Genomic DNA, 72,089 nt, shown 5'->3' with positions numbered 1-72,089 from the left:
ATTTAATAAAGCCTGTCATTCTTTTTATTCCTGTCTCCTGCCTCCTCCTTTGACACGCTCCTCAGGGTGATCCTGGTCTAGGGGTGGGTGCAGTCTGGCTTGGCCCACCTCGACCTGTGACATATTTTGGCGTAGTCGGCAGGATTCACCTTGAGTTGAGCGATCAGAGGTTGAGATGGCGGAGGAGGAAGAGCCTGGGGCTCGGCAACCTGTCATGCCGATTTTCATGGGTTCCCCGTGGGCTCCGAAGTATGGAGGCCCGGGATCTGAAATGAGCTTGTCGATGTGGAAGATCCAGGTGGAGTACTTGGCAGGGCTCCAAGGTCTGAGTGCCCTGCAGAAGGTTCAGTTTGTTTTAAACTCCTTGGAAGGGGAAGCGGGAAGAGAAGTTCAGGCAGCACCGGAAGCAACTCGAGCGACTGTCCAGGCCATTTTTGACTTTCTCACGGGACAATATGGAGACACCACCCCGGTAGCTGTTCTGAGGACGCAGTTCTTCAATTCTCGGCAAGGCCCTCGCCAATCTGTTCGAGCATTTACCTTGCAACTACGAGAGCAGTTTTCTAGACTTTCGGGGAGACAGGATCATGGCCTGGAGGAAGGAGAGGTTCTACTACGAGATCAATTCTTATTGGGGCTACGGGAAGGCCCTGTGCGTCAGAGTCTGCGGGTGCAATTTCGACGAACTCCGAATCTGACCTTTGAAGAGCTTCGACGAGAAGCACTGGCCCTTGAGCATGATCTCACGGAGAGTGTGGATCCTCCCAGCTGTTTAGCCACGAATGTTGTTGGCACCCCTTCGGCTACTACGGCACCCGATTGGAAGGAGGCCCTCCGGGAAGAGCTGAAGAGAGATGTGCGGGAACAAATGTCTGACCTGTCGAAATCTTTTATGGAGGAGCTTCGTCGAGAACGCCTCCAGTTGTCCTCTTTACCCCGGGAGCGGGCTTACTCCGATGGGAATCGTCCCCCCGACCGCCGCCCATCCCGACCTTCGGGCTCTCGATTCCAGTGGGATGAGCATGGGCGTCCCATCTGCAACGGCTGTGGAGAGCCGGGACATTACTTCCGTCAGTGTCCTGCTCGACGTGCATCGCAAGGGGGTTTTTAGAGTTTCCGGCCACTGTGGGTCAAGTGGTCGGGACCCCCTTGTCAGACCCCTCCCTGCTTACATCTTCTAGGAGCCGCCTGGTGGGCTGTTGCCCGGTGGTGGTGGTTCAGGTCAATGAACAGGAAGTGCAGTGCCTTTTGGATACAGGCTCCCAAGTGACCCTATTTTCCGAAAGCTTGGCCCATGAGTTGTTTGGCGCCGAAGGTCGACCGCCTGCGGAAGCCCCCTGGTTGACGCTACGTGGGGCGAATAGTCTCGACATCCCGTATGTGGGATATCTGGTGACCGATCTCAAGATTCATGGAGTCGTAGTGCCTCAGAAAGGAGTGGTGGTCGTACGAGATACATGCCTGGGGTCTCATCGTGCCCTGCTTGGGATGAATGTCATTTCGGACTGTTGGGAAGAGTTATTCCGGGGTAGACCGGCTCGAGCAGCTGCAACCTCGGCCGGACAGGAGTGGGATCGCATCAGGGCCGATTGCCGCCGGGTATGTCTGGCTGAACAACAGGGGGACCGGGAAAGCACGGGAAGAGTAGTCTGCCGTTACGCCTTGTCCATCCCAGCTCAGAGCGAGGCGGTGGTCTGGGTCAGGTTGCCTCCTCGACTTTATAGTCCGGAAGATTGGGTCATGGTGGAACCCCATGAGGATGGTCCCAAGGTGGAAGTCGCACGGGGATTGGCGACTGCTCAGGGAGGCCGGGTATTAGTGCGAGTCAGGAACACGAACCCCTTCCCTGTTCCCTTGTACCGCCATCAGCGTTTGGCCCGAGTGACCTCAGTGAGGCCCCAACAGATTCGTGAACAGGGTGAAGTTAACTTCAATCAAGTGAGCCCAACAGTGGTCGAGGTGGCCCTGGCACGAGCGAGCCCGGGGGTAGGAGAGGCAGGAAGAGGATTGCCTGCCCACCTGACGGGGGAGTCATTACGGGGTGAAGGACTGGGGGAAGAGCAATTGGGACAACTCCAAGAGTTCCTGAGGGAATGGCAGCACTTGTTTTCCACTCACGATGAGGACTACGGCCGCACGGATGTAGTACGACATCAAATCCCAACTGGGGACGCTGCACCCAGCCGAGAGCGCTATCGACCCGTGCCCCCGACCCTGTACTCGGAGGTCCGCACCCTTTTGCGAGGGATGCTTGACAAGGGAATTATTCGAGAGAGCAGTAGCCCTTGGGCCGCCCCGATAGTACTGGTTCGAAAGAAAACGGGTTCCTGGAGGTTTTGTGTGGATTACCGAAGGCTGAACCAAGTAACCAAAAGAGATGCTTTCCCGTTGCCTCGAGTTGAAGACTCCCTCACGAGCCTCACACAAGCCACCTGGTATTCCACTCTTGACTTGGCCAGCGGCTACTGGCAGGTGCAGATGGATGAGCATGACCGGGAGAAGACAGCATTCACTACCCCCTTCGGCCTATATGAATGGGACCGGATGCCGTTCGGCCTCTGCAACGCTCCAGCCACGTTCCAACGGCTGATGCAGCGTTGTTTAGGCAACCAACTGATGGACACCACCCTCGTCTATCTAGACGACGTCATCGTCTACTCTCCAGATTTCAAGTCCCATCTCGAGCACCTAGAGCAAGTCTTCCGCTCCCTGGAGCGCTATGGGTTGAAGCTCCAGCCAGACAAGTGCCAGCTCTTCTGCAAAGAGGTTAAATTCTTGGGGCATGTGGTGAGTGCGGCGGGGATTTCAGTTGATCCAGAGAAGGTGGTGGCAGTGCAGGAATGGGCTGCGCCCAAGACGGTGCGTCAGGTTCGTTCGTTCCTGGGCTTCGTGGGGTACTATAGGCGATTTATTAAAGACTTCTCTAAAATCGCCAAACCGATCAACCAGTTGCTGGGAGGTACGGGACGAGTCCGGGGCCGAGGGTCCCCTTCAATCCAATGGGATCCGGCCTGTGAAGCCGCCTTCCAGAGGCTCAAGCAGGAACTACTACAGGCCCCGATCCTGGCCTACGCCGACTTCACACAACCCTTCATCCTGTACACCGACGCTAGCCACCTGGGCTTGGGGGCCGTTTTGGCACAGAAGCAGCAGGGAGAGGAAAAGGTAATTGCCTATGCCAGCCGAAGTCTACATCCAACGGAGAAGAACGACGCCAACTACAGTTCTTTTAAGCTTGAGTTGCTGGCTGTGAAGTGGGCGTTGTGTGAAAAATTCAAGGACTATTTGTGGGGAGCCAAGGTACGGGTCGTCACGGACAATAACCCGTTGGTACATTTGCAGACTGCTAAACTGGGGGCGGTGGAACAGCGCTGGGCAGCACAAATGGCCAATTTTGACTACCAGCTCCAGTACCGGCCAGGAAGAGAACACACTAATGCCGATGTACTCTCCAGGCTACCCGGTGAAGGATCGGCAGGCCAGGTACCGGCACCAGAAGCGGGGTCCGACGAGGGACTGATGGTGGGAGTGGTAGAGGCACCGGGGCAAACGCCGGAGGAACCCCCCCCTTGTTGGGGGTGGGACCCACAACGATGGAGGCTGTGGCAGGGCGAGGATGCAGATGTAGCGTTGGTCCGAACGTGGCTAGAACAGAAGGCTTGGCCTGAGGGTGCGGGACGCCGAGCTCAGACTCGGATTGTGCGGGGCCTGCTGGGACAGAGGGGGAGACTCCATTTGAAGGAAGGCGTGCTCTGTAGGGCCCTCCAGGACCCAGGTCGGGGCGATGGGGTCTGCCAAATCGTGGTCCCTGAAGGGCGTTGTCAGGCTTTACTGGAGGCATATCACGCCAGGATGGGACATCAGGGACAGGAGAGGACATTGGCACTGGTGAGGCGACATTTCTACTGGCCCGGAATGGAGGGTAGCACAAGGACTTACCTTCGGAGGTGCCCACGCTGCATGTTGTTTAAAACCAAGAAGGAGGCACGGGCACCGCTGGTTCCGATTCAGGCCAAGGCACCGCTGCATATGGTGGCCATGGATTATCTGACTTTGGGACGGCCAGCGGATCAGATCCAGAATATCCTTGTGGTAACCGATCTGTTTACCAAGTATGCTTGGGCCATCCCAACTGTGGACCAAACCGCCATCACGACTGCCAACGCCCTCTGGAGGTATGTGATCCAACCATTTGGATGCCCAGAAATTTTCCACTCGGACCAAGGAACCAACTTTGAGTCCAGGGTGATCCATGAGCTGTGCCAGCTGTACGGATGCAAGAAGACCCATACGACTCCCTACCACCCCCAAGGGAACGGGGGGTGTGAAAGATTTAATCAGACCTTGCTGAGTTTATTAGGAACCTTAGAGGAGGAACAGCAAGGCCATTGGGTCGACAGACTCCCGGCGATGATACAGGCCTACAATAATAGTGTGCACAGTATCACTGGTTACGCCCCCACTTACCTGATGTTCGGCAGACATGTGAGACTTCCGATGGATATGCTTCTGGGGACCACTGCAGGGGAAGAGGGGAGTAGTTTGACAGATTGGGTGACGGGACACCATCAACGCCTCCAGTCGGCGTACGAACGAGTCTCTGGCCAGATTAACCGAGCAGCGTTAAAGAACAAGAGGTTGTATGACCGGACGGCTCGAGAGGCACCGCTACTGCCAGGGGAGAGGGTGCTGGTACGGGACAATCGCCGACAAGGGAAGGGAAAATTGAGCAACCGATGGGAGGCCCAGCCATATGTCGTTCAGCGACAACCCCATCCGGACCAACCTGTATATGCCCTACGGCCCGAAGGGAAGACGGGCCCCGAACGGGTGTTACATCGTAACCTGATCCGCCCTTGCCCGAATTACCCAAAGCCAGTGGTAGAGAACCCACCGGCCGAGACGACTTGGACGCCCCCGCTGGTAGGATGGGCAGTGATCCCGAGGGGCCTAGGCCTAGGACCACGACCTGAAGCACCCATCTCCCCACCACGACCTGAAGCACCCATCTCCCCACCACGACGTTCTCAGCGAGAGAATCGGGGTCAGCCTCCAGCCAGGTACGGAGACTGGGTGTCTGGAGACCGTTCTCGGGACTAGAACGGTTTGGCAGGGGGGTATGTCACGGGGTGACAAATAATCCCCGGAACTGATTCCACCAGAGAAGTGTTCCCGCCGGGGCACTTTCAGTGTAACACTGTCCCCGGGCCGGTGTGTGTGTCTGTTGTCATGACAACTAAACGGCAGATTGGCAACAGGTGTGGGGACTTCACTTTGAGTGTCTGATTGAGGCCACGCCAGCATTTTGAGAGGATAAAACACAAGGGGAAGAGAAGGTTGGTGTTGTTGTTTCTTCTCCGTTGATCTGGAGTGTTCTCTCTCCGTGTGGGCTTGTTGTTTCTTTGTCTTCCCCCGTCGATCTGGTGTGGTTCTCTCCCGTGGGGAAAAGTTTGTAGAGTGTTGCAGCTGAAGGATCATCGTGAAAGAAGAGGATTGTTGCTTGTGGGATCCGAGGGCAGTTGTGAAGAGTGGAATTCGTCGTCTGGACTGGGAAAGAGTGAGATGAGTGATTGACAAATTGAATCTCATAAACGCATGTTTTCTACACTAAATTGGATACTGGTTTGAAGTGCTTGGATCACGTTGTATACATCGCACTGAGTGAAATATACTGATTCCTTGTCGATCTCTAGCCTCCCCCTCGGCCATTGAAACCAGCAAAGTGAAGCCGCTTGTAGTGGTGAGGAAATTATTCACCGCATCTGTCCCAACTCTGACTATCGTCGGCTCTTCAGATCGAGACCTCTGGGTGAGTGTTGGCCTTACTTTGCACTTGAAGAGTGGATTTGTAGTGCTGAAATTGACGTTTCCCATCACGTTGCATGTTTGGAATTGGACTGTCGTGTGTGTGTGGAAGATTTACCTTTTATCGCCGTGCACTCCCCATGTGTTATGCTGGTCTACCGTCCATCATAAGAGTCTAGCAAGATCGATTGCAGTCACCTGTTGGATGTCAGAAGGAAAAGCCCCCGTGCGCACACTACACGTGAGAACTGCTTTCCTCTGCTTGAAGTTTATGCTGTCTGTCCCAGTGAGAACCCTGCTCAGCTTATGACTTTGTCTCCTGCCACCCATGTGAGAGCTGTTCACCTCTATTTGAAGTGTTGATTCCGTCTGTTCCAGCGAATGTCGCTCAGCTTGTGACTTTGTCCCCTGCCACACACGTGAGAACTGCTTACCTCTGTTTGAAGTTTATGCTGCCTGTCCCAGTGAGAGCCCGGCTCAGCTTATGACTCTGTCTCCTGCCACCCTTGTGAGAGCTGTTCACCTCTATTCGAAGTGTTGACTCCGTCTGTTCCAGCGAACGTCGCTCAGCTTGTGACTTTGTCCCCTGCAACACACGTGAGAACTGTTTACCTCTGCTTGAAGTCTGTGTGCTGTCTGCCCCAGTGAAAGCCCTGCTCAGCTTATGACTCTGTCTCCTGCCACCAACGTGAGAGCTGTTCACCTCTATTTGAAGTGTTGACTCCGTCTGTTCCAGTGAACGCCCGCTCAGCTTGTGACTTTGTCCCCTGCAATACACGTGAGAACTGTTTACCTCTGCTTGAAGTTTGAATGCTGTCTGTCCCAGTGAAAGCCCTGTTCAGCTATTGACTCTGTCTCCTGCCACCCATGTGAGAGCTATTCACCTCTATTTGAAGCGTTGATTCTGTCTGGGCCAGCCAAAGCCCCGCTCCGCTTGCGACTTGAGTCTGCTGTAGCCCTGAAACCCACCTGTATGGTGCGAAGTGCCCGCCCTTTACAACTCCTGTGAGCCCTGATCCACCTACTCACCTGCGATACTCACCTGTGATACTCACCTGTTCAGTGAGTTGGCACCAGCGCCAGAAGGAAGTAAGCCTGACTCCTTTACTTATCTGCGATACCCACCCGTGCAGTACCTACCATTGTGAGTTGGCACCAGCGCCAGAAGGAAGTAAGCCCGACTCGTTTACTCACCTGTGATACCCACCTGTTCAGTATCTACCACTGTGAGTCGGCACCAGCGCCAGAAGGAAGTAAGCCTGACTCATTTACTCACCTGCGATACCCACCTGTTCAGTATCTACCACTGCGAGTTGGCACCAGCGCCAGAAGGAAATGAGAGCCTGACCCCCCACTTGCCTTGGATTCCTGGGAAGAGGAAGGAAGAGGAATTTTAGATTAGGATTTTCAAATTGTTTTTATATTTAATAAAGCCTGTCATTCTTTTTATTCCTGTCTCCTGCCTCCTCCTTTGACACGCTCCTCAGGGTGATCCTGGTCTAGGGGTGGGTGCAGTCTGGCTTGGCCCACCTCGACCTGTGACATTAACATGTATATAATGGATTAAGTATATGTTTTAAATTACAGAAAAAATAGATACTCATAAGGTATCATATTTATACTTTCAATAAATTAGTCTTTACAAAATTTCTTTACAAAATATGCATATTGCCTTTCTAAACAAAAAGTGTCTTACAAAATTTAAATCAATGTTTTATGTGAATGAGTAGTCAGGATGATTTTCCACATCATTTTGAAGCAAAATCTGTAGGCGAAAACATCCATTAGTAGACGAGGTATGGTAGACGAGAGGTTTAAACAATGGGTTTGGAAAGGTATCACATCTTTCTGTTCAGTCATCTCTAATGGGAAATTACAGAGTTATCAGGCACTTTCAAATACATTTGGCCTAGAAAAGCAGGATTTTTATAGATATTTGCAGGTCAGAGATTATTTTAACAAAAAAATTAAAAGTACAGTAACGGAAGATCATAATTTAATTACAATATTCTCAAATGCGTACACATTAGAAGATAACAAAAAGCTGGTTTCTAGATTGTATGGAAGTATGCAAGCTTCCAAGAACCATTCATCAATATACATTAAACAAAAATGGGAGAAAGAGTCTGACTCACAAATAACAGATGAAGACTGGACAGACATATGTGTGATACAGGCAAATACAACAAACTCAAGATCCTGGAGGGAATTTGGATGGAAGAATTTAGTAAGATTTTTTATAACTCCCAAATTAACAGAACTTCATACAGGCTCACAGAGCCGTGGCTTCTGCTGGAGGCAATGTGAAACCCCGATGGCTAATCATTACCATATTTTCTGGGCATGCCCAAAAATAAAATTATTTTGGCAAGGAGTAGTGGCAGAGATTGGGAAAATAATGGGGGTAGAGGTTGATTTTTCGTTCACTACATTATATTTAGGTAAAATACCAGGAAATGTTTTAGACAAGGATAAATACCTATTCAAAATATTGTTAGCAAGCAGTAGGAAAGCAATAACCCGTAAATGGATGCAGGTTGACCCTCCAACTAAGGATCAATGGCTAGGGATCGTAAACAAAATATACAGTATGGAGAGACTTACATTTATATTAAGGCTCAAACTTGACAAATGTAAAACGTTTTGGGAAAAAATGGATTATGTATGTAAACCATTGAGGAAAGTATGATTGTATATCAAGATGTTGGAAATATTTTGTGATAATGTGTAATATTGTAACACCCATGATAACTTTGTGTTCTTTGTTCCAATAAAAAAAAAAAGTAAAAAAAAAAACTCAAATGTCAGGACATGTCAAAAACATCTTAGACCCCAAAGGGTTAAGAGGGTAGGGGACCTGCAAGCTTGTTCGGTCGACAAATCTTTGCTCTGTTCCGTCACCGCTCTGCGACTGTGGATATAACACAAAGCTTTAGGACCTCAGACCAGCTCTTTGTCTGTTATGGAGGTCAGCAGAAGGGAAAGGCTGTCTCCAAGTAGAGGATGGCCCACTGGATAGTCGATGCCATCACCTTGGCTTACTTGGCTGAGGTTGCGAGCTCACTATACTAGAAGTGTTGCATCCTCCTGGGCGTTGGCATGTGGTGCCTCGCTAACAGATATTTGTAGAGCTGCGGGCTGGGCAACACCTAACTCAAACGGGTAGATGGCACCGAGAGGCCCCGGCTAGTGTCGGCATGCTGCGCCAATATATTCGCTCATATTGCTGCTGAGGGTTCCCTTCGGGCAAACCCTGTTGAGTTCCTCCATCACCCTCGGCAGCCGACCGTTGCGGAGCATCCGGCACCAGGCCTACGTCCGCTGCCTCGCATATAATGAGCAGCAGGTGTATCGCATCTTAAGGTTTTCGCTGAGGAGCCGAGCTAGTGACCCAGTGGTGGTACAGCAACTGAGGCGACAGGACGTGACCTCTCCGGGAACGAGGGTTACATACGTAACCGAGACCCTTTCAGTTTTTTTCCCATTCAGTTGGTCACTCTCAACATCACGTCAGACGACCAACGAATAGGGATCCCTACCAAAGCACCACAGATGCTGCCCTGTCCAGCGCCCTGTGAAAGCCACCGGATCCCTCTATGGAGGATGGGACAGGGCTAACACAGAGAGTGTCAATCACTGCTGTTCCGCCTGACCCGCTCAGTGAGACAATTGGACAACACTGGGAAAGCGTTCCTTTTTTTCATATTTTTTGTTCTAGAATTGTATGCAAATAATTGCATATTTCATTCGATTCTGACTCATTTGCATATTTAAACATAACATTTCAGAAAACTTGTAATACAAAAAAATATTTGCAATTCTTGCTCGGGTGTCTCACCCATCGGTTGATCTGATATTCGCTACTGTAATGAAGATGAACATAACTTTTACTAAGCAGGGGGAATTCCAAACTTTAAACAAATAACCACTTAAATATTTAGAACGTTTGTGTTGTAAAAATGTATGGGGACTTCAGATATAAAAAGGCTGACTTGTTAGGTAATGTTTTTTCATTAAAATCAGACAGACGTGACAGTCAAGATTAAATAATAAATAAATGCTAAACATATACTGTTTTGATGTAAACTAATAGCTTTTAATATTGCAAATTAACTCAGTAATATGTGTGCTTTCATTGTTAAAAATATATATTTGTGCATCTGTGAATCTTCTTTTGCGAATGTCAATTAATTTGTGAGTCACATTTTGTGAATTTTTATTTATATTCATGAAACAAGTCCTAATAGTCTATAAGTAGTCTTAAGTATTTAATTATTCACTTTACCATCATAAAGACCTTCTTAATTATCTTGTGGTTAACACAGGGGTCATTGCCCATTCAAGACTTAAGAAATGTCTAAAGAATCATGTGTTTCACCACTGTTTTCTGAATAACTCAGTAGGCGTCAGAGTTCTCATAAGGCAAATACACGAGCCACTATTAGTGGTGACTGTCTTGTCCCAAAGTATAATTATTATGTTATTATGTTGGATTATTATTTTGAAATAAGACATCAGTAAAGCATTTCCTATAGTGAAAAACTAGCTTGTGAGCAATGGTTGTTTTAAATCTGCATATTTTCTTTATAGCCTACCTGTTTATTATTAATTGAGGGATGATCATGGAGCATCTCTTCACATGTCACATTTCACATATTTTTCTTAAATATTGATATGAAGCATTTGGTATGGTAATCAATATTATTGTAATTGTATATATATTAGTAAACATAGAAAGTAATAGAGGGAGAAATAGACAGTGTTTAAAAGTATAATGGTGCATATCTGACTATTAAAGGGATAGTTCACTCTAAAATTAAAATCCTGTCATCATTTACTCACCCTCAAGTTGTTTCAAACCTGTATTAATTTATTTCTTCTGCTGAACACAAAGAAAGATATTTTGAAGAATGTCAGTAACCAAACAGTAGTCTGTACCCATTGACTTCCATAGTATTTTTTTTTCCTACTATGGAAGTCAATGGGTACAGACTACTGTTTGGTTACTGACATTCTTCAAAATATCTTTCTTTGTGTTCAGCAGAAGAAATAAATTAATACAGGTTTGAAACAACTTGAGGGTGAGTAAATGATGACAGAATTTTAATTTTAAAGTGAACTATCCCTTTAAAGCTCCTACAAGCTGGACATTCAAAGGCAGAAATACCAATGTGAGAAATTTTTACAGTCAGCATATAAAATTATTGATTTTTGCCTGTTCTTCCCATCATGGCTTTTTTAGTGTTTCTCTCTGGATGCAATATAATGATGTAGCATTTTGGAGCAAATATGGCCCCCAGTAATCCAAAACTAGAAGCTAAAATTGCAAATATCTCCACAGCCACGGCATATTTCCCTGGTGAGCTCACATATGCTGGGATAAACGCAATCCACACTGCACAGAAGATCAGCATACTGAAGGTAATAAATTTAGCTTCATTAAAGTTATCTGGAAGATTTCTTGCTAGAAAAGCTAACAGAAAGCTTACTGCAGCCAGGAGTCCTATGTAACCCAGCAGAATGGCAAACCCAGTCACTGAGCCAATAGCACATTCATATACTATTTTAGACCTGATATACAGTATGTTTTTATGGGGTGTTGGAGAGGCAGTTGAGAGCCAGACTGCACATATCACAACCTGGACTGCAGTGAGGACCACCACAGTGCCTCTTTGTTGAGCTGCTCCGAACCATTTCATGGCACTTTTACCCTCTGGTCGAGATGACTTGAACACCGCTATTACCACCATAGTCTTGACCAGGATACTGGAGACGCACAGGACAAAACTAATACCAAACATGGCGTGTCTTAATTGACACGTCCACAATTGTGGCCTGCCAATGAACAGCAACACACACAGGAAACACAGTTTGAGTGACAACAGCAGCAGGAAGCTGAGCTCTGAATTGTTGGCACGAACTACAGGAGTGTTACGATGATGAGTAAAGATGACCATCACAAGAGCGCAGAAGCAGGAGCCAAGCAGAGATGCAGTGGTCAGGGAGATGCCCAGAGGATCCTCATAGGACAGAAACTCTACTGTTTTGAGGATACAGCGATTCTTTTCTGGACTGGACCAGAATTCATTTGGACATACTGTGCATTCAGTAGAATCTGTGAGAAATGTATATAGAAAAAGATTTGTGTAACATTTGTAGAGTTCTGCACAAAACATACATATTTCTTTTTGAATATCACTCAGCACCTGATATATTGGAAATCTCTCCATCTGCACATGGCAGGCAGTCAAAACAGCAGACAGGAAGGCCCTTCCTTGTGGCTCGTCTGGTTCCTGGGGGGCAGCTCTCACTGCACACAGACCGTGGGGGCTGAAAGAGACACCATCTGTTATCACTCATGGGTTTGCATGTTTGTGACTATCTCTGATGCATAATAAATAGCTTGGCCTTTTCATCTAATTTGTCTTATCTTAGCTTTGAACAGTATTAAGACTACACATCTGCAAAAAGGATAGGATTAAGTTGAAATGGTAGTTACTTTTTTTGTCTCAAAGTTCCAGTATATTGCATCCTCCACCAGTGTGAGCACCTTCCCTGTTGCTGCCCCTTCATCTACCACACCAACTGTGCGAACAACAATCGAGCCATCAGAACTTGGGTGCCAGTTCATCACATCATATATGGCCAAAGCATCTCCATTCTCATCAAATGACACATGATCTCCAAAGCCTGTAGTGAAGTTCACTTTCTGTATGTAGTGAACCATCTGCAGAGGTTATAAAAACAAATATTTAAACAAATAAACAAATATATTTTTTCAATTTAGCATGTAATTTATGAGACTTTGTAGCACAGTAAGCTGTGGGCCCTATTCCTGTGGGTTTTACCTGCCATGGCTGTAGGTTGGTTATGTCAGCACAACTGTTATCGCTGAATGGACCTCTCCCCTCTTCACACTGCATCAGGTCATGAAGAGCATGTGCCAGGGCATAAACTGCCTTATACACGTTATAAGAGGCCCTCAGCTCTGATACATCATTATATTCATTGACTGTGCTGTTCAGATCTTCTTGGACTGTACACATTTTTTCTCCATCTTTGCTTCCATTCTCAAATTTGCACCCAAACATGTTCTCCCAGAAGATTCTCACAATATTATTTCTTGGATCACTGTCAGGATGAAGGCATAGCAGAAATTCATGAAGTCCCTTAATTTCTCCTCGACGGATGGCAATGCCCAGCGTGCCTCCAATAAGGGGTACAAAACGTGGAAGGTGGAGGACAGGTGAGATGCTCCAAGCCTCACTTGCAATCCACTGCCTGCCTGTCACATTTTGCAGTAACAACTCATCCATTAGGGGTAAGAGATCAGTTGAAAATGCCACCACTACTCTGGCTGTAGAGGCCTTAATCACTGCCACTATGCGCTGAATGTCCCTGTGATTATCATATGGCATTATTTCAGAAAAGGCCACACAACCTCCAAACCGCTGCATTTCCTGCTGGAAGGACTGAGCAGCATAGATGCCATAGTCATCGTCACTATAGAGGACACCAACCCAGGTCCATCCAAAATATTTTAAGATCTCTACCATAGCCCGCACCTGGAAGGCATCACTGGGGATTGTTCTGAAGAAAGAGGGGTACTTTTTCCTGTCACTCAAACAGGAGCAGGTGGCATAGTAGCTAACCTAATTAGGAAAGACAGAAAGGCAGTTCTGCTGTTAGGGTTAGGGTGGCTAGAAGACAAAGAAAGAATTGAATTATTATGTTATCATTATTATTATATTAATATCACATCTTACCATAGGAACACGAAACAGACCTAATACACTAGAAACTGCAATAGAGTGAGTTGACCCAGGATCCCCAACAATAGCAATTACTGGTGGTGAGCCAGTGCAATTGAGGTTTGAAAATGTCTTCTCTGTCCCACTAATAAGAGTTGTAGCAGCCCTGAATGCTACTACAAGCTTCAAACAGTTGTCATAAAGATGGTAACCAAGAGTGATGTTAGGCAGCAATTTTGGATTCTTGTTTATCTCATCTATAGCGAAAACCATGGTCTGTGCCTGCTGGAAACTTGACATATAAAATCTAGAAATAAACACATATATATTTTCAGTAACAATGTACATTTAAAAATAAATCATTGGATTGACACACTTAATCACTATATGAAATCATCTGCATTTATCTGGAGAGTTATTACAGTTTTATTTTAACACTATACACATTCGATTAAGTAATTCATTTTGACATGTAAGAACAGGTGGTCACATGGACCTTCCTGGGAATTAATACGTCATTGTGGGTTCATTTATGTTTTTGAAATATCATTGATGAATGCCAGTGCAGGATGGAACATTTTTCTATTAGCTTTTCTGGTGTCAAATCACACACACACGCGCACACACACACGTCACACACACACACACGCACGGACGCGAGTGCGCGAGCGCGCACACACACACAAACACACACACACACACAATGAACATTTCCTTTAACTCTAAAACACAATACAATACAATACAATGCATGATTCAAGTACATTTGGGACCTTTTCTTATGGACTTTACAGTACATACATCAGAAATTAGTACAGTATTTAGGGAATTATAACCTTTTTAACCCCTAAGCAGCACCCCCCTTTTTTTAAATAGACATGAAAATGCACATTCCGAACTTAAATGGTTGTAATTCAAGAATGCTTTGGAATATAGATGTAAGATTGGTCTTGTTTTAAAGAAGACATTTGGCATTTTTGTAGAAGTGAAATAAATTAAGGAAGTTAACCCTCTGGGGTCTGAGGGGTTTTCTGGTGTTCTGACATGCTCTAACATTTGTGCTTATTTATGTTACTTGTGACATTTTCATGGCTGAAGTCTTATTACACTGTATTCAGCACAAACTCTACTACAATAATATGTCAGCTGCATGTATGTACATTTTTTTAGTTTTGAGATAATAACATTCATGCGTGGTTTGTGATAATGACAAAAAAAAGTGTCACTGACCTAAGGTCATGAAACCCAAACTGATTATTTCTTCACAAGACTTTTGAAAATTGTATCACATAGCCTAGAATATTTGCTCCAAAACTATGTGAAAATCATCCTGAATACTCATTCAGATAAGACAATATATTGATTTAAAATGTGTAAGCCATGTCTTGTGTAAGAAAGCTTTATGCGAGTATGCGTAAACCACCATGAATATTGAGTGTTTCACACATGAGACATGAAAGAGACAAAGACGCTCCTATAATGGCCCTATTAGGAGCTATCAGGACCTATCATTATGAGGAATATTGCACAAAGAATGAGGAGATTTAAAAAAGAATGGCTTTTTGATTGTTTGGATTTATTTACAACACAACATAATCCAAATCGCAAAAAAAGCACATTATTTAACACACTGAACTAAAGACAGAGACTTAACCAGTCACACACCTTTGTGCCATTCCTGAAACATAGTACATACCTGTCATTTCCAAGGTGTTTGATTTTTCACTTTACCATGTTCTGCTCATGTTGAAGTCAGCAGGACTGGTACCTAAAAAAAATACAGGGCTGCGCGATTTTGGAAATAGCCTACATTTTAGATCTGTTCTGGTTAAAATTGCTTTTTAAAAATGACAAAATACACACACACACACACACACACACACACATATATATATATATATATATATATATATATATATATATATATATATATATATATATATACATACATATATATATAATGAACACCAAGTTTGTTGTGCCTTGTAGGGATATACATGCACGGTTGAATAAAATATATATATATATATATATATATATATATATACATACATATATATATAATGAACACCAAGTTTGTTGTGCCTTGTAGGGTTATACATGCACGGTTGAATAAAATAATAATAACAATAGTATAGCTGTAACGGTCACCAGCTAGAGTGCCCTTGAGAGCCACCAGAGGGCACTCCACATAAGACTATCACTCACAAACTACATTTCCCATACTCACTCCCCGGACTCATCATCACTTATCACTGATCACAATCACCTGTACCTCATTCACTGATTGCATTCACCTGTGTCTCATCATCCTGTTAGTCTCAGACTATTTATACCATGTTTATTCATTCACTCACCGCGAAGTCTTGTATGTTGTTGCACTGCATTTCCGAGCGTTTCCCTGGTTTCATGTCTCTTGGTTTTTGGATTTCTTGCCTGTTCCGTGGATTACTCTTTTGCCTCTGACCCCGGCCTGTTTTGTTTGTTTCTTTGTTTGGACTGCCTACCTGTGCTTTGACCTCTTGCCTGTTCTTTGGATTACGTGTCTGGATTGCCCCATATAATAAAGCTGCATTTGGATCTCACTTTCTAGTCTCGGAGCAGTTTCATAACAGAAGACTTCGCCGCACCGAGATCCAGCAGCCATGCCAACCATGTGTCCAGATGTCCAATTCATGCGTCTCCGTCAGGAGAATCAGTCCATCGAAAATTACGTCGCAGATTTTATTGGACTGGCACATCTCACGCTAATGAGCACCGAGTGCTTAATTATCTTTTTCAGCGGAGGATTATCTGAACCGCTCCGGTCATTGATACCCGACCATGATCCTCACGGGACATTAGATCAATATATAGACCTGGCCCTGTTGTTGAGCGGTTCATCGTTTACTGTGGGCATGGAGGAGAAGGAGCTCCGTGAACCCGCAGTATCCCCTCAGCCTGATCTTCACGTCACGCCTGCCCAGCCTGAGAATCTTCACATCACGCCAACCATAAAGCCTGCCACCAGATCGCTCTATGGGCGTCCAGGACTTATTTCCAACATGACAGATCGACCGCTGATGTCAGCACGTACGGCCAAGAGGGCCGTCCGAACAGAGTCTCGTTCCCGAGACCACCGTTCCAGGGTCTGGTCTTGCCGCGACCACCATTCCAGGGCCATATCCTAAGATGGCCGCTGTTCCTGAATCTCTTCACGTCAAGCTGGCCAAGTCTGAGTATCTCCACGTCGGCCCTACCGAGCCTGCGCTCCACATCACGTCTGCCGATCCAGAGCCAGAGACTGTCCACGTCACGTCTGCCGATCCAGAGACTGTCCACGTCACGTCTGCAGATCCAGGGACTGTCCACGTCACGTCTGAGGCCTCGGACAAGATGGCCGCCGCCGAGCCAGTGTCTTCGGACAAGATGGCCGCCGCCGAGCCAGTGTCTTCGGACAAGATGGCCGCTGCCGAGCCAGTGTCTCCGGTCAAGATGGCCGCCGCCGAGCCAGTGTCTCCGGACAAGATGGCCGCCGCCGAGCCAGTGTCTCTGGACAAGATGGCCACCGCCGAGCCAGTGTCTCAGGACAAGATGGCCGGCGCCATGCTGTCTGTTCCTGAGCCGGTGTCTGTGCCTGTTCCCGAGCTGGTGTCTGTGCCTGTTCCGGACCTAGTGTTTTTTCCATCTGTTCCCGAGCCGGTGTCTGTGCCTGTACCCGAGCCGGTGTCTGTGCCTGTTCCGGACCTGGTGTCTTTTCCATCTGTTCCCGAGCCGGTGTCTGTTCCATCTGTTCCCGAGCTGGTGTCTGTTCCTGAGCCGGTGTCTGTTCCTGCGCCGGTGCCTGCTCCAGCCTATGACCCCGTAGCTGCCCCCAATAAAATGTTTGGGGGGGGGGGGGCAGTAGGTCCCCTGATGGGACCATGGAGGCCGCGCCGCCATGGTCTCCTGAACTGCCGGTTCCACCGTGGCCACCAGAAGGGTCGTATCTGCCATGGCCGCCCGAACGGTCTTCTCCACCGTGGCCGCCCGAAGGGTCTTCTTCGCCGTGGTCGCCCAAAGGGTCTTCTCTACCGTTGCCACCCGAAGGGTCTTCTCCGCCATGGCAGCCCGAAAGGTGTCTGGACCGCCTGACTGTCTGGACTGCTCTGCCCTGGTCGCCTGCCCTGCACTGCCTGCTCTGCCCTGGTCGCCTGCCCTGCACTGCCTGCTCTGCCCTGGTCGCCTGCACTGCCTGCTCTGCCCTGGTCTCCTGCACTGCCTGCTCCACCCTGGCCGCCCGTCTTGTCGCAGTCTCCATGCCCTCTTCCACTCCACGGGCCTGGCCCTCCATCCCGCCCCCGGGTACGCCTCCGCTCCACCTCCCTCCTGGACAGTTTTAGGAGCATCTGGAATCCGCTCCTTAAAGGGGGGGCTATGTAACGGTCACCAGCTGGAGTGCCCTTGAGAGCCACCAGAGGGCACTCCACATAAGACTATCACTCACAGACTACATTTCCCATACTCACTCCCCGGACTCATCATCCCTTATCACTGATCACATTCACCTGTACCTCATTCACTGATTGCATTCACCTGTGTCTCATCATCCTGTTAGTCTCAGTCTATTTATACCATGTTTATTCATTCACTCACCGCGAAATCTTGTATGTTGTTGCACTGCATTTCCAAGCGTTTCCCTGGTTTCATGTCTCTTGGTTTTTGGATTTATTGCCTGTTCCGTGGATTACTCTTTTGCCTCTGACCCTGGCCTGTTTTGTTTGTTTTTTTTGTTTGGACTGCCTACCTGTGCTTTGACCTCTTGCCTGTTCTTTGGATTACGTGTCTGGATTGCCCCATATAATAAAGCTGCATTTGGATCTCACTTTCTAGTCTCGGAGCAGTTTCGTAACAATAGCAGGCACTTCAAAAAGGAACACTTCAGTAACACTACACTAGATACAAATATATTGATTATCATGTTACTTCAAATGTTTACAATCGATATGACGTTATGAAATAAGATTGGAGTAAAACCATGATAATGTTTGGTGCGTTTTGCTTTTCAAACGCACGTCGCGCGACTGACTCAAACTCACAGCGCGTGCAGAGAACATTTACTGAAGCATCGAGCAACAGTTCAATGGCAATGTGAAGTTTGTGCAACAATAACACTAACTAATATAATTCAGAATTATTTCTTACCTTAAAATCTTTCTTGTCTTCAAAACTCGTTCTTCTTCTTCTGATGTAAATCCAATAATCTCACAGAGTGTCTTTCAAACTCGACGAACAGCAGAGGACTGATGAAGTTTGCCGCTTTGTTTGTGAGGTAATGAGCGTGTTCACGTGGCGCGTGGACGATTTGCATGTCAATATCTTTTGCGTGTGGGTGTGGTCACATTAAAACTAATGAGCAAGTGTTTGAGAAACTGGATATCTTTCTCAACAGTTGTTTGTGTTGTTTGTTTGTGTTTGTTTGTTTGTTTGTGTTGTTTGTGTTTGGAGCTCCGTCGAATTGATTCATAAATCCTTGATTTTCTTCTTTACACTCATTTATAAACGAGCATTTTCTATTTTTCCAGCGTGTGAACATATCTCCGATACTACTCTTTATAAAAAACAATCGGATTGCTTTGATATCGCTAGTTATATCCAACTTTCCGAACTTCCATTACTATCTTTAACGTTAGCTTGCTAGCATTGCACGCGTGGTCTCGCCTATCGATCGTCTTATTTACACTCGTATCACTGAAAGGATACGGGTTCTATCCATGATTTCAGTCCTAAATTAGTAGTGATATTGGTAGTATCACTGCTAATTTATTGTTCATCTGTTATAATGGCGAATATATCGGATGTGTGTCTACCTCTGAGTGCAGGTGAGGACACGTTTGAGCTGCATTCTGTGTGGTTGGAGCTGGAGTCCGTGGAGAAGCAGATCCGTGATCTGCTGGGGAGGCAGGCCGAGCTGCGAGACCGGCGATCAGCGCTTGAAGCATCACGCGGCAATCATCACAAGTCAGTGGTTAGTAACTTTTCGACTCCGTCCTCTTCTACTCCGCGTGCTTCTCTGCACAGGACGCGATCCCTGGTTTCATTCACTCCGGCACCGACACGGCACCATGGACCCTGGATGATTCCACAGCGGAAGACACGAGCCAGGACCAGAGCAAGGACCTCTCCGCCCCTCCCGGTCTTCGAGATCTCCACCCGGAACCGCTTCTCCCCCGTTTCGCGAGACAGATCGCGACGATGCTGTGATAATCGGCAGTTCCATCGTCCAGCATGTCCGCGCTACCTCAGGTAAAGGTATGGTGCGCACTCACTGCTTTCCTGGTGCTCGTGTTCTCGATGTCGCTGTGCAGGTCCCCGAGATCCTGAACGGTGACGAGCTCGTCGGAGCTGTCGTGCTGCACGCGGGGGTGAACAACATCAGGCTGCGGCAGACGGAGGTTCTGAAGAAAGACTACAGGAGCCTGATCGAGACGGTACGCAGAACATCGCCTGAAGCAAAGATCGTCGTGTCTGGACCTCTTCCTACGTACCGACAAGGACAAGAAAGGTTCAGTAGATTGTTTGCACTAAATGAATGGTTAATGTCATGGTATAATGAACAGAGACTGCTCTTTGTAAATAATTGGAATCTGTTTTGGGAGCGACCTAGGCTCTACCGTGCTGATGGCCTGCACCCCAGCAGAATCGGAGCGGCTGTTCTGTTGGACAACATCTCCAAGACGTTGCACACCATATGACTAGTAAGTCAAAGTCCAAATCACATTCTTTGCTGTCCCAAATTAATTTATATAAGTACCAGTGTAGAACACTATATAGAAACTGTGTCTATTCCTCGTTTAGTGAGGCCAAACAATAAATCTACTGCAGGATCTAAGAAAAATCTAATTGTGATTAAACCAGAAAATCTCAATATTAGTGAACAAAAACAATTTCTAAAGCTAGGTCTTCTAAACATTAGATCGCTTACACCTAAGGCGGTTATTGTAAATGAAATGGTCACAGATAATAGCTTCGATGTACTCTGCCTTACTGAAACCTGGCTTAAATCGAATGATTATTTCGGTCTTAATGAGTCCACACCACCGGGATACTGTTATAAGCATGAGCCCCGTCTGATTGGTCGTGGCGGTGGTGTTGCAACAATCTATAGAGATATTCTTAATGTTACTCAGAAAACAGGTCACAGGTTTGATTCGTTTGAAGTACTTGTGCTGAATGTTACGCTCCTAGATGTAAGAAAGAAATCCCTATTATCTCTAGCCTTGGCTACTGTATATAGACCTCCAGGGCCTTACGCTGATTTCCTAAAAGAGTTTGCAGATTTTCTCTCAGATCTATTGGTCAATGTCGATAAGGCAATAATTGTTGGAGATTTCAACATACACGTTGATAACACAAATGATGCGTTAGGGGCTGCGTTTACAGATTTATTAAACTCCTTTGGGGTCAAGCAAAACGTCAGTGGTCCCACTCATCGTCTTAATCATACTCTAGATTTAATTATATCATATGGAACTGATCCAACCGATATAGATATTATACCGCAAAGTGATGATGTCACTGATCATTACATGATAACTTGCATACTACGCACTGCTGAAATGTGTCATGTTGCGCCGGGTTATCGACCAGGCAGAACAATCCTTCCAACCACTGTAGATAGATTCTTGAATAGCTTACCTGATCTATCTCCGCTCCTCAGTGAACCCAAACTAACAGATGAACTAGAGGAAATGACTAGCAGTATGAGCACCATTTTCTCTTGTACATTAGAAATTGTTGCACCAATTAGATTAAAAAAGGTCAGAGAGAAAACTAAAGCACCATGGTACAACAGTGCTACGCATGTTATCAAGAGAGAAACTCGTAACTTAGAGCGCAAATGGAAACAAACTAATTTAGAGGTCTTTAGAATATAGAAAGACTATATTATAGTCTATATTAAAGACTATATATATTATTTATATATTATAAAAAGGCTCTAAAAGCAGCCAGGGCTGAGCATCTCCGCAAAATAATAGAAAACAACCAAAATAATCCAAGGTTTTTATTTAACACCGTGGCTAGATTAACAAATAAACAGACATCACCTGACCAAAATATTCCATTACATTTTAATAGTAATGATTTCATGAATTTCTTCACTGAGAAAATAGAAAGCATCAGAAACATAATTGTAAATGTACAATCTTTGACAGCGTCTTATGATTCAGCCTCAATTATTGCCCCTCAAGAACAACTACAGCGCTTTACATCTATAGGACAGGAAGAGCTAAATAAACTTATCATTGCATCTAAACCAACAACGTGTTTATTAGATCCAATACCCACTAAACTACTGAAAGAAGTGTTACCTGTAGTGGAAGAGCCTCTTCTCAATATTATTAACTCGTCTCTATCTTTAGGTCACGTTCCAAAAACGTTCAAGCTGGCAGTTATAAAACCTCTTATTAAGAAACCACAATTAGATCCAAATAACCTAGCAAATTACAGACCCATTTCAAATCTTCCATTTATGTCTAAAATACTAGAAAAAGTTGTGTCCGCTCAATTGTGCTCTTTCTTGCAAGAAAACGATATCTATGAAAAATTTCAGTCAGGATTCAGGCCACATCATAGCACAGAAACTGCGCTGGTTAAAATTACAAATGATTTACTTTTAGCTTCTGACCAAGGGTGTATCTCAATACTAGTTTTACTCGATCTTAGTGCTGCGTTCGACACTATAGATCATAAAATACTCTTAGATCGACTTCAAAATTACACTGGTGTACAGGGACAGGCATTAAGCTGGTTTAGATCGTACCTATCAGACCGTTACCATTTTGTCCATTTAAATCAAAGATAACGTCAGTAAACTATGGATTGCCGCAAGGATCTGTGTTAGGCTCTCTGCTATTCTCAATTTATATGCTGCCACTTGGAAATATATTATAAGAAAACATGGAATAAGTTTCCACTGTTATGCTGATGACACTCAATTATATATTTCATCACGACCAGATGATAACACTAAATTATCTAAAATGACAGAGTGTGTTAAAGATATAAAATATTGGATGACGTGTAATTTTCTTCTATTAAATTCAGATAAAACGGAGGTATTACTGATTGGTCCAAAAAACTGCCCACAAAACCTCTTACAATACAACCTTAATCTAGAAGGATGTCCTGTTACTTTATCCTCTACAGTAAAAGACCTGGGTGTTATACTAGACCGCAACTTGTCTTTTGAAAATCATATTTCAAATGTCACAAGAACAGCCTTTTTCCACCTTAGAAACATTGCTAAGCTACGTAACATGATATCAGTTTCTGATGCAGAAAAGTTAGTTCATGCATTCATGACCTCGAGACTAGATTACTGTAATGCTTTATTAGCGGGTTGTCCTGCATCCTCAGTAAACAAGCTACAGTTAGTCCAAAATGCAGCTGCTAGAGTTCTTACTAGATCAAGAAAATATGATCATATAACACCAATTTTATCATCTCTACACTGGTTACCTATTAAGTTCCGTATCAATTACAAAGTATTGTTACTGACTTATAAAGCCCTAAATGGTTTAGCTCCTGTGTATTTAAGGGATCTTCTATCGCTCTACAATCCATCGCGCTCTTTAACCCCCTGGGGTCGGCAATCACGCCGGCGTGATCTGCTCGCTTTTTTTCTTATCAGTGCAAAAGAGATTAAAAATACTTAGTTGGTTTTGATCTTACATTTAAGTGTTTTACATCATTCGATCCAGTTAAGTTTCTATTTTTTTTGTGTATACTCACAATAAAAACAAAGTGTTGTGTCTTTCGCCAAATAAAGAAAAATAAACATGATGCGAGTTCTGCCTTCTCTCTGTCAGGGAAGTCCATTCTGAAACGCGTCCGAAAATGAACTGTAACTCAGCGAATACTTGTCACTCAGGAACGAGACATTTGTCTTTATGAAGCTAGAATTCTCTTCTTTTAAATGAAGTAATTTATATTAAAAAACACATATTCTTAGTTTATGTAATCCGTTTGAAACCAAGGAGAGGCGCAGTTTTCCGTTCTCTCTTCATTATTTTTAATGAGCTGAGGCAACCACGCCCCCTGGCGCTATTCACATGCTAATAGTTGAGGTGATCTATACGCATCGCACACGCCCTCCGATCGATGCCATGATGAAAACACGCAGTTTCTCGTCAGATTCACGGATAGTTCATCGCGTTTTGAGGATGGCACGCTTCTCCGGTAAAGTCGTCCTCCAGATGATTATGGACAGCGAGGAAGAATTCACCTTTTCCTCACAGAAACGGTTGCATCTCAGACGGAGAACGGCTGCATTTTCAAGAGCGAATTGATCCCACAGAGGATACAAGTTCGAGTAAGTTGTTTAGTGTTTATATAATTCTTCTCTGATTATATAGAACTCATGTGAATTTTCAGACTATATTTTGCTTAGTTTTGGTTAGCTTTTGACATATTACAGGAAAGATTGCCTTACAATATCCCTAACATTCGTATATGGTCGTGTTTCAATGTGATATTACTCTCTAAACATATTTGTATTATATTTCAATCCGTTTTGATTAGCTTATGACACTGATGCTAAAAATACTGACTTTTGCGAATATCTGCTTAGGTGTAAATATGATTTCGTGCAAATATATTTCAGCCTCCGGTAAAATGTGATACTGTCTAAATACTAGACATGATATTTTTATATATAAATGTTCGGTTTTGGTTAGCCTATGACACACGCTAAAATATTGCCACAGATGATTGTGAATACAGGTGTAAATGTTTGAAATGCTCTAAATGCGTGCGCAGATAATGGCCATCAACAGCTCGCGATCTATGGCCCATAAATAGATATTTCTCCGTCCTATGGCCCATCAACAGATATATAGACTACATGCATTGTGCATCCATACCCATTAATCGCCCATCTTTGGATAATGTATGCTAACACAGTTGTTTTTATTTTTTTAGGAATGTGTTTGCATCACACTCTCCTTCTCCAGCAGAGGGACACGCAGGTGTCGTTCAGTTCTCAATCGAGAATGATGGTAAGTGCACAGACGTAATATTTTACTGATGAAATGTAATTGTGTTTACAATATACATAATATACTCGTCATAATATACAAGTAGGGCCTACCTATTCTTGTGTGAAATTACAAAATCGGTTGTCTTTTTCTTAATCCATGGCCATTAGTGATTGATAGCGATAATAATACAGTTTCTTTGATTGTGTTATCAACAGATGTGACAATGAACATGTCCAAGCACCGGTCCCGAAGAGAGCCAAGGCAAACAAGCAACAGGTCCAAGTCCACCCTGTCATGGAAAACCGAGACTGATGTTGACATGGTTGCACAGACTGCGCGATTCCTGCCCGGGAAACTGGACCGCAAGTGACCTCTGTTTACTCACATTCCCCCATGAGTCTGTTTGTAACAGTATACACTACCTTTCTTTCTTTTTTTAAAAGGATGTGTGAAGTTATATTGTTAGGAAAGATTTCTATTTTGAATAAATGCTTTTCTTTTTAATCAGTGAATCCTGAAAAAAATATCACAGGTTATAAAAAAATATTAAGCAGCACAACTGTTTTTCCAACATTGATAATACCTGATTATCAAATCATGATATTAGAAGGATTTCTGAAGGATCATGTGACACTGAAGACTGGAGTAAGGATGCTGAAAATTCAGCTTTGATCAAAGAAATAAATTATATTTTAAAGTATATTAAAATAGAAAATCATTATTTTAAATTGTAATAATATTTCACAATATTACTGTTGTTTCTGTATTTTTTATCAAATAAATGCAGCCATCTTCCAAAAATATTAAAAATATTAAAAATGGTAATGTGTCCAAATGTTTGACTGGTACTATATGTTTATATATGTACGGTAGCACTGTGGTCTTGTGAGGCACAACATTTAGTTCCTCCACATAGAGGAATTACAATAAAAACAGATTAAAAAAAAAACCTTTGAATGTCCTCTCATTCTCAGATTCTCCTCTCTGCCTCACTGCACCTTGATGGGGGCATTAGCCATGGATGGGGGAGTGTCTATTGTCTCCCCTCATTCATATTCATGGCCATCAACACCCCTACGCATAAAGCAGTACTGGCACAAAAACTGACTTGCAAAGTTTAAATCATTATATTGTTGTTTTGTGGAAGAGTGATCAGAATGATTTTCACATCATTTTGTAGTAAACATTCTAGCCTACAAGAATGGTAACTCAAAAGTCTTGTGCCAAACTATTCAGTATGAGTTATATGGGCTCATTGCAGTGACACATTTTTTCCCAAAACTTACTAACCACGCATTATATTTTTTTTCTATAAAATGCAAACATGTAACTTCCATTTTGCTCACATATTATTGTAGCAGAGTTTGTGCTGCAATACAGCATAATTATGTGTTGGCCAAAGGTATGTTGTAAGTAGCTGAAATAAGCACAAATGTCAGGGCATGTCAAAACCTCTCAAGGGCCCCAAAAACCCCTCAGACCCCAGGGGGTTAAGATCGCTAAATTCGAAGCTTCTGGTCGTACCTAGGATAACTAAGTCCACTAAAGGAGGGAGGGCGTTTTCACATCTAGCTCCTAAACTCTGGAATAGCCTTCCTGATATTGTCGGAGGCTCAGACTCGCTCTCCCAGTTTAAAACTAGACTAAAGATGCATCTCTTTAGCCAAGCATTCACATAATGCATCGTACCTTTTATACTACAGTTAAATCAGATCAAATGCATTCATATTATGAACAGCAGCTACGCTAATTATTTCCCATCTGCCTTTTTTGTTGTTATCTCGGGACGCCTGTCCCGAGATAACTCAAATAGAGTTCGTCAGCTCCAGTTATGTATCCAGCCTCTCATGGAGACTTCAGATGCCCCAACGCCTGTGATGAGACGACTCGACGCCTGTGAAGAGACGACCCAACGCCGGCGATATGTTATGCCCTAAATTTATGATTAACTAACTGTATTTTTGTTTGTACATTTTTGAAATGCATTTTTTGTAAAGCTGCTTTGAAACAATATGTATTGTGAAAAGCGCTATACAAATAAATTTGAATTGAATTGAATATCTTGTTGGTTCTATACAAATTACTTAAAAAGAGAATATTTGTTTTTGTTTTGAAACAGATTATTTAAAACTACACACTTAAATGTTTATAAAGATATAGAGCTCATAAATTGAAGACTGAACAATTGACTGTTTAATGTTATTTTTTTGTATTAGTTTTCTTTATTAATTTTCTTTATAATTTCATAATCTATTTTGTGAAGTCAGATTATGTTTGTACATGTGTGCTGAGCAGAGAGCTGGTAGAGATATATTTTGCTCAGAGGTATGCAATGTTCACTTAGCGGAGATGTTCCAATGATGATGGTACTTCAAATGTGTACAGTTGGTATGCTCTTTGCAAGGAGAATGAATGTTGCAACTGATGCAAATGTACCATTTGTATACACCACTAATGTATACACTGAAGAAATAGTTTATTAATGTGGATAGTGGATTGACCATGTGCATTAGGTAGACATTTCATCTTTAAACATTAGCAATATGTTTTTCTACCTTACAAGGAAGTTGTAAATCTCTCTGTGATGTATATACGCTGAATCTTACTGTACCACCTCAGAGAAACATTAAGGCATGATGAGGGGGTGAGAGGAAGGAGGAAACATAGAGATTATGGGGTAAGGAAGGAGAAACCCAGAAACCATTTACATCTAGCATGATGGGGTGAGAAGACAGAATAATAGGGAATAGAGAAATCTAGAATGAAGACCTCCTCTCATGTAGCCTTATTCTTATATGCCTGTGTTTCTCTCTGATGACACATGTTTAAATAATAAATCTATTGGCAAAATATCAGGTGTAGCTTCCGTGATTCAACAATTATGGGGGAAGCATGATTTTTAGAATCGACATAAATGTGTGACAATTATTCGCTGAGTTTTGTTTGTTTAGAGACGTGCTCAAGAAAAAAAAAGTTCACGATACGGAGAGGCAGAAAGCACACTCTGTTTAATTTCTTTATTTTACTAAAGCACAACGTTTTGTTTTGATTGTAAGTGGACACATACAAAAGTAGACATATCACCGATTCTTTTTTCATATGTATTAAGTCTGTATGACCATATATGACGGAGTATTTTAAGTTTATTCAGCTACTATGTGAAAAAAATTGCACAAATCACGCCGGCGTGATTGCCGACCCCAGAGGGTTAAATAGAAAAAAAGTTTATGAAAATGTACAATGTAAAAAAAAATATTATTAATTTTTATATAAAATATATATTTTAAAAACCTGGAGGACTCTAAAAATGCAACAAAATAAATCAAAGCCAAAATTCTGAACAAGCTGTGTTTCAAATTTTAGGTTGATATCTCAAAAAATAAGCTTTCAGTGAGATTTAGTTTGGGCAGTACCAAACTTTTTTACTAGTTGACATTACTGCCCATATAAGGGCGCCTCCATTTCCTATGTTGTTTGAGTGAACTGAACCATTATTTTTACAATTTTCATAAAATTTATGAAGTAGACCTCCCATTCCGAAGTAGTACTGGAAGTTTGGCAGATTTTGAAATGAATTCAACCTCTAAGAAACACAAAAATATCCTGTATGTGCATTATAGCTCGCTGCCACATCACAAATGGTGAATCTGTTATTTTTTTCTTTATATTCAAAACATTTTCAGTCCTTTTTTCTAAAATAATTGAATGGATGCTATCTTTTGAACTCTTGGCATGAAAACAAACTGAGATTTTTACCATTCTTTCATGATTTTTCATGTTCATCACTATTTCAAAATAAAGGTCTGAACACGCCTCAGGAGTATGAAAATATTCTTGTTGCAAATTGATAAATTACGGCTTCTCTGTAATGTATTTTGAAAATCAGCTCAATTGCTCAAAATCAATTGTAAGCTTTCAAATGGTATATAGTTTGTCAAGATTAGTTTAGGTTTAGTTTAGAATATTACTGGGTCCCACTTTATATTAAGTGGCTTTAAATACTATGTACTTACATAGAAAAATAAGTACAATGTACTTATTGTGTTCATGTTGTGTTGTAAATACGTTTTCTGCTATTGAGGTGTGATACGGGTAAGGTTAGGGACAGGTGTGCTGGTATGGGTAGGTTTAAGGGTGGTTTAAGGTGTAAGGGAAGAGTCAACAGTGTAATTACAAATGTAATTACATAAATTAATTACCGCTGTAAATACATGCAGGTATTTTAAAAATATAAGTACAATATAAAAACATATATGTACACAATAAGTCCATTGTATCAAATTATTAATTTCAATGTTAGTACATAGTAGTTAAAGTCACTTAATATAAAGTGGGACCTATTACTGTTTTAAATATGTAATGGCTGATGCCAATATAAAGGGTTAATCCCATATTTGGAATGGTAATGCTTGAAAGTTCTGTTTTCTCCGATTTGGGGTACAGGGGAGAACTTTGGTTATACCAGCTGTAATCCACTAGACAGAAAGGTCATCTTGATCTTAAATTGAAGCTTATAACTTGTGAAGTTTTTCATGTACATTTGAGGCAGTGATATGTATAATAAAATGCTTGAAAATGATCACTTTTGATGACAATTTGTCAGGCGGACAGACATTTTTTGGTCTTTTGGGGTATGTTGAGGGTGATATTTGACAGCAAAAAGGCAGAAATCCCCATAATCTTTTTTTGCTAGTTTCCCCTATGTATCAGGATACACCATGCAATATTTGAGGGTTATATGACCATTTATGTAGCTGCAGTACCTCAATTCACAATTACATAATTCCGTCAAAAGCTTTTCCCAAAAAGGCAGTTTTTTGGCCCCTGAGACCAAACGGGGCCGAGTTGGTGGTGGTCATTATCAACTTGTGATGGTCCAAGGTATAAGATAATCGGAAATAATAGTGAAAAAAAGCTAGCAAAAAAACATCCAGTGGACCTGGCTCCCGGCCTACAATATAAGGGGTTAACAAATGGCTGTTCAAATAAGCAACTGCATTTGCATGTACTTAACAATTTTCAGATCAGATTAATTGGATTAATTGATACTGGGCCTGAAGACCTCACCTGGTGTGAGTCAGCCAGTGGTTTTGTAGCTTCTGTGTCTTCTGATGGACAGCATGTTACACAGGATATCATGTAGGTGGCAGTAGCCGCGTTTCCATTACATATTTGCGCAAATGTTTTGCGCTATTATCTAAATATCGCTACAAAACTATTGCGAAATGACGGCGTTTCCATTAACCGATGTTATGCGACTAAAACGTCCTTTTTTCTCTCGCGATAAAGTCATTCCAAAAATCACGGCAGCGGACGTTGGTTTATATAATCTCACAGCCACCGCATTAGACATTATTATTATTAATGGAAGGAGACGTACGTGTTATCCAAGTATTAATGGCAGGGAAAGACCCTTATTCCAAACGAAATATAAGGAGTTTCTGGGTGTTTCACCCTCATTTCTGCTCTGAGGTTTTGATTGTGGCATTTCTTTGAAGTTTAGAATCCAGTATTCCTATAGGCTAATTATTGTTTCTTTTATGAATTTAATAAAGAACTCTGTCTCCTATTCCAAACGATCCATGTAGGCTACTTTTGTGTCCATTCGTTTTTTCCTTTTTAAACCCGTAATTGAAAAACGAAAAATAAACGGTTGTCTTTTTAAAACGCAAAGTTGAACACCACAATTTTAATTTGAACTGCATGGCTACACCAACTGCTGCGCAAAAAAGTAAATATCAACGAATTTTCAGATGTTTGTTTAATGACTTTTTCCCCCTTTATTAAACATGTAAAATATTCACAAATTAATATGGAAAACATGTTGATTTTACTGGTTTTTCTAAGGCCAAAATGTATTAGCTTTCGATTCGAATTTGTTCGTTTTAAAGTGGACATTTCAAGCTACATAGGCTATATTTTGTTTCAGTTCTCGCGCTCCAGTTCAGGGAGATCATGAAAACGGGCCTGATTGTTTTATTTTATTTTACAAAAGCACAACATTTTTTTGTTATTGTTTACACAAATAAAAGTATTTACAAATAATGTATTATTATTTTCTGTATGACCAGAAATTATAGAGTAGGCTATATTAAGTTGTTTCACTGTTAATAGGAAAATGCAAGTGTTCACGCCCGCGCCTCCGTGCCATGTAGTGCGCGCTCCACACTCCACACATACCCTTAGATATGCGTCAAAATATTGTGTTTATTTAATCTCAGCTCTGTATTATTATTGTCTAACCCGTATTATGAATGACATTTGACGAATTGCTTGTTCTTTTTTTGGATAAAAGCGTCATCTAAATGTAGCCTAGTAAATGTTATAATAATGATGATAATTAGGCTATTATTATTTGCGTACACGGACCCCAAACACACCGCGTCTTCTAAGTCAGGTGACTTTAAAGGCGCAAAAACTGTTTCCATTGCAGTTTTGCGAAATATTCCTTTTTCGAATTGGCTGAAAAACCTCCTCATGCGAGCGTAAAAACTTTTTTGCGATAAACGAGAGTTTTTGCGAAATTGACGTGTTTCCATTGAGCGTATTTTCAATTCGCAATTTCAATTTGCGCAATTTGAAGGGTAATGGAAACGCGGCTAGTCATGCATTGGACACCATTTTGTACTTGTTGTGGTTATCGTAGCTTTGTATACTCCTTAATCCCTATTCATATAATGCTAATTAACAAAGAACTGAAACACATACACATTTGTATTGACATGCAGCACATTTGCACAGTGGAATAATGTACAGTGGAAGGAATAAAATAATATATTTATTATGTATTAATATCAAAGTAATAATATGCCTTATTAATTAATGTATTAATGAGTGTCACCCTTGGTAATAGTTAATGTGATATTTATGAATAACATCATTTTAATTCAGATTGACAGAGAAAACCCAAACAAAATCATCTAAAATTCAAACACGGCCAAAACAACCTAATAAATATGTTAGACACCTGTTACCTGTTAAGCACACCAAAGGTAGAAATTGATATAAATTCCTAAATGTTAAATAAGCTTGCACAAGCAGGAGAGTGAGACTTGGTATGGGATCTTACAGCAGATAATAATTAATGTGGGCAGCATGTAAAACTATTTATTTTGGGTTGGTCTTTCCATGATGGCTTTTTTAGTGTTTCTTTCTGGGTGTAAAATAATTATGTAGCATTTTGGAGCAAATATGGCCACCAGTAATCCAAAACTGGAAGCCAGGATGGCAAATATCTCCACTGCCACTGCATATTTCCCTGGTGAGCTCACATATGCAGGAACAAATGCAATCCACACAGCACAGAATACCAACATACTAAAAGTGATGAACTTTGCTTCATTAAAATTATCTGGAAGTTTCCTTGCCATGAAGGCTAACAGGAAACTCACTGCTGCAAGGAGGCCAATGTATCCCAGAAGCATAGAAAAACCAGCCACTGAGCCAATAGCACATTCATAGACTATTTTAGAGCGGATATAATGACTGTTTTTAAGGGGTGTTGGGGATGCAGTGGATAACCAGACTGTACATATTGCTACCTGTGTAGAAATTAAGGCCAACACTGTCCCTCTTTGCTGTGCTGAACCAAACCACTTTATGGCAGATTTGCCCTCTGGTCGAGATGACTTGAACACAGCAATTACCACCATAGTCTTAACAAGGATACTGGAGATGCACAGGACAAAGCTTATGCCAAACACAGCATGTCTCAATTGACATGTCCACAACTGAGGCCGGCCAATGAACAGTAGCACACACAAAAAACACAGTTTGAGTGACACCAGGAGCAGGAAGCTGAGCTCTGAATTGTTGGCGCGTACTATGGGAGTGTTTCGGTGAAGAGCAAAGATGACCATCACAAGAGCACAGAAACTTGTGCCTAAAAGGGAGGCAGTTGTCAGAGAAATTCCCAGCGGATCTTCATAAGATAGAAATTCCACTTCTTTGGGTATACAATTGTCATTTTCTGGACTCGACCAAAACTCATCTGGACACCTGAAACATTCAGGTGAATCTGTAAAAGAAAGAAAGAAAGAAAGAAAGAAAGAAAGAAAGAAAGAAAGAAAGAAAGAAAGAAAGAAAGAAAGATAAAGAAAGAGAACAAGAGCTCATTATAATAGTAGGGAAATTTATCGCTAATATATAATATATATATTTATTTCATTCGTAGACATGACTCTCCTAACCTGTTGTATTAGAAATCTCTCCATCTCCGCATGGCAGGCAGTCAAAACAGCAGACAGGAAGACCTTTCCTCCTGACTCGTCTTGTTCCTGGGTGGCAGCTCTCACTGCACACAGACCGTGGGGGCTGCAGGGGTATCATTATATTTAAATTTATGGGAATTTGCATGTACTCAAAAAATATATATGTATGAATCTTTTTATCATATTCGTGTATATTTGTCAGTGTATAGAGTTGATCCAGTAATCCAGCTTGAAAACCACTAATTTATTAATTTATTATTACTCATTAGCCAATGAAATGTTACTGAATTTTGTTAAACGTTCAGACATCTTCATCAAGAGTTAAAGTAATATGCTATATGCTTATTGCCTTTTTTGTCTCAAAGTTCCAATATAATGCATCGTCATCCAGTTTGAGCACCTTCCCTCTTGTCGCCCCTTCATTTACCACACCGACCGTGCGGACAACGATCGACCCGTCAGACCTCGGGTGCCAGTTCATCACATCATAGATGGCCAGAGCATCTCCATTCTCATTAAATGAGACATGATCCCCAAAACCTGTAGTGAAGTTCACTTTCTCTAGGTAGTGAACTAGCTGTACAGTTTGTAGACAGGAAAAGTGTCAAATGAAATATAAATATATTACTTATATTACTATATATGTATGCACTATTTATTTGAGTCTTACCTGCCAAGGTTTCAGGTTGGATATGTCGGCACATCCGTTCTTACTGAATGGTCCTCTCCCCTCCTCACAGTGCATCAGGTCATGAAGCGCATGTGCTAGAGCATAAACTGCCTTATACACATTATATGAGGCCCTCAGCTCTGATACATCAGTGAATGCTGTATCTGTGCTGCTCAGATCCTCTTGCCCTGAACATTTGTTTTCCCCTTGTTCTTGAGCTATATTTTTGCCTCCAACCTCAAACTTGCACTCAAACATGTTCTCCCAGAAAATTTTTATTGTACTGTTTTTTGGATTATTGTCAGGACGGAGACCTTTCAGAAAGTCATGAAGTCCCTGAATTTGTCCACGGCGGATGGCGATGCCCAGCGTGCCCCTCAGTAGGGGCAAATATTGTGCAGTTTGTAGGACAGGTGTTGTTGTCCAAGCCTCACTTGCAATCCACTGCTTGCCTGTCACATTTTGCAACAACAACTCATCCATCAGGGATGACAGATCAGTTGAGAATGCTACAAGTACCCTGGCTGTAGAGGTCTGAATAACTTCTACAATTCGTTGAATATCCCTACGGTTGTTATCATAAGGCAGAATCTCAGAGAAGGCCACACAACCCCCAAACCAGTACATTTCCTGCTGGAAGGACTGAGCAGCGTAGATGCCATAGTCATCATCACTGTAGAGGAGACCAACCCAGGTCCATCCAAAATGCTTCAAGATCTGAACCATAGCCCGCACCTGGAAGGCATCACTGGGGATTGTTCTGAAGAAAGAGGGGTACTTTTTTCTGTCACTCAAACAGGAGCAGGTGGCATAGTAGCTAACCTAAAATAAAAAGCAGGAGAAACAAAGACAAACATCAGGCTTCTCAGGTAATTTTAAACGTAAAAAGCAAGGAAATGAGAACAATATTATACAAGTTATTTGGAAGCAAATATATTTTATGGAGAAATAAAAACACATAATATCTTACCATAGGAACTCGAAACAGTCCCAGCACACTGGAAATTGCTATAGATTGAGTTGAACCTGGATCCCCCACAATCCCAATCACTGGAGGAGGGCCAGTGCAGTTGAGGTTTGAGAAGGTCTCCTCTGTACCACTAACCAGGGATATGGCAGCCCGGAATGCCACTCCAAGCCTTAAACAGTTGTCATAGATCTGATAACCAAGTGTGATGTTAGGCAGAAGGTTGTTATTATTAATCTCATTTATGGCAAAAACCATGGTCAGTGCCTGCTGGAAACTTGCCATATAGAATCTGGAAAAAGCCAAATGAATTGTATGACTAAGTAGAAATGTATGTTGTCTACTGTATATTTGACGTAAGAGATTGATAATAATATAAAAAAATAAATATCATAAAATTACAAATACATTTTCTATTTTTCCCCTTCTGCTTTTCTACTGTTAGTTTGATAAACAGTAATTGGTTTGCAATTTCAACGCTCAACACTATATTATGGAGTTTTTATTTCTCCATAAAATATATTTGCTTCCAAATAACTTTTATAATATTGTTCTCATTTCCTTGCTTTTTACGTTTAAAATTACCTGAGAAGCCTGATGTGAAATAACTATACTTAAGTCACAAGGAACAGATCATTTAAAAAAAAAGTGTGTGAGCAGAAGTTACAGTAGCTGTGATCATTCTATTGTCATCCTTTTCTTTAAATCTCATTTTACTTTTTTTTCACATTCTTTGTTCAGCATAGCTGTTCTCATCATGCACAGTCCAAACTCACTCCTCACAGTGGGGCAGTTCCGGCTCAGTTCTGAAGTTAAGTTCTGGGAAGACTTTGAGGTTCTGAACCTCAAACAGGCCTCCAATGATAAAGTCTCCATTCTGGTACATCCCGTTCAATTTGAAGCGTTCCTGGAGCTGACAGGAATCTGAGATGAAAGCAGCATAAATATAGTAAATGGACAGATACAGGCAGATGTTTAGAGAGATCCACATCACTCTCCTTCTTTCTTTTTCTTTATGGCCAACTCAACTACTGAATTCACTGCATGACACAGTGTGATATTCTTTTATAGGGAAGGCGGTGTCACTTGACAAATGAGGACATCCTTCTGGGTAACTCTACCTTGTCATTTTCAAATCATGAGCTGAGAGCAGGGCTTAAAAATAAATAAATCAATCGGTTCTCTCCGAGCAGAATCAGTATTTTAACGTTTCTGTTCTTGTGTTTCTCATTAAACATTAACGTTCCAAAAACGGTTTGATTAGAAAAAACACTGGTTAAAAACGCTATTTTAATACTTTAAACAAATGTAAATAAATACATTTTTTACATACATTTTCACAAAAAATAACGTAACGCATGATAAATAAGCTTTAACTTTTAATGCATAAAATTGCTAAAAACCACAACAGAAATTGCACTGATTACAAAGCATAAACGGGCGGAAAAAAAATATTGACCTGTTTTATTGAACCGTTAGACAAGCTAATAAGCGGCTGGAAAAACTATAGGAAAAATGAAAATCCACTAGGGCTGTAGTCAACCAAAGAAATGCTTAGTCGACCAAAGTCCTGTCCTGAGCAACGATCAGTCGACTAAAAAAAAAAAAAAAAAAAAAAACGCGATGTTTTGCATTTTGATTGAACATTTGTTCATATTAAACAATTGTCAGAGCATTTATAAAACAAAAACGAAAAACATCAATAATACATAAAAATATATAATAATAATACAATTCTTTGAAAATTAAAAAAGCAGGAAAATATACTGAGACGCCCCAAGTATCTGTACTTCTACTTGAGTACGAGAAGTGAGACGGACTATTTTCTTTAGCGGAAGCAATATAAATCGTTTTTAAATACATAAACTCCTTTTAAAATCAATTTTTAGTGTCAAATTATTTATTTATTTGGTAGGTAGTCATGTAATAAGCGGTATAATGTAGAGTTTGTCTTACATGATGTACTTCATCATGAGGCACACACGCGCGCGCTTTCTCTCTCCCTCTGCCATGCACGCGCTACGCGGTTTGAAGCACAGTCTCTGTCTCGCGGGCGCGCTCGCTCGCTCGCTCTAGATTCCGGGAGAAACTTTTTGCAGGCATCAGTGAGCTATATATTTAATATAATTATTAAAATATAATTATTGATTTTTCAGTAGACTATTTTTTGCTGCCCCCTCAGCACTCGGCACCCTACGCACAGTGCGTGATGTGATGCGCGTGGTGGGAGCGGCAGCGCTGAATGAACCTTGTTGAAAAGTGTCTGCATGATTCACGTAGGTCACATTTTCAGGTCGGAAAATCCGGAATTCTGATTAGTAGCGGATGTAGCGTTCTACCTGAGTGAATACAGCAAAACTACCTCTATTCCGTAGTGAGCGCAAGCAGCAGTGCTGCAGCCACAGGTGCGGTTACCGAGTGTTGTGTTGTTCTACGTGGTGCGATAAACTGTGGCGCTGGTACAAAATAGCCTAAATTAAAGCATTTAAAGTTGGGGATAAAACATATGCTAATTATATTTAGAATACAGTAATATATAAATGCTTATAAAGGAATAAATATCAAGGAGTAAATCAATGAAAATTTCTTTATTGGTGAAAAAAAAAAAAAAAATTATGCAAATGCATGGTCGACCAAGACGGCATCGACCGATTAGTCGACTAAACGACTAAAGTTGACAGCCCTAAAATCCACAAACTAACTCTTGAAAGTCCATACATACACACACGTACGAATGTCCTCCAAGACCTGTGCATTCATTGACGACCTCAGTGGGTAAAGAATGCACTTGAGGCATGAAAATGCCTACGCTGACTTGCGTTACAGGCAGTGCAATTAGGCTACATTCATAGCAAGTTTGTGCAAATCTGGGTTAGTAGGAGCAACACTTGCCCAGTACTTAAAAATACACTCACTCCTCTTAAGGCGTGCTTCTCTTGAATACATATCCAAAACAGATGAGACTGAAACACAAGTATGTTTCACTGTTGTACTCTTTTGCCATCAACAGCTGTTTTATCTTGTCGTCGTCTGATGACTGGGATGGAGTGTACTGTGTAGTCGCGTTGCTGCCAGATAAATTCTGAATAGCTTACCAGGCACGAAATAAGTGAATTTCGATTCGCTTTCGGATTGAAGTTCGCTGAGAAAAATTCTGTATCGAGGATCGAGAAATAATACGGCCACAAAGGCGTCATTGTCAAAGAGCGCTGTTTGCCGTGATTTGAGACACTGAACTAGTCATTTTGCAAAGGGATTGTTAATTCTGTCGGTGCACTGTACACACTGAAGCCAAACACCATAGAAGTCACCTGCTGTGAGCTGGTCCGACTGGAGGCTTTTTGTAGCAATTTTCGCTGGATTTAAAGCACTCACCAAGTTTTATATTGCACGTGTCTGTACATTACAATTTAGAGTAATTTTGATATCAGAGGTGTCTACATATGTCAGAAATGTACAGTTTTATATATATCTATCTTTTTTTTAATATACAGTATGTGTGTATGTGTGTAATGAACACATTGTTGTGCCTTGTAGGCATATTTGTAAGGCTGCATAAAATAATAATTACAATAGCATAGAGGGTGGCGTATAAATGGTTAAAAAGGAACACTTTAGTAAACTACACTAGAGGGTAATATATATATTCCTTAGACGTTATGAAATGAGATTGGAGTAAAAACATAAAGCCTAATGTTAGTTTTGAATGATGTGCAACATGATTATGTAAGTGTCACGGGGTGACAAATAATCCCCGGAACTGATTCCACCAGAGAAGTGTTCCCGCCGGGGCACTTTCAGTGTAACACTGTCCCCGGGCCGGTGTGTGTGTCTGTTGTCATGACAACTAAACGGCAGATTGACAACAGGTGTGGGGACTTCACTCTGAGTGTCTGATTGAGGTGGTGCCAGCGTTTGGAGAGGATAAAACACAAGGGGAAGAGAAGGCTGAGTGTTCTCTCTCCGTGTTGGCTTGTTGTTTCTTTGTCTTCCCCCGTCGATCTGGTGTGGTTCTCTCCCGTTGGGAAATGTTTGTAGAGTGTTGCAGCTGAAGGATCATCGTGAAAGAAGAGGAGTGTTGCTTGTGGGATCCGAGGGCAGTTTTGAAGAGTGGAATTCGTCGCCTGGACTGGAAAAGAGTGAGATGAGTGATTGACAAATTGAATCTCATAAACGCATGTTTTCTACACTAAATTGGATACTGGTTTGGAGTGCTCGGATCACGTGGTACACATCGCACTGAGTGAAATATACTGATTCCTTGTCGATCTCTTGCCTCCTCCTTGACCATTGGAAACAGCGAAGTGAAGCCCGCTTGTAGTGGTGAGGAAATTATTCACAACATCTGTGCCAACTCTGACGATCATCGGCTCTTCAGATCGAGACCTCTGGGTGAGTGTTGGCCTTATTTTGCACTTGAAGAGTGGATTTGTAGTGCTGGAATTGACGTTTCCCATCACGTTGCATGTTTGGAGTTGGACTGTCGTGCGTGTGTGGAAGATTTATCTTTTATTGCTGTGCACTCCCCATGTGTCATGCTGGTCTACCGTTCATCATAAGAGCCTAGTAAGATCGATTGTAGTCACCTGTTGGATGTCAGAAGGAAAAGCCCCCGTGTGCACACTACACGTGAGAACTGTTTACCTCTGCTTGAAGTTTTATTATGCTGTCTGTCCCAGTGAAAGCCCTGCTCAGCTTGCGACTCTGTCCCTGCAACACACGTGAGAACGGTTTACCTCTGCTTGAAGTTTTTATGCTGTCTGTCCCAGTGAAAGCCCTGCTCAGCTTGTGACTCTGTCTCCTGCCACCCATGTGAGAGCTGTTCACCTCTATTTGAAGTGTTGATTCCGTCTGTTCCAGTGAAAGCCCGCTCAGCTTGTGACTCTGTCCCTGCAACACACGTGAGAACGGTTTACCTCTGCTTGAAGTTTTTATGCTGTCTGTCCCAGTGAAAGCCCTGCTCAGCTTGTGACTCTGTCTCCTGCCACCCATGTGAGAGCTGTTCACCTCTATTTTGAAGTGTTGATTCCGTCTGTGGAAGCCCCGCTCAGTTTGCGACTTGAGCCTGTTGCAGCCCTGAAACCCACCTGTATGGTACGAAGTATCTGTCCCCTGCAACCCATGTGAGAGCTGTTCACCTCTATTTGAAGTGTTGATTCCGTCTGTTCCAGTGAAAGCCGGCTCAGCTTGTGACTCTGTTCCTGCAACACATGTGAGAACGGTTTACCTCTGCTTGAAGTTTTTTTTGCTGTCTGCCCCAGTGGAAGTCCTGCTCAGCTTGTGACCCTGTCCCCTGCCACCCATGTGAGAGCTGTTCACCTCTATTTGAAGTGTTGATTCCTTCTGTGCCAGCGAAAGCCCCGCTCAGCTTGCGACTTGAGTCTGCTGCAGCCCTGAAACCCACCTGTATGGTGCGAAGTGCCCGCCCTTTACAACCCACGTGAGAACTGTACATCTCTGCTGGAGGTCTTGGTCCGGCCTGTTCAAAGAGAGTTCCGCTCTGTCGACGACCCGAGGTTGCCGTGGCCCGGAGGCCCCTTGGTGTGGTGTTCATTACCTACCACTGTGAGTCTGGCACTAGTGCCAGGAGGAAGTGAGTCCGGACCCACCTACTCGTCACTTGCCACTGTGAGTCTGGCACCAGCGCCAGAAGGAAGTGAGCCCCGACCGTCTACTCACCTGGGATACCCACCTGTTCGTCACTTACCACTGTGAGTCTGGCACCAGCGCCAGAAGGAAGTGAGCCCCGACCGTCTACTCACCTGGGATACCCACCTGTTCGTCACTCACCACTGTGAGTTTGGCACCAGCGCCAGAGGGAAGTGAGCCCTGATCCATCTACTCACCTGTGATCCCCACCTGTTCAGTACTTACCACTGTGAGTTTGGCACCAGCGCCCGAAGGAAGTGAGCCTGACCCACCCACTCGCCTGTGATACCCACCTGTCCATCACTTACCACGGTGTCGCCTTGGATTCCTGGGAAGAGGAAGGAAGAAGATTTTAGATTAGGATTTTCAAATTACTTTTAGACATTAAATAAAGTTTGTTATTCTTTTTATTCCTGTCTCCTGCCTCCTCCTTTTGACACGCTCCTCAGGGTGATCCTGGTCTAGGGGTGGGTGCAGTCTGGCTTGGCCCACCCCGACCTGTGACATAAGATCAAAATCAACATAAAACGAGTATTTTGAGTCTGTTTTGCACTGATAAGAAAAAAAGCTAGCAGATCACGCCGGCGTGATTGCTGACCCCAGAGGGTTAAGCAACATCAGGCTAGTTCAGGAGATTACATATAGGTCTCATGGCTGCTGCATCCACAGTGATCCATATGGGCCTTTTGCACATGAGACCACTTCAGTTGTGGCTCTAAGCCAGGGATTGTATCCATAAAATCCCCAAAGGCAAATAAGGGCAAGGGCAAGTGCTCCGTGCCCTTTCTAAAAACCCATGTTTATGGTAAGTCACGCACTGAACGCTTCGTACACTTTCTAAAATCCATATTTATGATCGTCATCCTGGGTCCCACTCTAGGTACATGTTGCTATCACAAGATACTAATGGCAGACGCTTCTCTGTCAGGTTGCGTAGCGGTCTTAGGTGGCCGTCCAGTCCAAGGAATCTGGGGAAGCGTCATCTCAATTGGCACATCAATTGCATCAAATTGATGGCTGTATTTCTGGCCCTGTATATATGGTATACTGTCCATGTCCAGAAAGGTAATAAAAAAATCATCAAAGTAGTCCATGTGACATCAGTGGGTTAGTTAGAAGTTTTTGAAGCATCGAAAATACTTTTTGGTGCAAAAATAACACAAAATAAGACTTTAATCAGCATTGTATTCTCTCCCGGATCTGTTGTGAATCTGCGTTCAGGACTCCACAGTTTCCTCGTTTTTTTTTTGCTGACGATAGACGCTGATGACGTGTTATCTGGTGCGCCCGAGCTTCGTTTACAGTCTGAGGGAGACGCACGCTATATTCAAGCTATTCTACATTGTTTGCGTGGATATAATTTTTTTTAATGGTGCGTAAATGTGCATGTCGCGGATGAGACACTTTTACAGCGTGCGTTTCCCTCAGTCTATAAATGAAGCTCGGGCGCACCAGATAACACGTCATCAGCGTCTTACGCCATCAGCGTAACTGTGAAGGATTGACAACAGACCCGGGAGAGAATACAATGCTGAATAAAGTCTTATTTTGTGTTATTTTTGGACCAAAAAGTATTTTCGATGCAACTATACAATTAATTTTTAATGTGCACGTGAGCGCCATCAGCGTTTCACACAGGTACACGTTTAACCCTCTGGGGACCAAAAACGTGCCGGCGCGTTTTCCTCGTTTTTTTTTACATAGCAGCAAAATAGACTTAAAATACTCCCGTCATTTTTTGTCATACAGGCTTAAGAAATATGAAAAAATAAACTGTTAAATGTCTTCTTATTTATGGGTTCACTTAAAATCGAAATAAAACATTGTGCTTTTGTAAAATAAAGATAGTAAACAGGGAGTGCTTTCTGCCTCTCCGTCTCCGTGAACTTTTTTTCTAGTGCACGTCTCTAAACTTAAACAAAACTCAGCGAATACTATTCACTCAGACATGAGCTATATATCTCTATAATCATATAAGTGTGCAGTTTTAAATTATCTAATTCAAAACTAAAACAAATATTATCTGTTTATGCAATCTATATAAAAAGAGCGAGAGATCAGCCGTTCTCATTATGGTTCTGCCAGCTCATTACTCTGCTAATGTGACACGCCCATCGAGAGAGCGCGCGCTATTCAAACGCAGATGATCTATACGCAACACATGCAAACCAGTCAACGCCCACAACAGCTGGAAAACACACTCGCTGTGAGGAATAATAATATCGTGATAATTCTGGAAATTTTACCTCAAACGTGCTGGAGTAGCCTAACAACGGATCCAGCTGCAGATCAGTAAGTGCTTTGTTCTAATCGCGATATGAAATGGTGTCTGCAAACCGCAAAAGACGGAATACGTTGAAATAAAATGTCTTTGTATATGCAACATATTAAACTGCAAATTAACATTTATGCCCTAATATATATTATAAAAGACGATATGTTACAGACGAAATATGAAAGACAACATTTCGTTTTGGATAGATTATAAAGTTTTTACTGCCACATCAAAACCTAATTTACAAGGTGCAAACAAAATCTTAAAAGGTCAATATAAGCCTTCTCTTTAAATTATTTTTGTGTTTTATTAGTGACAAATCTGGGGAGAGGATAGCCTACATCCAAAACTTTCTGAAAATACGAATGAGAATTAACTGCACAATTACTATAAATGTTTACCTTGGATATTATACAATTTGCAAGCATACACAGTTTGTGGAAAAATACCCTTTTTTTCAAGATGTTTCCAACTCTGAACCAATTATGTAGTAATATATATGTATGTATGTATGTATATACAGATGGTACTCAACCAGAATGAGACTTTTACCGCCGCCGTTCCCGCGGCGGTAAAATTGCGGGGGTGTATTTGCTGGCTTTGACCGCTAAGAGGCGCTACAATCGCAGACTTTGAAAAGTGTCAGTTTATTCTCTCTATTGCGTAATCTGCCGCCGCGCCGCGGCTCATTGAGAGTGATTGAAATGTGGTAAAACAGATCAATTCAAGTTAAACATGTAGTTAAATGAATTCATATAATCACAAGACTGAAATTAAATGTAGGCCTAATACATTTAATAAATAATGAAAACATTTCAACACAAAACATTGCAATAGAAAAATCTTAGGCTACATCAATGAGGCTTTGCAAGAGCAACGTCTTATCAGCGGACCGACGATAGCGCAGTGGACAACGCAACAGCCCGAGCTTCACGGAGCTTCAAGCGATGCGAGATCGAATCTCATTAGCTTTGGCTGACAGCGTTAAATGTTTTACCATTCTTGATGCTTAGATAGGTAACTGTTTATTGAAGTCAAGCGTTTTGTTTAATTATCAATGGCACATTACAACATACATTTGCTACTTTCCAGTAGAGCCGCTGCACAGACGAGAAAACTGATGAAGGAAGATTATCAGCCGATCGCGTCAGAAAATGAAAATGACGAAGCTATCTTTAATCTGCTGAATTATTGTTTTGTGAATCATCCACAAAATTGAGATGACTGACAATTGATACCCGCCATAGCAAAGGAAGACATTTTTACAAACAGATCCTGGACATTTCAAGGTTTAAATAAAGTGTCGGGGGCAGTTTATTTATTTAAAACAGGGTTGCATCGAGTTAGAGTTTATTAGAGTTTCTTAAAGGAACACTCCGACTTTTTGGGACTTTAGCCTATTCAACTTATCCCCCAGAGTTAGATAAGTCCATACATACCTTTTTCATCTCCGTGCGTGCTATAAGTCTGTTTGACGCACCCACCGCTAGCCTAGCTTAGCACAAAGACTGGATGTGAATGGTTGCAGCTAGCATACTAATCCAAATAAGTGACAAAATAAAACAAACATTTTCCTATTTACATGTTGTGATTTGTATAGTCACAGAGTGTACAAAAAACAAAGTCACATGAAACACAGACATATTTTAACCGTATAAATACTGGGAACTATATTCCCTGAATATAGGGCGGAGTGATAACCGCAGCGCACCTGAGACGCGCTCTGAACGAACTCTCTGCTCCTCACCACGGCGCGTCTCAGGTGCTGCGGTTATCACTCCGCCCAAGTAGCAGTGCTTCGCCTTCAGAGAATATAGTTCCCAGTATTTATACGGTTAAAATATGTCTGTGTCTCATTTGACTTGTTTTTTGTACACTCTGTGACTATACAAATCACAACATGTAAATAGGAAAATGTTTGCGTTATTTTGTCACTTATTTGGATTAGTATGCTAGCTGCAACCATTTACATCCAGTCTTTGTGCTAAGCTAGGCTAGCGGTGGGTGCGTCAAACAGACTCATAGCACGCACGGAGATGAAAAAGGTATGTATGGATTTATCTAACTCTGGGGGATAAGTTGAATAGGATAAACTCCCAAAAAGTCGGAGTGTTCCTTTAAGTAAGAAACAGAATCTTATTCTTGCGACATTTTACATTTGTATTGCCAAAGAAATTGCAGCTAAATAAACAATTAAAACAGTAGGCTAGTCTACAAAACGAAAATAGTTCAAAGCAACATAAATTAAGATTTTCTTTGCTTCTCTCTCGCGCTGGATCTCTTTTATTTTAGTTTATTTAGTCTCCCTGCACTGCGCGCGCCGGGTCTCTCTCGACATTAAACAAGATTTCAGGGTAAAACCCCATTATACAGCTGATAATACTGATGTCGCTGTGTGTCATCCATACAAATCACGAAAAAAAAAACTGTAACATGATTTCAAACAGAATGCCTGGTTGAATTCACCGTACAATAAAACGAGGTGGATCGCGAATAAGCGCTCTGTATCTGCTGCTCATCGCATTCGTTTAGTTGGCAAGAACGCGTTTCGTCGATAGTTCATGTTTAGATAATGCCAGATTGTTGACAAACACACTACTCAAACGTGTTAAAATTCTACAAAACCAGTTGAAACAAACGGATTGAACACTTCAACTGAAAGTGTGTGTGAAACCTCTTTAAATACAATACATAAAACTACAATATTTATAATTTAAGGATATTTGCCTTTGCCTGGTCATCATGCTCACTCTGCATATGAAAGACAGAACATTTAACACCTCCTGAACCCCCAACCCCCCACAGGCGATCTGAGTTTGAGACCGACTTAAAACAAAGAGAAGTCGGAATTCACACTTAATTCTAGACATAGCATTAGGCTAGTAAAGTGTTGATAATAAAATAATTTAATTATTTAGGCTACATGTAGGCTAATAGGCTAATATTTCTGTCATAAAAGTTTATTATTAAACATTTAATTATTTCAATAATTGAAGAAATAAAACACTACCTCGGTTTGGGCCAGCTTTTTCCAAGCAAACCTAAATACAAACGCATGTTCATTTGTTCAAACGCATGTCCATTTGTTGTCATGAATAGCCTACAATGTTCAACTCAATGTTAAATTCCACGGGGATCTTTGGATCCTTACAACCAGGGTGCGCGATTTGTGAATTAGCTATTATTATTTTTTTATATATAAATCTCAAACCACAGTGCTTGCTGGTGCTAAACTAAATAACATTTATATAATATTTATGAACTTAAGTGAAACAATATCGCAACATTTCGACAAATAAATTATCTGATCTATTTTTACAATTTATTTCATGGCGATTTAGCCTATAGACATTTAATTATAGGGAGATTTCCACCATTGTCCGTTCATCATTGGGAAGCGCTCACAGCTTTTGAGTAGGCTAGATCTGCACCTCTCGGTTTCATACGGATTACCTAATCAGATAACATTTATTAAATATTTAGACATTTAAAGGCTTTAGACGGCTATAGCCGATTTCTTATCGTGACTGAGCGGAGGAAAGTGGCTTTCGGTTCATTTTTGTGACGCGCAGTTCCCGGAGACAGAGATGACAGATAAACTTTTGAATAAAAGTCTGAATATGAATAAAAGTTTACAGTTTTGAACGATGTAGGCTACTCTAGTCTACTCTGATCTGTATGACTAAAAAACTACGGAGTAGCCTATTAGGGCCTAAGTTATTTTAGATGTCTGTTATGAGAAAAATAAATCCAAATGAACGCGCCGCCGCGTCTGTCAAACACTAATTCAACATGCTAGAATAAAACCCGACTTTAGAACAATGGATAGCGCCATTTGGCGTGGTGTGCCAAAATACTTGATTATAAACTTCAATATTTCATTCAAAATAATCTCAAAACGCTTTATGACATTTTGAAAGCCGTGCATGCATTAAGGCACTGGAACCATGAACTGAAACTGGTTCTGATTTTATTGTTAGTCGTTTAAACGTGCCTGTTGCATATCTTTATTTTATATATTTTAAATGGTCTATTGGTGAAGTAATTTATAGCATTGGTTACTGTGGAGGGAGGGGGGATTAAAATAATTCAGCAGAAGCAGGGATGTTTAGACCAGAAGGAAATCCCCGTCCCCCTGGAAAATCGCACCTTGCTTAGTTAAAACCATGTTTTACAAACTCTATATGAACCACAAAAAAAGGCTATCCTGTATAAAAAAAATGTTTTGTTTGTTTGATTGTCTGCATTAATAATAGGCTATGACAAGCATTAATAGGCTAATATAAAATGTAGAATAATCTCTGTTTGTACGGGATTCGAACCCGTGTCATCCAAATAATCGATACGTAAGTTCTACCACTCGGCCATGAATTTACTCATTTAGAAAAGCCCGGTTTATCCAATCTGTTCCAGAGAAGCGCTCATCATTCGTCTCATTCCTCAATAGAGTAGTAAACAAATAATCAGCTTCTTTGCACCTAATTTATTTTTGTTCGTTATTTTTGTTATTATTATTATTTTATCACGCTGCTCCCAACGGACAATAGGCTTATGTCGCCCACCGACGTCTAGGCGTAGGCTACAATATGAAATAAAGGCTATATTGTTCTCGTCTCTGTTTTTAAATTATGATTCTATTTTTCTGTCCTAAACAATGTTCTATAGTAGCCTATTTCATCTGTTAATTGACATTAACCCCGCTTACATTTCAAAATACGGCAATAGCTGCTGTTTTGCACAATGTCCCTCTGCGCCACCTGGCGGTCATTTCGCGAATGACTTTGAAATGCGACTGGATTATTTTTACCGCGGTAGTTTTGCCGCGGTGCCTGTCGCGGCGGTAATAGGCATTCTGGTTGAGTACCATCTGTATGTGTGTGTGTTGTCTTTGCATTCTTTCTTGTGGCTCAGTGACACCTGAATGAAATTCTCATTAGTATGCAGCATTAGCAGGTCTTTGTCTTCTCTCAGGTGTGAATTAGGACATTATTCATGACCTTGTTGGATCATTCACGCCCACCTGCATATTGCCTTTCCAAACAAAAAGTGTCTTACAAAATCTAAATCAATCTATTGTTTAATGTGAAAGATTAGCCCAGATGATTTTCAGATCATTTTGAAGTAAACACTTTAGCCGACAACATCCATTAGTCTAAAGTATTGTGGGAATATGTGAAGTTGGTCGTTTGTGGTCTTATATCAGAAAATTTAAGTTTGAGTTTTTTGAATAACCACGCATAAATAATATTCTCTCAAAAATGCAAACATGTACATACATGTTGCTCACATATTATGATGGCCATGTTCGTGCTAAATAGAGTGTAATTACACCTTTGCCATTAATATGTTTATAAGCAACTGAAAAAAATACAAATATCAGGTCATGTCAAAACATCTCAAGGACCCCAAAAACACTAAAGTCTATCTAGAGAGAACTATGTTGTCTTAGCGGCCTCTAACTTAATAATTAATGATCCTTGCGACTGTCATGATTAGTGTTTCCCTGTCTTGTCTATTAGTTATCCCAGGTGTCTCTCATTTCCCACGCCCCCTTGTTATCCTGTTTAGCTCGTTTGTCTCTGATTATTTAAGATCTGTGTTTCTGCCCTGTCCTTGTGAGTTCTTGTTTAATGTTTAACTGTTAACGTCGATGTTGGTTGTTCCTGTTCCCGAGTACCGTTGTTCTGTCTAGTTTCTAGTGTTTAAGTTAGTCTGTTAAATAAAGCGTGTGCTGCATTTGGATCCTGCCTCATCTCTGCTTCAGCCGCACCGGCATTACAGAAGAACTCACCACATCGTGATCCAGCAGCCATGCCTTTCTGGAATCCAGACGTGCAGATTCTCCGTCTCCATCAGGAGAATCGCTCCATAGAGGAGTACGTCGCGGAGTTCATGAAACTGGCGCCTCTCGCACAAATGAGCACGCAGTGCTTGAAGATATTCTTCCACGGGGGATTATCAGAACCACTTCGGTCACAGATGCCCGGACCTGATCCTTCCGTGACTCTGATCCAGTATGTCGAGTGGGCTCTTTCTATGAGCGCCGAACCCGCGCTTCACGTCTGCCCAGCCGAACCCGCGCTTCACGTCTGCCCAGCCGAACCCGCGCTTCACGTCTGCCCAGCCGAACCCGCGCTTCATATCAACCCAGCCGAGACCGCGCTCGAAGAACCAGAGCTTCACGTCAGCCTCGGCGAATCAAGTGAATCGAGTGAGTCGAGTGAATCAAGTGAGTCGAGTGAATCAAGTGAGTCGAGTGAATCAAGTGAGTCGAGTGAATCAAGTGAGTCAAGAGTCGTGTCCCGTAATGAATCAAGCCCAGTGAAGCGTCGTCGCAGAAGGAGAAGGACTCGTTTGGCTCGCCAGGCACCGAAGGGCGTTCCCAGACTCCACGCCCTGCCGGCCCCGCCACTGCGCCTCGCCCTGCCGGCCCCGCCACTGCGCCTCGCCCTGCGGGCCCCGCCTCTGCGCCTCGCCCTGCCGGCCCCGCCTCTGCGCCTCGCCCTGCCGGCCCCGCCTGGAGGTCTTAGCTTTAGATTTCCCCAAGTATTTTTTTTTGGGGGGGCCGTAGGTACCCTGTGAGGGACATGGAGGCGGCGCCTACATGGACCTTTGCACGACCGCCTGAGCTTATGTCATTGGTCCTGTCCAGTCCTGTGCTCCCATCTGTGTCTGCTCCGTCCAGATCCCCGTCTGTGTCTGCTCCGCCCAGGTCCCTGTCTGTGTCTGCTCCGCCCTGGCCGTCGGCACGCCCTGCTCCGCCCTGGCCGTCGGCACGCCCTGCTCCCCCTGGTCACCCATGGTCCAGGCCCGCCGTGCCTGCGTCCTGGTCCCGTTCCCCTGCACGGGCCTGGCCCTCCGTCCCTCCCCCAGGATCGCCTTCGCTCTGCCCCCCGCCTGGTTCGTGTTTGGAGCGTCTGGAAGCCGCTCCTTTGTGGGGGGGCTATGTCATGATTAGTGTTTCCCTGTCTTGTCTATTAGTTATCCCAGGTGTCTCATTTCCCACGCCCCCTTGTTATCCTGTTTAGCTCGTTTATCTCTGATTATTTAAGACCTGTGTTTCTGCCCTGTCCTTGTGAGTTCTTGTTTAATGTTTAACTGTTAACGTCGATGTTGGTTGTTCCTGTTCCCGAGTACCGTTGTTCTGTCTAGTTTCTAGTGTTTAAGTTAGTCTGTTAAATAAAGCGTGTGCTGCATTTGGATCCTGCCTCATCTCTGCTTCAGCCGCACCGGCATTACAGCGACGGAAGTAATCAATCAAAACTAACTTTAGCTGGGAAATCTCTTTATGCAAGAACCGCTATAAAGACAAAACAATCTCTGTTACCTTAAGTTATCTGTTTACTACTGTAAAGCCGCTTTGAAACAATCTACATTGTTAAAAGCGCTATATAAATGAAGATGACTTGACTTGACTTTACAATAAGGTATCATGTGTTAACATTAGTTAATGTATTAACTATGAACTAACCATGAGCAATACATTTGTTTCTGTATATGTTAATCTTTGTTAACACAGCTGTTCGTTAATATTAGTTCACAGTGCATTGACAACCAATTTCAGATGTAACAAGGAATCTGCAAATATTATAATGCATTTTAACTTTGGTTACAATTATTTATGAAGACATATAATGCATTATACATAAAAACACATGAAGTGTTACCAAACACAATTATCACTTAATATTAAATTTAAGTATGGATCAGATGGAATGATAAATTGCTAGACATTTATATGAAAAATACCTGAGCTTATTTGATTCCAAACAGTTACTAATTGTTCTCAAATTGCATCAAAGCTGTTTATTCAAGTTTCAACAAGCAATATAGTGTCAGACTGGAGACATTTAAGACATTTAAAATGAGTTATTTCAGGTTGCTCTTCCCATTATGGCTTTTTTAGTGTTTCTTTCTGGGTGTAATATAATAATGTAGCACTTTGGGGCAAATATGGAGACCAGTAATCCAAAACTTGAAGCCAGGATTGCAAATATCTCCACAGCCACTGCATATTTCCCTGGCGAGCTCACATATGCTGGAACAAATGCAATCCACACAGCACAGAAGATCAACATGCTAAAAGTGATGAACTTTGCTTCATTAAAATTGTCTGGAAGGTTTCTCGCCAGGAAAGCTAACAGGAAACTTACTGCTGATAAAAGACCAATATAGCCGAGTAGCATGGAAAACCCAGCCACTGAGCCTATAGCACATTCATATACTACTTTAGAGCGAATATACTGGCTGTTTTTGTGGGTTGTTGGAGAGGCAGTTGATAGCCAAACTGCACATATCACAACCTGGAGGGCTGTTAGGATCAGAACTGTTCCTCTTTGTTGAGCTGCTCCAAACCATTTCATAGCACCTTTACCCTCTGGTCGAGATGACTTGAACACTGCTATTACCACCATAGTCTTGACCAGGATGCTGGAGATGCACAGGACAAAGCTTATGCCAAACACAGCATGTCTTAACTGACACGTCCACAACTGCGGCCGGCCAATGAACAGTAGCACACACAAAAAACACAGTTTGAGTGACACCAGCAGCAAGAAGCTGAGCTCTGAATTGTTAGCTCGCACAACTGGAGTGTGGCGGTAATGTGCAAAGATGACAACCACTGCAGAACAGATGCAGGTGCCAAGCAAGGAAGCAGTGCTCAGGGAAATGCCAAGAGGTTCCTCATAGGACAGAAACTCCACTTCTTTGGGGACACACTGATTTTGATCTGTATTGGACCAGAACTCATCTGAACACACTATGCACTCAATGGAATCTATATGTATGGAGAGAGAGAGAGAGAGAGAGAGACAGAGAGAGAGAGAGAGAGAGAGAGAGAGAGAGAGAGAGAGAGAGAGAGAGAGAGAGAGAGAGAGAGAGAGAGAGAGAAGATAGTTGTATAATGTCGCTAAAAGCTATGATTGAATAATAATACAGTTTCAGTTGTTCTTATGTTTACATGACTCTCTCTACCTGATATATTAGAAATCTCTCCATCTGCACATGGTAGGCAGTCAAAACAGCAGACAGGAAGACCCTTCCTTCTGGCTCGCCTGGTTCCCGGGGGGCAGCTCTCACTGCACACAGACCGTGGGGACTGGCGGATACCAAAAAAACACGCACACATAAAAATAGTATATATTTGTACTATATTACGAAAAGTGTACTCTTTCAGTAACCATTACTCACGTAATATGATATACATATGATAGTTATGTTTCAATAGTTTAAAAGACTTTAAAACATTTTTTTTATTATTAATTACTTTTTTTGTCTCTAAGTTCCAATATATTGCATTTTCATCCAGTGTGAGCACATTCCCTGTTGCTGCAGCTTCATCTACCACACCAACTGTGTGGACAACTATTGACCCATCAGTGTTTGGCTGCCAGTTCATCACATCATATATGGCTAAAGCATCTCCATTCTTATCAAATGACACATGATCCCCAAAATCTGTGGTGAAATTCACTTTCTGTAGGTAGTGTACCAGCTGTACAGTTTGTAGACAGAACAAATATACATTTATGTTTTGTATGAACATGTTTTGTTTTTGTTTCTCATTGAACTATTCTATTCAATTATATATTCTGATAAGCTGTGCTTCTGTCCACAGGAGTCTTACCTGCCAGGGTTTCAGGTTGGATATGTCAGCACAGCTATTCCCACTAAATGGTCCTCTCCACTCCTCACACTGCATAAGGTCATGTAGTGCATGTGCCAGGGCATAAACTGCCTTATATACATTATATGAGGCCCTCAGTTCTGATACATCAGTGTATGCTGTGTCTGTGCTGCTCAGATCCTCCTGTCCAGTACATATTATTTCTCCCTCTCTGCCTCCAGTGTCAAAACTGCACCTGAACATGTTTTCCCAAAAGATTCTCACCATATTATTTCTCAAATTACTGTCAGGATGGAGGCGAAGCAGAAAGTCATGAAGTCCCTGGATCTCTCCACGCCTGATGGCGATGCCCAGTGTCCCCCCCAGGAAGGGCAAAAGACGCTGAGTGTGAAAAACAGGTGAAGTAGCCCAAGCTTCACTTGCAATCCACTGTCTGCCTGTTACATTCTGCAATATCACCTCATCCATCAGCGGCAGTAGATAGGCTTCTGTGGAGAATACCACCACCACTCTTGCTGTAGAGGCCTGAATCACTTGTACAATGCGATGAATGTCTATGTAGTTGTTATCAAGAGGCAGGATTTCAGAAAAAGAAACACAACCTCCAAACAACTGCACTTCCTTTTGGAAGGACTGAGCAGCGTTGATACCGTAGTCATCATCACTGTAGAGGAGACCAACCCAGGTCCATCCAAAATGTCTCAATATCCGAACCATAGCCCGCACCTGGAAGGCATCACTGGGGATTGTTCTGAAGAAAGAGGGGTACTTTTTCCTGTCACTCAAACAGGAGCAGGTGGCGTAGTAGCTAACCTTATAGCAGAGATCAAAACGACATTGAAAACGTTTTTTTTTTTTTTCATTGTTATAGCAATTACTCTTTTACATGAGCAAACAAATTGAAACATTTTATAGAAGGTTATATAAGTTTATATTCATCTCATCCTACCATAGGTATTCGAAATAGTCCCAGCACACTGGAGATTGCTATACAGTGAGTAGATCCAGGATCCCCCACAATCCCAATTACTGGTGGTGGGCCAGTGCAGTTGAAATTGGAAAGGGTCTCCTCTGTCCCACTAAGCAGTGCTGTTGCAGACCTGAATGATACTCCAAGCTTTACACAGTTGTCATACAGATGATAACCGAGGGTGATGTTAGGCAACAGGCTAGGATTGTTATTGATCTCATTTATGGCATATACCATAGTCTGTGCCTGCTGGAAACTTGCCATATAGAATCTAGAAAAGGGCGCATAAATGTTGATATTCAGTCACCATAAATAATATCACCATAAACATAAAAAAGATAAATAATTATTAGTACAATCACACGGTAAGATTATCTCTTTTCTGGATTTTAAGAGCAGTTATGTTTGTACATTTCAAACATGTCATTAGACAATCTTCTCTAAATGAATAAGAAGACTATCAAATAGAAGTCAATAAAAACATAGACGTTGTTCTGCATGTTCTTCCTTCTGTTTTCTTTTAAATGTCCTTTTTTTGCCGTCTGTTTAGCCCAGGCTCACCGCTCACAATGTATCTGTTCCGGTTGTCTTTTAAAATTAATTTCTGGGAACACTGTGATGAGATGAAATGCAAACAGGCCTCCAATGATAAGGTCTCCGTCTTGGTACATCCCGTTTAACCTGAAGTGTCCCTGGAGTTGACAGGAGCCTGACCTAGTGGTCGATGCTGCAGAGATACAAGTAAAGGATAGATAAATACATAAATATAGAGAGATCCACATCTCTATTATTTTTTTTTCTCTCTCTCTCTCTCTCTCTCTCTCTCTCTCTCTCTCTCTCTCCTAATTGACTCATTAATGTATGATAAAGATTATGTGCAGCACTGTTTTATAGAACAGGTGGTGCCACATGGTCTTCTCAGAAATGACATCATTCTTGGTCTCACTGTCTCTTTGTTTCAAAATTTGTTACCAAAATTAGTTTAAAACTACAGTATGTGGGATATGTGTTATTTTCTAGCAATAAACAATACAATTTGTTAGAAAAATAAATAAAATAAATAAATGGTTGCAAGTAACGTGGAATTGGTATCATGTAATGTTGTTCTAGCAAGAAAAGAAAGAAAGAAAGAAAGAAAGAAAGAAAGAAAGAAAGAAAGAAAAAGAATAGCACAAAGTGTTTCCTTACCTGTGAAAAGTGCCAGATCACTCTTGGTGTTATTTGTTATATCCAGTAGATGGCAGTCAGCTAATGACAAGCTGTATAACTGGCATTACTCACTTTATCTAACAAATCAACCTTTAAATGAAAAGGCCTCTGTATCCCTTACAAACAGATACAAATACACAGACATATCTCTCAAATGCACATGCAATGTCCTTCATGCATTGTTGGAATTATAGTCTATATAAATAATTTCCTCTTGACTTGGTTCCTGCAGACTGTGGAGGCAGACGTTTACAGGTATATTATAAGCCTTATGATAATTTTCAATATAATCCACATAAAATAAGAAGAAATGAAATGAGCAGTATTTTCAAAATAGAGCAGAATAACAATATTAGTCTGTTCTATGTTTACACTGGACTTGACATTAAATATTCACAAAATTAAAAGAAAATATTGGTTGTTTATAGTAATTCTGCAGAAAAAATATATCTAACTCATTTTGTCTTTGTCTGTAGAAATTCTTGTTTATAAATGTTACACAACTCTAAGCCATACAGGGGTTATTGGTTAGAAATAAAAAAATTATGTGATTACTCACGATAAAAACCTTATGTTTTTAATATATTTTATAATGTCATAATTTCACATTTAATCTCCAAATTAATGAAGAAACAATAGAGATAAACAATAAAGACAGTATATTTTAAATATTTGTCTAAAAGGTAGGAAATATACAGAAATTTAATAAAGTTATCAAACAGTTTGCACTGCATAAATGTTAAATTATACATAGATAAATCCTTATTAAAGTTACAAATGTTCTTTTGTCAAGAGCAGTGAGTGTTTTTCTCTGTTCCCTTTGTTCTTTGATTAACTTTACTGACAGAAAGCTTTATTTGGCTACTGTCCGTTTAAGAGCAGCCGCCGGATCTCACACGCGCCTCATTTTCTCACAACTCTTCTTTATGTTCATTTAACTGTATTCATTTAGCGGTTCATGACTTTATTTAACTAATTTAAGAGTGCTCAGTCTGCTCTTATGAGGATACTCGACAAAACGGACATTTTTGCAGAATTGCGTGTGTTAGTTCGGTTAACTTCAAGTCGAAAGAGAACTCGATTCTGCCGCTCTGTCTTTGCGTGAATGGTTTAAAAGCATTTGCAAGAATAAAAGCGCATCATATAATGTAACACCAGCCAAAGGATGACAGAAAAAACGGATGCTGTGTTAATTACGTCAAATATTTACCACAGAGTTTTCTTCTCATTTCTACCAGTGATCACTTTATTCAATTTCCAACGTCGATCTGCGCACGTCAACAGCGCTACTGAGTTGTAGTTTGCCAGGTTGAGCTCACAAATGGGTTGAAATGTGAATGATGTGTTGATTGCGCGAGTAGAATGGGTTTCATACAAGATCTGGCAACTGGGCAACCTTGGAATAATATATTGATGTGATTATTTTATATAACGACGTTTGGGAATACAAATTACGGGATTTTCACGGGAGAAAGGACAAAATGGGAGGGGGGCGGGAGATGGGTGTAAAATACGGGAGACTCCCGGTGAAAACGGGAGTGTTGACAGGTAAGCTATAAGTTGCCATTCGAGATCTTCAAAAGTTTTAGAATGATCCCTAATGCATTTCAAGGCACTTCGATCTGAAACACTGTTAAATCACATGACCTGGGGGACCACCCACACTGTATATCATTGGCCAGTCTCACCTGATGTTTCATTTGGCATCATTGTGATATATTTTATATAGCTGGGAATTCTAGACTTCCATACACTCTGGTGTCCTCACTAGCTGTTTCCATGGTCGGATTTGAAAGATGCAGCAATGGCCAGTAAGATGCCAGTGAGTGAACTGGCACCATTGGGTATTTTGCTTCTGCTGTACTTCTCAGTAATTCTCTGCACTTCAATGGACAATAGTTGCTGGACATTGGGGGATTTTAATTCACCAGTACTGGAACAAGATGGTGATATTGTAATTGGAGGGCTCTTTCCCATGCACTATATAGCCTCACAAACGGACCATAATTACTCTGAACAGCCACAACATCAAGAGTGCAGCGGGTGTGTTTGAAACGGCATGCAGAGAATGGAGAACAGCAATTAAAAGATAAAATACCAGTTGGTTTAAAATAATGAATATAAACCTTAAATGTAACATGAATGAGATCCATGTTTTATTACTCATAACATATGCTGTATAATTATGCTAAAAGAATGATGGTCATCACTTTTATGAACTGTTTTTTTTTTTCAGACTGTTTGTTACCTTTTCACAACTGCTACAACCAGCTCTCTCTTTGTTATTTTTGCTCTCTGTCCATCTTCTCAACAGGTTTGATTTTCGTGCGTTCCGCTGGGTCCAAACAATGGTGTTTGCCATTAAAGAAATCAACAATTCCAGTTTATTACCGGGAGTGACACTAGGTTATCGGATCTTGGATAGCTGTGATCATGTGCACACAAGCCTGCGGAGTGTGCTTTTCCTGGTGAATGGCACCTCCAGTCAAACACAGGCTGATGCTGCTGGCAGTGCCAAATGCCTTTCCACTGCCCCGGTGCCAGCTGTCATTGGTCTGGCATCATCTTCGCCTACACGGGCCGTGGCACAAACTTTGGGTCCATTTGGAATTCCACTGGTAAGAGTCTGAGTAAGAGGTGATAATTATAGATATTTATTTATCAACCTTCCTGGCCTTTAACAGTGTGTAACTGTGAGCAAAATAATGTGTTGCGCATAAGCTCTGTGAATATGTATAAACACTGTTTTACCTCTCTAATTTTTATGTCTTAATTTATGTCCACCTTCAAGGAACTTGCATTTATTAAAACGTTTAATGCTCATAAAAAAACATATCAGAAATACTCGCTATAAACTAATACTGTCTGTTATTATATATTATTGAATAAATAACATGCCAATTATGATCTGCAAAAATCTTTATCAGGCCTTTTTGAATGTTTCATCAATAGGTTACTCTCACATGCTTTCCTGGGGCTTTTAGTGCATATTATTTATTCTACTAATTCTACTAACTATTGATTACTGTGATATTGTGATAAAAATCTGCCTCTCGCTTCATTTGCATTTGACATAGTTGTTTCAGCACCAAACAAAGGGAAAACCTCTAGGAAAAAAATATATAATAATACATTTCTGCATCTATAACCTGATCAGTGCAACAAAATATATGTACACTGGTCTATTGTTTATTCTTAAGGTTACGCCCTCTCCAAATTTTAGATATTGCAATTTTATGATTTTTTTTTTCTTTCAAAAAACACTAATTCAAGATTTTGCTTTCACCTTTTACCTCTTCCCTAATCTTCCTTTTTCTGTTTTTCTTTCTTGATCTTTTTCTGCTGACCCCACTTCAAGATAAGCTACTTTGCGACCTGTACCTGCCTCACAGATAAGAAGGAATACCCTTCTTTCCTTCGTACTGTTCCCAGTGATGTATTTCAGGTGCAGGGATTGGTCCAGTTGGTTTCTCACTTTGGCTGGCGCTGGGTGGGCACAGTGGGCACAGATGACGACTACAGTCACTATGGTATCCAGGCCTTTACTGAGCAGCTTGAAAGAGTTGGTGGCTGCATAGCCTTTCACCACACTATACCAAAAGCACCTTCCCAGGCTCAAATACATGCTATTCTTAATAGCCTGGAGGGTTCCACTGCACGAGTGATTATAGCATTTGCCACTGAAGGACAGCTGCTGGAGCTCCTGGCTGAAGTGGCTCGCAGGAATTTGACGAGGTGGCAGTGGGTGGCCAGTGAAGCTTGGGTGACAGCCAAACTTCTCACTATCCCTGACCTTCACCCGGTCCTGGCTGGAACAGTGGGCTTTTCCTTCAGGGGCACTACTATTCCAGGCTTGGCTGAGTTTCTCCTTGGGGTAAGGCCTTCACCTAGACCCGAATCTGTTTTCAATAACATGTTTTGGGAGGAACTGTTTGGATGCAGCCTAGGTTATGAGGACAGTGGTGATTCTGACTTGCCACTCTGTACTGGCTCAGAGGATCTGATGGAGACTGAGAATAGCTATACTGATGTATCAAGGGTGAGGATTTCATACAATGTCTATAAAGCAGTGTATGCTATTGCTCATGCTCTACATCAGCTGTTACAATGTGGCTCTGAGGAACAAAGCTCAGACCACGACTGCAAAACTGTATCAAAGTTCTCTCCGTGGCAGGTAATATTCATGTGTTTGTCAGAACCTTCTTGTATGTTAGCAATTTTAAAATGTGTACAAATGATTATTTTGCTAAATAATTATAGTCAAATGTATATTCCATACTGTAATCATATTTATGTATATTTTATATTGCTTGCCTTAACTAATTAAATAGCTTCTTCACTACCTGAAAAAAGTGAATTTTACAAACCAGTTCAAAGAGAAGGTTTATTTTGACAACAATGGAGAGCCTGTGCCCCTCTATGACATCATAAACTGGCAGAGAAATGGCAGGGGTACCATTCGGTTTCAGATGGTGGGCACGTATGATGGCTCTGCCCCACATGGACAGCAGCTTAAGATGGATGAAGGGTTAATTCGGTGGGCAGGGGGACACACTGAGGTGAGCCTGTGCCCCTATGGCAAACAGTTGTAGAGCTGTACGTTTTGGGAGATTCCTGATTTTATAATGTTTTGTATGCAGGTTCCTGTTTCTTTATGCACCCCCCCTTGTCCCCCTGGAACACGCCAGGCCACTCGACCGGGACAACCTGTTTGTTGCTATGACTGTTTGCCCTGTGCTGAAGGGGAAATAAGCAATATATCAGGTATATATATGATAGCTTAGACTATCTATCAAACAGAATCAAATATTCCAGATCATTTTGTAATAATGTGTGCTATATGAAAAATACGGTTGACCCACAGTGTCTGTTTATGTCTACTAGGTGCTGCTGAGTGTACCAAGTGTCCCCAGTACTACTGGCCAAACAAAGAAAGGGTTTCTTGTGTTGCTGGCATAGAGGAGTTTCTGTCATACAGTGAAATCATGGGCATCATTCTCATTTCTTTGTCTCTCTTTGGAGTCGCTGTGGCAACAGTTATCACAGTGATTTTCTTCCTTTTTCGAAGCACACCCATCGTTAAGGCCAACAACTCTGAGATGAGTTTTCTATTGCTGTTGTCTCTCAAACTTTGCTTCCTTTGCTCACTGGTGTTTGTGGGACGGCCCTCACCATGGACATGCCGTGCCCGCCAAGCTGCGTTTGGAATCAGCTTTGTTCTATGTATCTCATGCATACTGGTCAAGACCATTGTGGTGCTTTTGGCCTTCCGTTCCACTATGCCTGGGACCATTTCTCTAAAGCTATTTGGCCCTCCACAGCAAAGGGTTTTCATCTTTTGCTGCACGACAGGCCAAGTTATCCTGTGTGCTTGCTGGCTGGCACTAGCACCTCCTTACCCCTACAAAAACACATCCTATCAGGGTGGTAAGATTGTACTAGAATGTAAAGATTTGTGGCCTCTAGGATTTTATCTGGTGTTGGGCTATATTGGGCTGCTCTCTTGTATGTGCTTTGCTCTCGCCTTCCTTGGAAGGAAACTTCCAGATTCATTTAATGAAGCTAAGCTCATCACTTTTAGTATGCTCATATTTTTTGCTGTGTGGATCTCTTTTATACCAGCATACAACAGCTCACCAGGTAAATATACAGTGGCTGTTGAGATATTTGCCATTCTAGCTTCCACTTTCGGACTTCTGTTTTGTATTTTTATACCTAAATGTTATGTAATTCTGTTGAGGCCTGATTTAAACACTAAGAAGGGAATGACTGGAAAAATGTCCAATTGAAATGTTATCAACATGACACTGACCCTGTCCATCTGGACAGCATTTAATTCCGGTTTATCATATTGTTCGGCTATGATTGCTGTATTCTTTGTAAATATATGGGAGCCACTAGTCTGTCACTTGAATGGAATAAATAACAAATTTTATTTAATTTTCTGTATTTTATTGTCAGATGTGTAATTATAATTGCGTGATACCCGCTTTGACATAAATAAAGCCATTTTAAATAATAATAAAAACAAATCTTGGCAACACTATCTATGAAGCCTGTATTTATAATGCATTATAAGGGTATTCTGAATGCATTATAATACATGCATAATACCTTACAAACAACCTTATAATATGTTGCATCATCTGATAAATTATCTTAACAATACATATATTTAATAGGTAGCTTAATATTTATATATACCATATTTTCCGGACTATAAGTCACACTTTTTTTCATTGTTTGACTGGTCCTGCGACTTATAGTCAGGTGCGATTTATAGATCTAAATTAATTCATACTGACTGAGATGAACTAAGAGAAAACATTACCGTCTACAGCCGCGAGAGGGCGCTCTAGTTGGCGGAGTTGTTCAGAAGCGACACAGAGGAAGAATTCAATGGATTCAGTGTTGTGGAATGAGATCGCGGGAGCTTGGTGAACTTGCCTTTCCAGATTAAATGTCTGTTCTTGGTCTTGGACTTTGTGAAATAATTTTCTAAATAAATGCGCTTTATAGTCCAGTGCGACTTATATATGTTTTTTTTCCTCTTCGTGATTAATTTTTTTGACTGCGACTTATACTCCGGAGCGACTTATAGTCCGGAAAATACGGTACACAAATACACTTTTAACAGACATTTTCAATCGATATTTAGAAGTTTTATAACACAAGTGTATGTGCAGCTATTAACTGTTGTTTTTATTTATGTCCAGCTTATTGGTTATTTTTGTTCTTGTCCTGAAAATGATAATCTAATATTGATATATGTCAATGTCAATGAAAATGATACATCTCAATGTGTGACGATTACTGCTCTGAGACTTGGCTGTAGATTCAAGTGCAGTCTTTATTAAGGGTAGTCCAAAGAGTAGTCAAAAGCAGGCAACGGTTCAAACATGCTGAAATCAAGATAATCCTAACAGGGTCAAATATAAACAACCAGGCTGAAGTCAAGAACACAGGATCCAGGAGCTCAGACTAGGGCTGAACGATTTTGGAAAATAATCTAATTGCGATTATTTTTACCAATATTGCGATTTAATATTTGATAATTTTTTAAGCTCTTTATCTTTTATATTATTCAACAAACACAAGCAATAAATCATTGTAAAATATGGATGGGAATCTTTAGCAGATCAAATAAATATTTGTATAATAAAAATTAAATTAAAACTTTAAATATTTATTTAATTAGATATGTAATTATAAGTAGGCTACTTTTAAAAATAACTGACTGTTTACACATTAATTTTGCGTCATAAACGTATTTTGAGATGCAAGTACATTTAACCACGTAGACAGAGTTACTCACATCCGCATGTGAGAGCGCTCTTCACAACGCGGGCGTGAGTATTTGAAATTTAAAAAGCAGCTTCTGGCGATGGTTTTCATATTTTTATTTTTAATAAGCCAACTGCATTCCAAAAGACATATGATGCCTTTATAGAGCATTTGTAAGGAAAATACCGGCGGGCGAGACCGCGCACTACTAGAGTAACATCAAGCAAAGCGCGAGTATTTCACAGCGCATATCTAATGCCATATGATCTAGTAGTGCAAAATCCAGGAGGGAGCGAAGGTGGAACAGGCTGAGGGAAGGAGGGCCAGGTCCGCGGAGAGGAAGCAGTACTGGAGACTGAGGCAGATTGGGTAGCCAGGGTGGAGCCAGCAGAGCAAGTGGCCAGGGCGGAGAAGGCAGGGAAGGTGTCAAGAGCGGAGATGGTGGTGCAGGTGGCCAGGGCGGAGCAGGCCGAGCAGCTGCCCAGGGCAGAGCAGAAGGCCACCACGGTGGAGCAGATAACCACCACAGTAGAGCTGATGGGACTGAAGACCCCCACGATGGAGTGGAAGGAGCTGGTGACCATGGCGATTGAGCTGGCGGGGCCGAAGACCACCACGCTGGAGCTGAAGATCCCCAGGGTATTTCTGGAGGAACTGGAGACCACCGCCGCTGATCAGGAGAAACTGGAATACAGAGCACAGAGAGATTAGGGTTGGCCTCAGGGGTCGTATTAAAACAAACAAAGGGTTTATTTATAGCCTCTGTGACCATAACAGGGCAGGCTGGACAATACAGGAATACTGTCTATGACAAGGTGAGCAGAGTCTTTTATCGTGGTCTTCTCTGGGACTTAGAACGGCCTCTCTGGCCGAGACGAGACAGACATTATTCAATAATGGCCTCTGTGCAATAACAGGGCAAACAGAAAGTTCATTGACGACCTCCGTGGTCGCATCAGGGCAGTCAGGGAACTCAAGTGCGACCTCCGTTGTCGAGACAGGACAGGCAGGGAGCTCTGGGGCTTGAGCATGTTCCGGAGTGGATTCATGGGCTAAAGCGGGCTCTGGAGCGGACTCATGAGCTGAGAGCGTGTGTGCGGCCCAAACACACAAAATGGCCACGCCCATTACAGGAAGAGCAGCCGCAGTGGCATCCCTATGGGGATCCCAGAGCAAACAAGGTAACAATACACATGTGTACTGAATGAAGCCATAATGAGGTGCTCTTTCAAAAGTTTAGCTGTCCTGTTGCCACGGTGGCGCTATATAGCCCTTTTGTATATCTTCTATTCACGCTCTAAATGTTACATTGTGCATGTTCTGCATAAGGTTGTTTATAGGACATTATATGCGTGCATGATAATGCATTAAGAATGCCCTTATGATGCATTTTAATTACAGGCTTCATTTTGTGTTATAATGCATTGTACTTTTAAATGTTATAACTACAAATAGGTAAGTATTATAATGTATTGTGAATGTTGTGAATATATATCAGATGATACAAAATATTATACAGTTGTTTGTAAGGCATTATGCATGTATTATAATGCATTAAAAAATACCCTTATAATGCATTATAAATACAGGCTTTATAGAAAGTGTTACCAAAAACCTTTGCCTTTTATAAAATTAAGTATCAAAGTTGGCATGTGCAAACAGAACTGTAAAATTTGTAGAATTTATAAAAAATATAAATTGACATACTTCTGATTTCATTATATATTTTACCATCTTGTTTTTTTAACATAACTGTTACAAGCACAACCTTTAAGAAAAAAAGAAGTATAACAACTGATGTGTTAAAATCACAGAATATGCAATTTGCGAGTGTTTGTATGCACCACTGCGGTGATTGCACTGTGTGACTCAGAGGGCTTTTGACTGTACTTTACCCATTAGTTGTTTTTTAGTATTCTGCTCTGGTCTAAATATAATAATGAAACACTTAGGAGCAAAAATACAGAGAATCAGACCAAAGCTTGAAGCTAAAATGGCAAATATCTCAACAGCTACAGTAAATTTCCCTGGAGAGCTGACATAAGCTGGAACAAATGTGATCCAAACAGCACAGAATATGAGCATACTGAATGTGATGAATTTAGCCTCATTGAAGTTATCAGGCAGCTTTCGGGCCAGAAAAGCTAAAATAAAGCAAAGGAAAGCTAGGAGGCCAATATAACCCAGTACAGCCCAGAAACCAACAGCTGATCCTAAACTGCATTCTAGAATTATCTTTTCTTTGTAGTGTTGCATATTATTGTAAGGAAAAGGTGGAGATATTGTTAACCAAACCACACATATCAGTACCTGTACAAGAGTGAAACCAAAAACACTAAGTCTCTGTTGATGAGGCCCAAACCATTTCATAACATCACTTCCTGGAAGTGTAGACCTGAAGGCCATTAACACCACTATAGTTTTTCCCAGAACACAAGAGATACAGAGGACGAAAATGATCCCGAACGCTGTGTGACGCAACATACAGGACCACTCAGTGGGACGACCAATGAAAGTAAGTGAACAGAGGAAACACAGAGTCAGTGAGAAGAGCAGCAGGAAGCTCAGTTCTGAGTTGTTGGCTTTTACTATCGGAGAGGCCCTGTTTTTGTAGAACACTAAAGCCATGCTCAAAGCCACTAAAGAGCCCACAATTGAGAAAGCAGCCAGGATAATCCCAAGGATCTCATCCCAGGAGAGAAACTCCACTGGTTTAGGAAGACACTTATCCTTCTCATTATTGGGCCAGTACTCAGGTAGACATTTGTGACAATCTAAAGAATCTGGAAGATGAAGAAATCAGTACAAAAGTCATGAACCACAGTAAGAAAATGGAGACAAACAGGTTATCAGACTTTGCTGTTTTAGAATGATCAACTCCGTGAAAAAAAAAGAAAAGAAGAAGAAGCAGGATCTATGGCATGGTGCTCATTTTTGTCCTACATTAAAATGCTGTCAATAACGTTTACCTACATGTTTACCAAGTTTGCATACATTTTGAAAAATGTTACTAAATAATACAGAAATAAATATTGCATCATGTTTTTATTTAGTACTCCCCTAAATAATTATTTTAACAAAACAGATATTGTAAACTGCCCACTGTCCTTCAAACAAAATCCTGCAGGTCCTGCATACTCTTTGGTTCTCCGGCATATTTTGCATATTTAATTTTAAGATCCATCTTTTCACACTAAGGACAATTGGGGTTACTATTACAAATGGTGGAAACATTCACCAATCCTCCATAAGGTAATACTGTACAAAACACTGGCATCTTACTCCATGGGTCTAATTTTATTGTTTAAGTAATACAAAAACATTGATGTTCATCCATAATACGTCGTCACTATTTTGACATTGTCATTAATGTCACTATTTCAAAATTAGATAAATTAACCTCAAAACTATTTTGACTTACTTAATCTTATAAAGATACTTGATATTTACATAAAGTGACAAAATTAAAAATAGAGTAGCCATTCATCAAAAGTTGAGATTTTGTGCCGTTTATGGTCAACAGTAAAAAAAAAAAAAAAGACATTTTATTCTTACCCCATTTTACCCAAGATTTGTAAGAATTTTATGCATGAGTTTTAAATCAGATCTTTATTTTCTTTATGATACACTATCTTTTACAGTAGCCTATGTCACTGGCTCAGAACCATCTATGATTTATCCAGAATAATGCGTCTAAACATATTACCTGTCTCATTACTGATTTCTCCTTTTGCACAGTTAATGCAGTCATAACAGCAGACAGGTCTTCCTTTTTGCACAGCCTTCCTAGAGCCTGGAGGACAGCTCTCACTGCACACAGACACAGGCACCTGCAGGTGACACACAGCATCAGAGTCAGAAATGAACCAAGACTTATTTTTTCTTAATAAATAATACACTTAATTATTATCTTAAAAAATAATGAATTGATTTAATAGAAGTGTAGGACATAAATTTATAACACTGTCCTTTTATATTGTTAGAAGAAAATGAAGACTGCATATACAAAAGCCTCTTAGTACCATCTGAATTTTTCTTCTAGAATGATTATTTTTATCAAGCTTGTATGTTTATGTTCAGTTATTTCATTTTAATGGCAATGAAATTACCTATTAATTACCTAATAAATGTCATTACAGTGAAATTATTGAACCTAAATATACAAGCTTGATAAAAGTGCTCATTTTAGAAGAACTTTTCAGATGGCACTTAGAGGCTTTTGCATCTGAAGTCTTTAAATATGTCATCAGAAAAATACAAAAACAGGGGTATTTCAAGTAGTCACAATCACATAGAATAGAACACATCTTATACCTTTTCACTGCCATCATACCAAAAGATAGCTCTGTTCAGACTGAATTCTTGGCTTTTAGGCTGGGATGCATCATATTGACCCACTGTAACAAAATTAACTGAACCGTCTCCCTGAAGCTGCCAATTCACAAGTTCATAGGTGGCCACAGGATCTCCATTGGTATCAAATGAAACAGAATAATAATTTTTTGTAAAGTTCACTCGTTTGAGCTGATCAAAAACCTGCACGATAGACATGACAAATTGTGATGACATGGGGATGTGGCTAAAATTATTTGCTGATAATCAGTAGCTGAAATAGTGGGTGTTGTTGTAAAAATACAGTAGTTCTACACAAAAAGTAAATAAATAATACTGTATTTTAATGATAATTTAAAATTCTCGTTTGTAAACGTATTGTAAAAAAACAAAAACTTATTCCATGATAAGAAAACGTACCTGTCGGGGCTCAACTTTGATGTTTTTGTCACAATACTTTCCATTACAGACAATGCCTTGGATAGCATGAGCTATAGCATATGTGGCTTTGTACACCATGTTAGTGATCCTCAGCTGGGACGTGTCTGTGTACGGGTTCTGTAATGCGCGCAGGTCCTCTGTGCCATCACATGCTGGCATACCAGTAGAAGAACCTGTCTGCCATTTTAGACTACAGCTAAATGAGCTTTCCCAGAATTCTGTCAGCAGGGGAAATTTCAGCGCCTGCTCTGGAGACAGGTCAAGTAAAAAGTTACGAAATCCCGGGATAACAGACTGCGGGATTCCAAAGCCTACAGCACCGATACATAAATTAAACCGCAGCATTTCTGGGTCTGTAACCCAAGCCTCGCTGCCAACCCATTGCATCGGAGGAGGAGGCTGCTGACTCAGCTCTTCTAAGAGGATTCTCATGTCACCTGAGGCCAGGAAGGCAACTATTACACGAGCCGTTGATCTGCGAATGACATCAGCGACTCTTTTCAGTTTACTGCGCGGCTGGGTCCTGTAGTAGGCCTCAGAATACTCCACACAGATTCCCTCCTCCTCCGCAGCCCTCAGAAATGACGCCATGCCATTGTTCCCGTAGTCTGAATCACTGCGCACAGCCCCGATCCACATCCACCCGAAGTGCTTGACCATCCGTGCAAGTGCGGCCGCTTGATGGTGATCGCTGGGGATGGTCCTGAAGAAAGTAGGATACTGCCTCTTGTCACTGAGACACGCACATGTTGCGTAATGACTCACCTATAGTGCACCAAGAGGGAAAGAAAACATTTAAAATAAAATGTTTCCGAACAGGACTTTAAGTAAACCTTTTTGATCCTATTACAATAATACATTCATTATGTCTTGTTATATGCTCATTTTAACAAAGGTTTTCCATCTGTGTTATCTATAGGGCAAAAAAAATGTAATGATTTTTGAGTTTCTGGCACAGCGCCACATTTTTATTTATTTTGGAAATCTCTTAGAAGGTTAAAATATAGTTTTACTGAGCAAACACCTGTGGAATTCCAAATGGACCGAAAAGCCTTGACATGCTTATAGATGGTGTGGAACCAGATTCTCCAACTAGTGCAAGTACTGCAGCTGATTTTGCACAGGAATCAGTGTCGTTAAATATGAGATCTAGTCCATTGGCAAGCTGAAATGATACTTTGATTGCCATTGGCACAGAGCCACAAGAGTCATATACATGATACCCTAATGTGATGCCCGGTAAGAGATCAGAGCTGTTGTTTATCTCTTGGATAGCAAACTGCAAGGCACGAGCAAAGCGCAGCTCTCTAAAGTCCATGCTGTTGAAGCACAAACAAAAAAATTAATTAGGTTAAACCATTTTTAAAAACAAGCATGTGAACGTTTTGATTGTCTGATTCTGATTAACTTAAGTATGAACATAACTTCAGCAAAATAGCAACCCAGTCAAGACTGCTCTGTTAAAGAAATAATTACATTCTATATTAAATTCTAACCTGCCACTGCACTCCAGTGGTTGTGGCCGTCTAGTATAGGTGTGCTTCTCTGTCCTTAGATAGTAATGAATGGTGAAAGCCCCTCCAATGATGAAGTCTCCGTCCTTGAAGAGAGCAGGGGGCTGAGGGTCACCTAAGAGGATACATGTGCCTAAATTAACCCCACACACAGCAGGAACAAGTCTGGTAATACATAGTGTTGTCACTGTCAATAAAATATTAACATGCATTTCTCCTGCTTGGCAAACAACCACTCCAAATATGAGGTGGGAGTTAAGCCTTGTTTTATATACTCACCAGCAACATACTGTTGTATGTTGTACAACTCTGTAATGAAAAATGTTAGAGGGTGTGGTTAATATTTCATATCAGTAAATCATAATGAAACATCATGTCTCAAGTGAATCAAAACACACAAACCAGGACCTTCTTTAAGGTAATCCCACACTGTCAGCCTCAAGAGTAATTAGGTTAATGAAAAATGTTTAAACTCTTAACTTTGGAGTCTTGGGCTATTTTGGCCGTTTTTGAGTACTTTTTCTTTGTAAAATTTTGCAACAAACAAATATTTACCATACCAATGTTTGGTATAATTATTTTCAGCACAACATCACCTATATGACCAGAAAATTTGTTTTTCACTTTGATGTACTGTATCAACATACTGGACCCAAAATCAAACAAAATCCGAATAGATTAATTATAGCTTTATTACTACAAAAACCACAAACATGCTCAATAAAGCATTTAACCCTTGTGTGTGTGTGTGTGTGTGTGTGTGTGTGTGTGTGTGTGTGTGTGTGTGTGTGTGTGTGTGTGTGTGTACTCACCTTGTTGCATCTGGGAAAATCAAAATATGCACCTCAGCTCTCAGAACTACATGGAGTAAACAAAAACAAAGTAAGTGTATTTATGCATTTGCTGCCTCCAGCGAGCTGCAGGATGTATTGTCTTCTCCCTCTGACACCACAGACTCAGGAGAGAGTCAGATCCTGATTTGGATGTGGCACCCTCATCATCCTCTCTAGCTTCCAGGAGGAAGGCGAGGAGGATTCAGAGGATCCTGGTAGATTGGGAGAAACGGCGAAGTGTGGTTTTCCACCAACGCGGAGACAACTCCCTTTCTTCGGTCTGCCAGAGGCGTGCCGACACTCCAGGGCCGACGTGCTATGCCATCGCAAGGGTCCAGAACATCGATTCTGTGTTCAATCTGTTTTTTACGGGCACCGCACAATGATAAACTGGACCGGGGTGGACTCCACAGATCTCCATGCCTACATGGGGCTACTGATTTTGACCGGCGTCTACAGGTCCAGAAGGGAGTCCACACGTTGCCTGTGGGATGATCGCAGTGGTCGTGCGATTTTTAGAGCCACCATGTCCCTCTCAAGATTCCATGAAATCAGCAGAGCTCTGCGTTTTGGAGGTTGGTCATGCTAACAATGCAGTCAATCATCTCGTCGGCCCTGGAGTTACGCCTCTGGCAGGCTGAAGAAAGGGAGTTGTCTCCGCTGTTTCTCCCAATCCACCCAGATCCAGGATCCTCTGAATCCTCCTCGCCTTCCTCCTGGAAGCTCTTACATCAAATGACCAGCAGGCTTGCATGAAAGTGTTTAAATCCACTTGATTTGTTTTTGTTTAGTCTGCATTTCTCACCATCAAAAGGCAGCAAATTCATAAATACACTTTGTTTTTGTTTACTCCATGTAGTTCTGAGAGCTGAGGTGCATATTTTGATTTTCTCAGACGCATCAAGGTGAGTTCACACACACACACACACATACAGTGATGGTTAGGATTTAAGACACACAATTCGTATACACCTTTGCATTGATTGGTAAATAAAGGGACATTACTACAGTATATTGGTTTGGTTTAAGATCTCTTTTATTTGTCATTGTACTGAGCCAGTGCACGGGCTTGGTTATGTGACCTAACATTAAAACCAGTTAAAATTTATCTTTGACTAAAAGGTGATTTATAAAAACCGCTCAAATTGTTCAAAGTTCATTTTATATAGTTAAGATGACTTGAAATGTTTAATACCTGGTGTGTTGTTGGAATGGACCAGCCTTGTGACAAAGAGATTCAAACAGGAAGTTGATCTGTTTTATGGGAATTCTAAGGCAATTAGACTGTACCAACTTCGATGTATTAGAGGGGATAGGGGAAAATGTGATGTAGATGCAGTTGTTTCAAACCTGTATGAATTTATTTCTTCTGCTGAACTAGGGGTGTGCGATATTACGATTTTTGATCGTGGACGATTAAAATGTCTCCACGATCTGCTTTTGAAGAAATATCGTAGGATCGTGCATTTTATCAGTTTGCATTTCTGGCGCCTCCGTCTCAACATACTGTACAGCGCGACGTATATCCACATGAAATGCAGAGGAACGGGACACTGTAGTTCATAAAAATTAATTATTTGCATGTGCTTTAAAGCTTTATATTGGCACCGGCCCGCCAGCGGGCCCGCGGCCATTATATATTTTAAACAGTAATATCCTATACTAAACCTAAACCAATCTTGACAAACTATATGTCATTTGAAAGCTTAAAATCTCTAGTTTTCATTTGTGGTGACTGATTTTTAAAATCAATTACAGAGGAGCCGTAATTTATCAATTTGCAACAAGAATATTTTCATACTCCTAAGGCGTGTCAGACCTTTATTTTGAAATAGTGATGAACATGAAAAATCATGAAAGAATTGTAGAAACCTCAGTTTGTTTTCATGCCAAGAGTTCAAAAGATATCATCCATTCAATTGTTTTAGAAAAAAAAGGTCTGAAAATGTTTTAAATATAAATAAAAAAATTATAGATTTACCATTTGTGATTCACCATTCGTGGCAGCGAGCTATAATGCACATACGTGTTCTTTTTGTGTTTCTTAGAGGTTGAATTCATTTAAAAATCTGCCAAACTCCCAACACTACTTCTGAATAGGATTTCTACTTCATAAATTGTATGAAAATTGTAAAAATAATGGTTCAGATCCCTCAAACCACATATGGAAATGGAGGCGCCCTTATATGGACAGTAATGTCAACTAGTGAAAAAGTTTGGTACTGCGCCCAAACAAAATCTCACTGAAAGCTTATTTTTTGAGATATCAACCTAAAATTTTAAACACAACTTGTTCAGATTTTTACCTTTGATTTTTTTGCATTTTTAGAGTCCTCCAGGTTTTGAAAATATATATTTTATATAAAATATGATTAATAAAAATTTTTAACGTTTTACATTTTCATAAACTCAAACTTCTATAACTTTTTTTCTGTTTAACTTTCTTAATGTATTTCTCTTCTACAAAAATCTGCCAAATGTCTTCTTAAAAACAAGACCAATCTTACATCTATACTCCAAAGCATTCTTGAATTACAACCATTTAAGTTCGGAATGTGCATTTTCATGTATATTCAAAAAAAGGGGGGCGCTTGATAAGGAGTTAAAGCCTTGCCGGTTAAACATGTCATTCGCTGCTGATGCGCTGTTCTAACGAGTGCTTTTCTGAGGCAAACACCTGACGCGCACATGCACTAAAAGCCTGTCTAACAGCGTCTGATTACTGGACTAAGTTATCTTTCGAGTCTTATTGCGCTAATACTGTCAAATACACACAAGGTTTACATAAACAAAGTTGGTTATGTCTAAAGTGAAAGAACAATAGAAAAAAATTAAGAAAAAATCTGCTTGTCAAATGCGTGTAGATTCGTTGCGCGCAGATCTTAAAGAGATCCCTAATAGTAAAATGCTGCCGCTTGTCCTTAACCCTTTAGGCGCCAGAGGTTTTTTCCTAAAACGTTTGATTTTGACATCTTAATTTCAAAAGGCTATATCTTAAAAGTGATAAAAGATAGAGACTTTCTGTAAATTAGAGAAATATTAAGGATGACCCAAAGTGTATGTAGGGATTACATTTTCCCATCTAATTTGCATATAATGACGTCATATGGTGGCTGCCATCTTGGATTATAGAATTTTCATGAAAATTCACAAGTTTAAATGATAAAATGCAGCACTTCTTTCCCCCCAAAATGTCCCTCACCTTCTGTATGCTATATTGCACAATACTGAATGCTCAGGTAAATAGTAAGTAGTAAACAAACTGTGTAAATCATTACTATTAAATGGTAGAAAAAAACCGAATGCATGTAGTGGTTGGCCTTTTGCTGTAGAGATTTTCAATTTACTACATACAGTAGGCACTCTGATTATATATATATGTATATATTACATATATATATTATTCATATGACACACAAACACAAGTAGACAAGACCTGTTTAGTTGGCCCGTGTCACACCGCCTCTGCTCCTGCTACGAGCGCGCGGGCGCAGCCAGATCTGCCTCGCGCGCGCGCCGAGTGCGCACAGCTCGGACTACTGTCATTGTCA

At 41.4% G+C, this 72,089-nt stretch overlaps 4 protein-coding genes and 1 long non-coding RNA gene across 5 annotated transcripts; 2 read left to right on the top strand and 3 right to left on the bottom strand.

Moving 5' to 3' along the window:
- Positions 1 to 11,006: 11,006 nt before the first annotated feature.
- Positions 11,007 to 16,212, bottom strand: LOC307002395 (extracellular calcium-sensing receptor-like; the record flags this gene model as incomplete). The annotated part of the gene is made up of 6 exons (XM_079619977.1): positions 11,007 to 11,920; positions 12,012 to 12,135; positions 12,305 to 12,532; positions 12,654 to 13,370; positions 13,572 to 13,863; positions 16,187 to 16,212. 6 exons carry the CDS (start codon positions 16,210 to 16,212, stop codon positions 11,007 to 11,009), a joined length of 2,301 nt encoding a protein of 766 aa, XP_079476103.1.
- A 2,498-nt stretch (positions 16,213 to 18,710) lies between these two features.
- LOC307002829 lies at positions 18,711 to 25,419 on the top strand. Its single transcript, XR_013798558.1, has 4 exons — positions 18,711 to 20,272; positions 23,712 to 23,889; positions 24,498 to 24,574; positions 24,772 to 25,419. It is a non-coding gene; the product is annotated as an uncharacterized lncRNA (long non-coding RNA).
- Positions 25,420 to 31,405: 5,986 nt separating this feature from the next.
- LOC307002394 (uncharacterized protein) lies at positions 31,406 to 53,707 on the bottom strand (the record flags this gene model as incomplete). The annotated part of the gene is made up of 13 exons (XM_079619976.1): positions 31,406 to 32,573; positions 32,746 to 32,869; positions 33,116 to 33,343; positions 33,437 to 34,258; positions 34,407 to 34,695; positions 35,180 to 35,426; positions 49,125 to 49,257; positions 50,211 to 51,106; positions 51,304 to 51,427; positions 51,596 to 51,823; positions 51,956 to 52,768; positions 52,905 to 53,196; positions 53,487 to 53,707. The coding sequence occupies 13 exons, from the start codon at positions 53,705 to 53,707 to the stop codon at positions 31,660 to 31,662; spliced, it is 5,331 nt and encodes a 1,776-aa protein (XP_079476102.1). The 3' UTR covers positions 31,406 to 31,659.
- Positions 53,708 to 55,950: 2,243 nt separating this feature from the next.
- olfcu1 (olfactory receptor C family, u1) lies at positions 55,951 to 60,026 on the top strand (the record flags this gene model as incomplete). Its single annotated transcript, XM_079620660.1, has 6 exons — positions 55,951 to 56,177; positions 56,449 to 56,752; positions 57,493 to 58,308; positions 58,466 to 58,693; positions 58,775 to 58,898; positions 59,019 to 60,026. The coding sequence occupies 6 exons, from the start codon at positions 55,951 to 55,953 to the stop codon at positions 59,921 to 59,923; spliced, it is 2,604 nt and encodes an 867-aa protein (XP_079476786.1). The 3' UTR covers positions 59,924 to 60,026.
- A 3,261-nt stretch (positions 60,027 to 63,287) lies between these two features.
- On the bottom strand, positions 63,288 to 68,643 carry LOC307002774 (extracellular calcium-sensing receptor-like; the record flags this gene model as incomplete). Its single annotated transcript, XM_079620686.1, has 8 exons — positions 68,518 to 68,643; positions 67,985 to 68,014; positions 67,688 to 67,820; positions 67,216 to 67,510; positions 66,171 to 66,956; positions 65,733 to 65,954; positions 65,125 to 65,248; positions 63,288 to 64,201 (listed from the first exon to the last, which is right to left on the bottom strand). The coding sequence occupies exons 1-8, from the start codon at positions 68,525 to 68,527 to the stop codon at positions 63,288 to 63,290; spliced, it is 2,514 nt and encodes an 837-aa protein (XP_079476812.1). The 5' UTR covers positions 68,528 to 68,643.
- Between the last annotated feature and the right edge of the window lie 3,446 nt (positions 68,644 to 72,089).

This window comes from Phoxinus phoxinus, assembly GCF_949152265.1.
Source record: "Phoxinus phoxinus genome assembly, chromosome: 8".
Lineage (NCBI taxonomy): Eukaryota > Metazoa > Chordata > Actinopteri > Cypriniformes > Leuciscidae > Phoxinus > Phoxinus phoxinus.
This window is presented reverse-complemented; position numbering and strand designations above follow the sequence as displayed.